At 41.7% G+C, this 72,089-nt stretch overlaps 2 protein-coding genes and 1 pseudogene across 2 annotated transcripts in view; 2 read left to right on the plus strand and 1 right to left on the minus strand.

Moving 5' to 3' along the window:
• The first annotated feature begins 23,565 nt into the window (after positions 1-23,565).
• LOC127677798 (disks large homolog 5-like) lies at positions 23,566-36,409 on the plus strand. Its single transcript, XM_052172794.1, has 7 exons — positions 23,566-23,651; positions 24,284-24,467; positions 31,404-31,599; positions 32,476-32,635; positions 34,596-34,736; positions 35,372-35,555; positions 36,266-36,409. The coding sequence occupies exons 1-7, from the start codon at positions 23,566-23,568 to the stop codon at positions 36,407-36,409; spliced, it is 1,095 nt and encodes a 364-aa protein (XP_052028754.1).
• Positions 36,410-62,279: 25,870 nt separating this feature from the next.
• Positions 62,280-66,927, minus strand: LOC127677327 (guanine nucleotide-binding protein subunit alpha-12-like; annotated as a pseudogene).
• A 1,946-nt stretch (positions 66,928-68,873) lies between these two features.
• The window catches only part of LOC127677799 (disks large homolog 5-like), a 5,825-nt gene continuing 2,609 nt past the window's right edge, over positions 68,874-72,089 (plus strand). The window contains exons 1-3 of the mRNA XM_052172795.1: positions 68,874-68,892; positions 69,804-69,938; positions 70,814-70,973. Of these exons, the coding sequence (XP_052028755.1) occupies positions 68,874-68,892; positions 69,804-69,938; positions 70,814-70,973 (314 nt within the window). The remainder of the gene's footprint in view (positions 68,893-69,803; positions 69,939-70,813; positions 70,974-72,089) is intronic.

The raw sequence follows: 72,089 nt of genomic DNA on the forward strand, positions 1-72,089 counted from the left end.
CCATGAGCACTTGGCCAGGAGAAACATCAAGTAACAAGGGACATAGGCCTGGGATGTAAGTCAGAATAGCTCAAAAACCTGTGCAATCCGAGCTGACAGTGTGTAAATAAACAAGTAAAAGAGTGGAGTCTAGCCTCACTTGAAATAAGAACTAAGTATCTATTGACAGGAGATTATGTGGAGTTCACATACTCAAAAAACATAATGCTTTTGCCTGTCTGAAGTAATGGCTTAGCAGTTGAGAATGTTTGCTGTTCTTCCAGAGGACCTGAGTTCAGTTCCCAGCACTCACATGGCTGGCTCACAATGATATCCAGCTCTGAGGAGTCTGACACCCTCCTCCATGTACAACTGCACACGTGTGCAAGTGCACATAGGGAAACACAAACACACACACACACACACACACACACACACACAAGCTAAAGTGATCCACCAGAGATGCATGAAGCAACATGATTATCAAACCCACCAGTAACAACACTAAGTATCCTGTTTGCTAAAGAACAAATAGGAAGCAGCAAAACTATTGAGATGTAGTTTCTGACAAGAGAAGGCAGAATAATTTTTAAAACAGGCATGGATTTAACATGGCACCCATGATGATGACATCTCCAAAGAAGAGACACTGTGGATACCAACCGCTCACTGGCTAGACAGTATAGCCAAATTGGCAGGCTATAGCTCCAAAGGGAGACCTTGTATCAAAAAGGAAAGTGTGGGTAATATAGGGAACCCAACATTGACTCTACATTCACCTGTGTGTGCACACATGCATATGAGACAGATACAGACAGAGACCAAACTAATTCTTTCCTGAAACAATAAAAGGGAATTGGTAGTAGATAAATGAAACTTGAGGGCAGTGGGAGTCACTGTAAATACAGGGGCAAAAATGTCAGCACAGAAAGAAGCAATGAATCAAAGTTAGAGAGGCCAAGTCTGTCTATGTTGCCTGTGTCAGCAAAATGATGTGAGGAATAAAGGAAGCTTATGAGAAGGTGGAGAAACCCAATATTTAAACTTGCTGTGTTAGCTGGAAATTTACACGCTCACACAAATATAAAAAGAAAAATAGTAAGTTCATCAAGTGTCCACAGAATGTCACAAAAACTCACTTCAAAAAGAAGTTTTAATAAATTCCAAAGCGGTTTATCAGTGGGATCACATTCTGTCACCAAGATGAAATTCAATTAGTAAACAAAAAGTGAAAGGATACTGTCTAAGCACTAGCATCTGTCTGAGAGTCTCTCATTGGCTCTTGTTGGTAACCTCTGATTGGCTCCTAAAGCAGGAAGAATGGACTCTCCCCCTTCCAGGGCTGCTTAACTGTTTACAGAGCCTGGGATCAGAGCTGAGGTTCAGCTCTGACTCAAATGGTGGCAGTGACACAAAGTGGCCACTAGATGGAAATGACACTTCATATTTATCTTCATTTGCCAGCTTCCTAGAGCATCCATCAATCCATAAGCAAAATAAAGGCTTGCTTTTGAAATTCAGTTCTGGGTTTTTCAGGGTTTGTCTCAAATAGCTAATAATGAGAAAGTAATATTATTAATGTTCAATCATTTATTGTCCCATAAGCATAATATTTCCTGCTTATTATTTTTCTAAAGCACTTTTGAGATCCTTTAAGAGATAAGAGCAATACCTTTGCTGTATGCTAAATTGTTAGGGAAAAAATTGAAGCATTTTAAGTTGTCTCTAAATATGCAATAAACTGTCTCTGTTTAACAACACAAGCATATAAATTCATGAAAAGGGTCTTGAAAAAATCTATCCTGTGTATTTTCATTCAATTAAAAAAAAAAACAGACACAAAAACTGACAAATAGGAAGCAACTCTATTTTTAAAGATTCTATTGGAGGAAACCATCAGTCAGGAAGTTGCTCCTGTTCCAAATCCCCCTGGTGAAGTGTAATCCCATTTCCTTTAGGACAGGCTTCCAGGGAGGATGAAGGCAATCTGCAGATGTGGACTGTAACACCCTGACATCCTGGGTTGTGCAACAGAGGCTCCCAGTCAGAGAGGTGCAAGCCCTCTCAGGTAAACCAATAGAATAGTTCCAGTGCTGTACGAGAAAGAAGCTCTAAAATAAAAGCCTGATTCACAGAGGTGTGAGCATGTGCACATTCGTGTGAGTGCATAACCATATTACATACATACATACATACATACATACATACATACAAACATACATACATACATACATACATACAAACATACATACATACAAAGAGATCAAACCTTGATGTTCAAAGATAGAACCTTAAGGTAAAGAGATAAAGGTACTGAAAAGAGCTAATAGCAGATGGTCTGGAATCTACTACTCTGTCTTTCTAAATAAATACTAAAAACATTAAGGGAGGCAGGATGCAGAAGTCAGGGCCTGGACCAGACACTTCCTTGTACCCAGGCCTATGGTGCACTTTCAAGATTAGGACTGTGATTGTGCAGGCCTTTCCTGCTGTCCCATCCCTCCTCTCTCTCTTCTCCCCACCCCATCTCCTCTTCCTCCCTATCCCTAAGCAACATTCCCAGACCTTCCTGCCTTCCTTTTTCCTGCTTCCTTCCATCTTTTTTTAAAACATCACAACCACTCCATCCTCGAGAAAAAAAAATCAAGCAATACTGGTCTAACAAAATGAAAAAGTTAAAACCTTGCTGCTGCCTCTGGCTAGGCAGTGACCATGGGCACCAAAATGGTTGTTTCCTGTGTCTCTCTTGGGGCATTCCCATGCATCCTCAGAGATAATGGAAGGACAGGAGCAGAGAAGGAAAGAGAAGAGAGTAGTGTCCACATGCCTGGGGCAGTTCTGCATGCTCTGCGCTGCAGTCTGTCTCTCACACTAAAGCATGGAGTGCAATGTTTTAACTTTTGCACTATGTGAGACCAGCATCTCAGGGACTGAATGTGTTTTCACCTAGCTGCTCTTTGTACTTCATGAACACAGACATGCCCCCATGTTTGTAATCCTAGGAACAGGATTGCCAAGAGTTTGGGGCTAACCTTGACTACACAGAGAGATCCTGCCTCAAAAAATAAAAAGCAAGCAAACATTCCCAAGAGATATTTGGGGAGGGTCTATACGATTGGTTGAACATTTTCCCCTGATAGCCATTTAAACTGTCCCACTGGAAACTCAGGACCACCTTGCATGGAATCCAGTTAACAGAAAGCCACATGACACATGGCCAGCAGGCAAGGCCTGCACAGTCACGATCCCACTTTGATGACTACACTAATCTAGGAAGAAATGTCAGGTAAAATAATTAAGTGACTTGGGAAGTTCAAGGTGTTTCTCTGTGGACTGCAGCTTGGGGATTTCTGGTTGGAATGGTGCATACTTAGAGTTCTGGGTGGCCTCCATGTGACACAGGAAACAAGTGTAGCCTTCCCTGGGTACTGACAGATTCAGTGAGCACTGGAAAGCTTTCTCAGCACACCTTCTGCAGGATGTCACTCCCCACACTACAGTGAGGTCTTTGCCTGCCCACATCTCACATGTCACGTGTCTTCTACTAAGTGGATTCCATACCAGACTGTCCTGAGTCTCAAGGACAATCTACAGTGAATTCTACAATCATCTGATTGTAGAATTAGACTTTGTATGCTGATATCACATGAGGTAGGAACCAAAGCTCATACACATTTTACTTGTTTTTCAGAAGCACTTGCCTATGTGTACATGGATATATCAAAATTAGAGATCTGCCTCGAGTGTTGTTCCTGGGGTCCCAGACACATTGTTTGTTTCTTTGTTTGTTTCTTTGTTTGTTTCTTTGTTTGTTTTGTGACTTCAGAGGACATCTTTTCCTGTGCTTTGCTAGCTGATTGGGCTAGGCTGCCTGGCAGGTAAACCACAGGGATGTGCCTGTCTCTGCCTCCCAATACTGGGATTACAGGCTCATGGTACCATCTCTCACTTCTTTATATGGGTTCTGGGAATTAAACTCAAGTTCTCACGCTGGCCCAGCAAACACTTTACCAACTAAACAAGTCAGGATGGTGTGGTTAACCATCTACATGGTAAATAATCCCTAAGAACCTCCCATATCATTTATGGAAATGAAATCAAACAAGATTGCTTTCATTTTGATGAGCACTGAACTCATCAAGGGAAGAAATGCTAAATGAAAATTTTCAATGGCATGGGGAGTTGGAGGTGTTTATTCTGTAGGCTGGAGAATCCTGAATGGAATGGTCCATACCTTAGAGATCTGGGGGAATGCCATGCCAGGAAAAAATTGTAGCCTGCCCTGGGAGTGAGGTAGAGAGTTACCATATTCAGTGTGCATTGTGGTGCTTTATCAGTATGCCTACTGCAGGTCCTGACCTCTCTGCTGGGCCACTGACCTTTCTATGTGCACAGTCATGGCCACCACCTGACAGGCATGACAAGAAGACAGACAATGGCTAAGATGGAGACACTCACAGAGGAGAAAATGCACTCATTCAAGGGATTTAGTGGTCAGGGAGGTCATGTCTTATGTCCAATTCCAAGATGTATGTGATGGTATTTAAGCCGTGTATGTTCAACTCAACAAATGTAAGGAATAACTGTTATCAGCTTGTGGGCATGAACATATCCCTAAGAATCAATGGCTGTTTGGTTGCAGAGCCTAACCGTCTGCAAAGTTGTTCTTTGCTATGAAGTTTTAAATCAACTTTTACAAGATTTAGATCATTAAAATTGGTTAGAATATCATGAGACTGATTGCAAAGGCTGAACAGACTCTGGAGATAACAGAATCACACAGGGGTCTGCAGTCAGGAGACAAATTAACCCGGGTCCTGGGTTCCTCCCAAAGTGATCGGAAAACCATTGCCCTCTCTACCTCAAAGTACCTAACAACTTGTGTGTGTGTGTGTGTTGTTGTTGTTGTTGTTGTTGTTGTTGTTGTATTGGGGAAAAGGGGTACTTCTCCAGAGGAACAGTGGTTAAAGGAAGGTAATGCCCTATTAACTGTAACCAGATCCACTGATTATGAACCTATGTAAGGAGAAGGAATAATCATAGGGTGTGTTATAAGTCCAACTAAAATGTGTTTCTAGTATTGGTCATCCTAGTAATCTTTCCCATTAATTCCTTCTGAGCAGCATATGTTCTTAAATCACAAGGATCCTTACAAAGTCTACAGCAGTTTCTGCTTCCAAATATGGTAGGACTAATTAGGCAATTTCATAAAAGTCAAGAACTCTAATCCTAGACAGGTTGCCATCAATGTTGAAGTTAGTGAGAATGTAATTGAACTTCGCTGCTTCAGACTAAGCACCTGCACTGGGCTATAGCCTGGCATGTTTGTAGATTAAGATGACAGTCCAGGCCAGCCTCTGGTACATCAGAGAAATAACTTTCTTGTGGGTCCTTAAGCCTGTATGATTGAAATAACAGTTGCTCAGATTGCATAAGAAGCACTGAAGAACACTGAACATGTTAACATAGTCAGCCACAAATAAAAGGGAGGTCTGGGTGATTATTCTAGTATATTTTACATTGTCATATTTTTTTTTAAAAAAAAGCTACCATTTGTGCTTGCATTCATGTACAGATTCTCCTTCTTATCATTCTTAGAAAGGGGAACAAAATACCCAGAGGAAGAGATACAAAGACAAAGTGTGGAACAGAGACTGAGGGAAAGACAGTCCAGAGACTGTCCCACCTAGGCATCCATTCCATATACAGTTATAAACCCAGACACTATTGTGGATTCCAAAAAGTGCTTGGAGACAGGAGCCTGATATACATTTCACACGGGAGACTCTGCTATTGCACAACAAATACAGAGGACTGCCTTGTTGGACATCAAAGGGAGGAGAGGCCCTTGGTCCTGAGAATGTTCCATGTCCCAGTATATGGGAATGCCTGGAAAGGGAAACTGGAATGGGTGGATTGGTGAGCAGGGGAAGGGAGATGGGTTAGGGGATTTTCAGGGGGAAAGCAGGAAAGGGGGAAACATTTGAAATGTAAATAAAGAATATATCTAATAAAAAATTTTTAAAAATAAATCAATCTGGTGGTTTGTAAGAAAATTGGATATGTTTTTACCTGAAGACACAAATACATCACTACGGGACATATATCCAAAAAATGTTCCTACACATAAAAAGTATATATATTCCACTAAGTTTATAGCACCCTTATTGATAATAGTCAGAAGCTGGGAAGAACTCAGATGTCCTTCTATAGAAGAATGGATACAGAAAATATGGTTACAGAATGGAATACTACTAAGCAATTAAAAACAATCACTTCTTAAAATTTGTAGGCAAATGGATGTAAACAGAAAATATCATCATGAGTGAGGTAACCCAGACAGAAAGAACATACAGGGTATGTGTTTGCTGATAAGGGGATATTTACCCTAACGTTCACAATGCACATGATACAACCTGCAGATGTTATGGAGCTCCTAAGGAAGGGAGACCTGGTTATGGTCAATGCTTCAGTCCTGCATTGAGGGGCAGACAGGATAATCTTGGGAGGTGGAGGTAGAGGAGATCTGGGAGGGAGAGAGGAGAAGAAGGATATAAGCGGCAGTATCAGGTACTGGAGAGGATGGAAGAGAGGTACAGAGGGTCTGGAAAAGGAACAAAATTATGTAGCAGGGAGAAGAGGAACTGGGGATAACCATGTGAGGGAACTTGGCACCAGGGAAATGTAAGGACACAAAGTGTTGTGACTTTAGCCGAACTGTGCAGAGAAGGGGGAAAGAGAAACTGTAGAGACCACCTTCAGTGAATAGGTGCATTTCTATCCACCACCAACATAGCCCTCCTGAAACCCCTCAGTCGAGGGATGGTGCCATCCATCTTTCATAAAGTTTGTAAACCAGAAATTTTCCTAAGCAAAATAAGAACAGAGAAAGCAAATGGAGCAGAGACTGAAGAAAGGGCCATCCAGGGACTGCCCTATGTTGGAATCCATCAAGTCTGCAGACAGGAAACCAGACACTGTTGGTGTAGTCAAGAGTTGCTTCCGCCCAGGAACCACGTGAGAAGGTTCTTAGGGAAATCCTTCCAAAAACTGACCCTTGGAGCCAAACATTAGACTGAGATCAGGGAACCTGGTGGGGGAGCTTGGGAAAAACCTAGAGGAGCAGATGGGGATTCCACTCCATTGGAAGAACAACATATGCTTCCAGGAACACCTAGTGCTCCCAGTTACTAGACCACAAACCCAGGAGTGTTAAGGGAGAGATCTATAGCTCCAGATACATTGTAGTAGACGATAGCCTTGCCTGACAGCAAGGGTAGGAAGGCCATTCATCCTGTGGAGGTTTGATGCCCCAGTGTAGTGGGATGCAGAAACAGTAGGGAAGAAGAAGGTGGGTGGTTGGCGAAGTGGCCTCATACAGGCAAAGGGGAAAGGAAAGGGCAGATGTGAGTTGAGGGGAGGTTGAAATGATATCCAGGAAGCAGAATATCAATTGAGATGTAATTGATGGAATGATTACTGAATAAATTTAAAACAATACACATGTGCCAGGCATTTAATTTTAACAATGAAAACTCAGGAGCCAGATGCTGGTGTGACAACCTGGATGGTCAGAGAGGCAGGGAAAGCCCTCAGCTGACCTTCCTATTTCTCAGATCTCCCAGAAGGAAAGCATTCTTTTCCCTCTCCATACTTTTATCCCTAAGAGCGCCTTGACTCAACCCATCTTAGACATAATAGTACATATTGACCTTGGATTAGATGGATCCTTGGTGAAGCTTATAGATGTGGAATTTCATAAGTTTAAAATCCTGACAACATAAAGAACATAACATGGGACAATGGTCAGCATAACCATGATTTGAATCAAGATTAAGGCTAACAAGATCTGGGCCCAGAGGAAGTATATCAAGACAAATCTGGGATAGTGGTATATGAACTCTACCCTGGATAAAACTCACAAATATGAGGTGGGAGAATGATGTAATGTTAAATAACACACTCTGTTCACATTGTGTCTGCTTGATTTAATCTCGGGACAAGGAAGTGTAGTATCTCTGATGGCTTCTGTCTACACCCTTGAAAGGTTCACTATGCTGTAGCCTCAGCACTTGATACTTCATGATGGGACAACAGCACTCAGTGAAACTAGAGATTGTCATTGGCACAGTATCATGCTAGCAGCAGAGGGTATTACTCAGTTATTCAGAAGGCAATACCCATTCTCATTTGTTCTTAATATGAACCCAGGTAAAGAGAGAACAAGGTCTGTAGAACAGAAAGATCATTTGCACTTCTCTGTCTTCTCAGCAAGAAATACTTGTAGAGAGAGACTGGTAAGTTCTTTATAATAGACAAAAATTGGTAGGTACGGCCTTGGATGTAGGGTGAGTTTCAGTGTTGTTTCCTGAAAAAGGGTCTCAAATATTCCATGTTGTCTTCTACCTGGCTGTCCAGGTAAACATTCACCTCAGATAATCCTGTTTCCACTTTCCTATTCCTAGGCTTACAAATGGGGTTCATAGGAATGTTAGGAAAGCACTAGTCAGTGACAGAGAACTGGGTTTTCTAAAGCTGAGGTGTGGACCCACCAGTGTAGGATCAGCCAGTTTGTTTTATGTCTGCTCCCTAGTTCACCTTGTTGCTGTAATGTGCTTGCCAATCACTGGCACAAAAAAATAATTTGTCTTAGAGAAAGGTCATGTTGATCACATACTCTTATGTTCTTTATGACATTTGTTAATCTAACAATGTTCCACAAAGCATAGGACCCATCAAATTAACGGTAAACGCACACTGTTATATTTAAATGGCCTTATCAGAACTCAGTATTGGACACTTTCTGTAAATTCACATGAGCTACTTGTACTTTATCTTTGTTTGTTTTTAATGTTTTTATTTTTTGCTTTATAAATTGAGAAAGATTTCTGGGGCCATGGCTCACCTCCCAAAATCTTAGCTATGGTTCTATTCAATCAGTATAAGGATCTGCATTCATTAAATCATCCATTTTGCACAGATATATATGCTTATCTGGTTTTGGGGGACAATCATGAAGCCAAAAACAAGATGTTAGGCCCTTGCTCTGTTCACTTACCTATATCTATTGCATCTCCATACACTCTTAACTCTGTTGACTATATTATATTTTCTGACAAAAATCTCATTTTATAGCTTACAGAGGTCTGTAAGCAATCATCCTTTGGTGACTCTGGTCCACAAATGAGAGCCTCATACTCAGTCTGAGGGTCTTTTCATTGGCAGCTCCAATATTTTACTATCCTCTGCCAACCAATCTCAAGACTTTTGCCCCCACAACAAAGATTACAACTCTATCTCTCCTAAGGCATCTTGTGACAAGTTTCAAATGTTAAGCACAATACTTCATGAATATAACCTCTAAAGCACACTCACATAGCAACCTGTTCTGCACCCTCTGCCTGGATGTGATTTCATGCTACTGTACCTAATAAGACAGGAGAAATTTGTGGCTTCATAGTCAAACTGGAATGAAATCTTAGTAGGTTTTAATGTCTCATATTGCTGACTGAGGGAAATCTGAGGTAGTATGAGACATTCCTTCGACGTGTTTGAAGAAGAAACACTCAGATACACAGGGATGATTTATGTGTTGCCAATCAGGCCTAGAGCAAACCCTGTCTTTAGAAAGTGGATGTGCTCAATGGTTATGATCTAGGGGAGTCTCCAAGAAAGAACACCTTAGTTTCCTGTCAGTATAGGGAAAAAATTAGCATGAAGCCAATGCCATAACCCATGACATCAGCATTCCATTCTTGAACATTCTATTGTCTCCTGGAGAGTTCTTGGCATTAGCTGTGATCTCACCAGTGTTGTAGCAACAGGAGAAACCCTGGAATTACTCAGTTTGTAGAGGATACTTCGATGAACATGTTTGCCAAACTCTGCAAACATTTTGGGAGAGCCAATGTGGATGGAAGAGAGACACGAGAGAGGAGGAAGGAAGTTGGCCTTTCATCTGAGAGTAATGAAGGACTAAGAATGTGTTTGGGGAGAATGTGGATTAAGTACTGGGAAAGGAAGTTGAGCTTCCTGGCAGAGTGGCTGACCTGGCCTTTCTAGCAAAGGGGCAAAGGAATTGGAGCTTCTTGGAAACAAAAGAATTTCCATGATTGTCACAACTCTTGAACATCAAGGAGGTCAGAACATTATTTTCTACATCCCTTAAAGCAGGAGAGGCCAGGTCAAAGCTTTAATGCTGAGAACTCCAAGTCTTTACTTTCTCTGGGTATTCTGGTTGTTACATGGGGACAGAATGAGACCATCAGAAGTCACAGAGGGACTTACCTATGCCAATTTAGGGCAGGGAATCACTGCTTCCCCTCCCATGGGTTCTTTTAGCTTCATCTTTTCTCTGACAGTAGTACCAGGGAAAGAGATGTGCTCCTGGGAATAACGTTTTGATCTCAGGACTCCTCTGACCTCCACTCCCTAACAGAGTTTCCACCATAGCTATTTTTATCACTAGTTGTGTGTGGCAGGCATTTCTGTCCTTAACCAAAGACCTGTAAGTGTTGATACACTCAGTCAGAGACTAGATCCTCTGGCCATCTCTGGGTGTTTGTTGTTTCAGTAGAGGAAATTAATCAGTGTGTTGGCCATGTTCTCCCCCTGCATGACTTTGAAGGCCATGTCCTGGGACTAAAGTAATAGGGCAGGAGATCTGAGCATCTCCAAGCACTGAAGTAAATGGGGATAGTGAATTTATCATCTGACATGTGAAACCACAGGACTGAGGGCTCTCAAGCCAATATATACCCCAAGCAGTTGTCAATATGCCAAGAGAAGTCATCTCTCTGGTCATCATAAGCATGTGTAGGGAGACAGAGTACACACCTGTCTGCTTACATCTCCTGGTCTCTGTACAGTGATGGGAGAGCTGAGATCCACTGAGGAGGCATCACAAGCCTGGACCATACTCTGTGTTGTCACTGGGTTCTAGGCATGTTGTCCTTCTTATGGGCCTCAGTGTCATCTGTATATACTTTGTGCATTGCCACCATGTACGTTCACTTGTGTTATTCTCTCTACAGAGGCTGGCATAAACACACCATGCCATGCAACAATCCTAAGCAAGAAGCAGGCCAAGAAGGAAGAGGAGAGGCTGACCAGAGAGCTGCAGCTCGTTACCCAAGAGAGAAATCTTCTAAGAGAACGCCTGATGTATGTCACAGAGGGAGCCATGAATAAGAGGTATGCATTCCTCCAAATTCTGTGTTATTTGTCTGGGATCACCAGTGTCATGACAATCTTTTTAAGGTGATTCATCCTAGAAAGATATATCTTCATAATGTCCCTGTACCCAATCTTATGTGCCTAAATACATCTTCGAAGAGAGAGAGAACCTGAAACTGGGTCAGGACTGAGATGGGAAATAATCCCTCCTGATCTCTCCAATTGAAAAGAGAATTCAGGGATAGAGGCTATAGAAAGTCAGTTTCCAGAGTGTGCTTGGAAAGACCTTGAGAGGAGGTGGCTTTGTGAGGCACTAGGACTTGAGAGTTTGTGGTGAGTTTTTGTACATGCCTGGCAGTTAAGTGAGTGAAGGAAGCTCCTGGATGCACCTGGAAGGCCCTTGTCCCACATTGTTCATCTCAGTGCTTGATTAAACACCTGTGGTTCATGCCTGTTCCTATTTTTCTGCATGCCTTATACTCTGAGAGTTCAAGATGCTATTGTTCTTGATGCTTCTGTCTCTGAATCATGTTCTCTCTCATTCTTTGACTCTGTCTCCTTTTCTAATTCTCAAGTGTATACCTAAGATTGTGTGTGTGTGTCTCTGTGTCCATGTGTGTGTACACTTGTGTGTGTGTGCATATGATTGTGTTTTCTCCTGTTCATGAATTTTTCTTGTTTATATTTCTCTCCAATTTGAAATTCAGGGATCTGTGAAAAACTGTATATTCTGCGACAGTACTGGTTCTACTGGTTCTTAATTTTATATCTCTGTTTCTGTCTCTGTCTCTGTTTCTCATTCTCTGGCTGTGTATCCCTTTACCCTTCTTCTTTCTGTGTGGCATTCTGTGTGTGTGTGCACCTGTACATATATGTGCTTATGCTGGTCCATTATAAAACATTTGAGATGTATAGTTTAATCTCTAGAATTATGTATAATGTCTGCCTCTGAAGAAGTAATTATCTAGGATTTAGAATCCTTTTGTCAAAACAGGGAAAATATAATCACAGGTATGTAGTAGGAAAAGACCTGTGGCCTAGGCTACTGAGAGTACAAGGTACTAGACTGCCCTTCCAGCACTACTGAGTGAACACACGGAGCCCGGGCACCATCCTGCTGGATGCCTAATTTCTGCTGTCCTTAGGACAGAATAAAAGTTTCCAAAGATGAAGAAGATCCCAGCATGTAGAACCCAGGAATTGACCTTCCTGTGCTGGGGTAATACAAGACCCAGTCTGAGTTCATGTGTTCCTAAAAGCAAAAGTTCATGGAGCTCTGTCTTCCTGGAGACAGGCCCTACTATACACCAAATCCATTCTATGAAAACTTGAAGTTAAAAGAGAAGGAGATCATGTCATTTCTACAAAACTTAGAGATGGAGAACATTGAGGCCCGACAAAAATTCGAGGAACACAAGAAGGAGATCAACTTCTATCGGTAAGTATTATTTAGGTATTCCACCGGGTATAGAATGTATGTTTCTGCCTTCCTTGATTCTGGACTGGAGAGTCTGCAGGACTGGTACTATCTGTTCTGCTTTTTAGTAATCAGTGTGCATTGGGACATTTGGAATCAGTTTTGAAAATCTCTAAGAGACTCCTTACTCCATTACTCCTACAGGCATTGTCCAGGCATCCACAGGAGCCTCTCAATAGAAGAGTGATATATATGATGAGAAATTTATTATACATTACTGGGTCTGTGGGGCTCAGGTATGGTTTTACAGAGCCGAATGTGATGCAACCCAAGAATAGAATGTCCTCCTCTTGGTTCTACTGACCTATGTTGAGGGGATTTGCAAACTACAAAGTGATATTGCTGAAATGCATTGCAGTGTCATGAATAGTTGGAGGTCCCTCTTTCTTTTGCTGAGACATGCAACCCTTTGGTGTTGGGTCTGCAGCAATAAATTTTTTCTTTCCTCAATTTGCTATTTTCACTTTGTGCAGCTCTCATGGAAATATTAGGTCTCCATGGGAACCTGTAGCCTAGTGGGGTTAATGGGACCTTGATGTAGGAATGGGAGAAAGAGCCTGCAGGATCGTACCATGCAGATTGTGTTTCCAGGAACCTGGAGAGCTGCCTCCTGATACAGAAAGACATTATGAATAAGAGATTGGACGAACTGAAGCAGGAGAACAAGGAAGTACATGCTGATTGGACCATCATTCAGCAATACCTGATTGACTTGAATCTGAATGATAAATTCGAAAAGGAGAAGGCCAGAATTCTCCAGGACCAACAACATCAGGTAAGTTTAAGCAGCTCAGCTTGGCTATTACTGACTGAGAAAATTTGCCCACTGCATCCATTTTTGCTTTCACGGAGCATTTTCTAATCCACACCCCCAAGTAGCCACCTACCTCATGGAATGTAGTTGTTCATTGCTCACTCTATGCACAAGTATTCTGAGATGTTAGTCCCTTGTGAGAAACTGAAGTATTGGCAAGTATACCTTGCTACTCCTCTTTAATGTGAAGACTAGTAAGGATGAAAGATCAATAACATGCCAGTTTCCTCCATGTGGTAATGATAGGTGGGATGCTTTGCAGAGCTTAGAACAAGTTAGTTCTAGGTCCTGCAACAGAGGTCATGAAAGGATCATGTGACTTCCAAAATGGAAACATCTTACAGGGTTAAAATGCAAATGAAAATACAAACTATTTGCTGCTCATTGTCATTGATCTGGCTGCCCTGTGGCATTTTCCTTACTTCCTGCAACATAATGAGGTGTCTTCCAATTGCCCATTTCATGTTATACACTGATAGAGGTCTGAGTAGCAGCTTGTCAGTCCGTGTATTTGGTAAATGTTACTGTATATTTTGCCCTGCCTCAACTTACAACACCAATGGTGTCAGTTAAATGGTCAATGAAAACATTCCTGTTGAGTTGGTGGGAAGCAGCAGGCTGACAGCTGACATTTAGTTCCTGACCAAGCTTCTGTCTTAATAAGACCCTTCCTCTTCTAGGTCTCCAAAACTGTAGCAAAAGCTGAAATTTCCACAGCCCAGGAAGAGGGCCTACCGCAGAATGAGTTGCCACCTCAGGAGCCCCCTGCTGAGCTCCATTCTCAACAGCCAAAAAACTCCTTGGAGGAATCTTCTTCTACATAATTCAATTCCTCATGATCAATAGACCCTAAATACCTAGCCAGTGAGCCACCCAATTCATAAGTTATTCCCTTTGCTGTTCTGAAAACACCCCTTGAGAGATATCTGAGGTGACTGCCCTGCCACAATATGTACAAGAGGAGAAACAGGCTGCACATCTGTGTTGCTAAAAGCACAGTGAGAGATTTTTGCTTCATATAGAAATTGTCATTTGAAGCCTATTTTCTTTAAATTGTATTTCTGAGGAATAAAAATTCATTTGTGACTCGGGACTCTTAAGACAATGTTTCTTATTCATGTGTTCTGTCTTCTTATGTAGACCTAGATCTCACAGTCAGAGATGGATCTCTGTAAGCTCTAGGAAGCCTGGGAGGCAGAGTGAATTCAACCTCAACTAGGTTATATAAGGCAATGTCTTTCTGTATGAATATTGTGGTTTCCCCCAATGATACATAGTTTATGATTTAATTACTGCCATTATAGATCCATGCTGTCGTGTATTCTCATGTACAGGTGTTATTGTCATTGATCATGCATTTTCTGTTTTTTGTTTTGTTTGGTTTGGTTTGGTTTGGTGGCTGTTTAGATTCATATTTATTATTAATGACAATTGTGTGTTTTCCTACTGTATGTATGTGACTGCCTGTGTGCAGTTGCCTCAGAAGCAGGAAGAAGGAATAATTTCTTCTGTTGTAGATTTTGCCCTACCCCTACCCCCAGCGGCCATTTTAGCAGGAATTCCAGACCTCAGTGCTTGCCACAATCTCCTACACATAGAGTGGAGTGCTCAGACCAAGGTGAAGTCCAGTGTTCTTCCAGATCTACAATTCCCTGATTTAAGCAGGCAGCCCAACTAGCAGTGGAGAGGTGGAGCCAACACAGGCTGAGCAGACTCTCAAACCTTGGGGGAAAGAATCTTGCCCCCAACCTTAAATTCTCACGCACCAATTAAAACTTGGACCTTGATCAGCAATCTGTGGTCATGGTCTCCTTCCTTTCTCATTGCCTTCCCATTCATCCCCAGCTTCCCTTCCAGGTAATGCATTCGATATAACTGCAGGCAGTTGCAGTAGATGATTGTTAGGTACCATGTTGGTCTTCTGTCAGCATTAGATTTTCTAACCTGTTAGTCTTAATCACATCTCCTACACTTGGCCCTTGTTCTTCCAGATCATGTGATATGTTATGTGGACTGTATCACATAAAATTGAGTGCAGACATCTCAGGAGACTTTTAGGTACCACTACTTGAGCTGCACATGCTCACGGTTTTATGCTGCCAGGCATCAGTACAGGTCTCTGATATTACCACTGCTCTGTGGGCATTTAGGTTTTGCCCAAGTAATCTTATTTTCGCTTTTAGTGCAGATTTTCCCCCTCTCATATGGGATGACACTGTAAACTAGGCATATATGTGAAATTCAGAATGGAGACTAGCCTCCTATAGGCTGTGCTGGGATAATGAATCATTCTTGCTAACAAAAAAAATGACTGCTGATCTAAGGAGCTTTGAGAGGAAGCTCAAGAGCAGCCACAGAGAAGGGAGCCTGCAGCTGTGAGCACATGTGTCCACTGGAAAGCATGACTGTGCAAGTGTGGAACCTAGGAGGGACAGGGAGAGCTGCTCTTTTGCCAAAGAAGTTCTGAGAGGATATGGATAGTTCCTTCCTAGTGACTCTTAACTTTTTGAATAGAACTGACTAACTGACATCTTAGGATAGTCAGAGTGTTAAAAATGTCAAGGAAGTAAGCCAGTGGGTCCACAAACAGCTACTGGAAAACCAGGGCATTTAGCTCAGCCTCCAGAGCATCAGGGTAGAGAGGCTTTGGTTACTCTCTACCTTAGGTCCTCTGGCTTTTATGAGCTGATTCTTATGGAGAAAGAGTCATCAGTAGCACAATGGGAACAAGGTGAGACATGATTTAGAACAAACTACCAGGTTACTATTGTATTTGTGGGGTTTCCTTGAGCATCTTAGAACATGTAAGTTGTCTGTGTCTTTATAAGCCTACTCACATATGGGTTATCACAGTTTTTGGTTTGATTGATAGACACTAGCAAATGCATACATTAACATGGATTTTTCAACTGACGCTTGTGACATGAGATGAGATTTCATGTCAGTTCTAACCAGACTAAATTGTCCTCAATGTACAATGTGAAATACCCTGCTGTATTTTCTCTCCCAGCTATCTGAACCGTTCCCAGGCTTAAAAGCATTCTGTCATCCACTCTGACTGATGTCTGACAAACAGAGGTTTGTATAGGGCTCTGTTAATGTCTCATGGCAACTTGCAGATAACACTGACATGATGGAATAGCTAAATACATTCTAAATGCTGGCTGTATAATGTGTTCAGTAAAGGTGTGGTATACATCAACCACACACAAAACAGCAAGAGCTTCATTTATTGCATGATCCAGTTCCCAATGTCAGGCAAAACCTGAAACCACTGAGAGATAGGATTTGATGGCAGGAAATAAAATCTGGGCTGAAAAAAGAGAATAATATAAATAGTCAAGGAAATGAAGAGCTGGTACTTTGATAAAATCAACAAAGTAGACAATACTTTCTCTAAACTAATCAAAAGGCAGAACGAAAACAGCCAAATTATCAAAATCCGTAATGAAAAGGGGGATATAACGATAGACACTGGGGGCATGAAAACAATCAGTAGTTCTAATTTCAGAAGCCTATACTCCAAAAAAATGGATAATCTAAATGACTTTCTAAACAGACATCAATTATCAAACTTCAATCCAGATCTGAAAAGTGATAAAGTAATCTTATAACCCCTAAGGAAATAGAAACAGTCATCAAAATACTCCCCAAAACAAATAGCAAAAGTTCAAATAATTTTAGTGCAGAACTCTTCCAGAGTTTTAAAAAAGTGCTAATACCAACAATCTTCAAAGACTTCCAGTGAATAAAAATAGATGAAGTATTGCCAAACTCAATCTCTGAGGCCACAGTCAAACTGATAAAGCACACAAATATTCATCATGAAAAAGGTATTCAGAACAATGCCCATTATGAACATTGAGGTAAAAATATTCCATAAAATATTTGCAAACTGAATCCAAGGACATAAAAAAGACATTCTCTACCTTGATCAAGTAGGCTTCTTTTCAAGAATGCAAGTATTGTACAATATAGGAGAACACTGCAATGCAATCTACGAATTAACCACAATGAAAGAAATATAACCACATGATCATTAGATGGATAAAATATCATTGACAAGATCAAACTCATCTTCCTGTTAAAAGTCCTGTAGTACAGGGATAAAAGGCAAATAACTAAACATAATAAAATTAATAAACACCAAGTCTATAGAGATCATCAAATTCAATGGAGAGAAACTTAAAGCTCTTTCACTAAAATCAAGGCAAGGAATGGCTACTCACTCTCTCACAATATATTCATTAGAGTCCTTTAATTTCTAGTGAGAGCAATCATAAACCAAAACAACATCAAGAGGATAGAAAAGGTAAAGGAAAACGTTAAAGTACTGAATTCGAAAATGATGTGATTCCAAAGCTGTACCAGAGAACTACAGTTGATAAACAACTACAGCAAAGTATCTAGATACAAAATGAATTATAAAAGTCAGTAGACATCTTTATTGAAATGGTATAGGCTGAAAAATAAATTGGGATTGCAACATCTTAAGATACACAGAAATATAATTTTTTGAATTTCTTCAGTTTCTGTTCTTATTTTTCCCCTTTCATTTCTGATTTTGTTAATTTGGATACTGTCTCTGTACCCTCTGATTAGTCTGGCTAAAGTTAATCTATCATGTTGATTTTCTCAAAGAACCAGCTCCTAGATTTTTTTTTATTTTTTGTATAGGTCTTTATGTTTCAACTTGGTTGATTTCAGCCCTGATTTTGATGATTTCCTGCATTCTACTCCTCATGCAATCCACAGGGTGTATTAGCTTCTTACTGTTCTAAAGCTCTCAGGTGTGCTATTAAGCTGCAAGTGTATGCTGTCTCAAGTTTCTTTTTGGAGGCTCTCAGAACTATGAATTTTATACTTAGCACTGCTTTCATTGTGTACCATAAATTTGAATATGTTGTACCTTCATCTTCATTAAATTCTAAAATGTCGTCTTATTTCTTCCTTGACCACCTTGCATTGAATAGGGTATTGTTCTGCTTCCATGTGTATGTGGGTTTTCTGTTGTTTTTGTTGCTATTGAAGACCAGCCTTAGTCCATGGAGATCTAATAGGATGCATCAGATTATTTCAATTTTCTTGTATCAGTTCAAGCTTTTTTTTTTTTTTTGTGATCAAGAGGATGGTAAACTTTGTAGCAGGTACCATGAGGTACAGAGAAAAAGGTATATTCTTCTGTTTTAGGATAAAATATTCTTTCGATATCTGTTATTCCATTGTCAGTAACAACTGTTAGTTTCATTCTGTCTCTGTTAACTTTGGGTTTCCATGGACTGTCCAATGATTAGAATGTGGTGTTGAAGTCTCCCACTATTATGCATGCTTTTAGCTTTAGTAAAGTTTATTTTATGAATGTGGGTGCCCTTGCCTTTGGAACATAGATGTTCAGACATGGAAACTTAAGAGTTGCAATTTGAGAAGCTGTGTTTTTTCCTTCCTTTAGTCTGGAACTTTCTCAGTATGACATTTTTAAATGGCAGTATATATCCTGTCATTTTAGACATATGTGATCTACATCTTCTTTTTTTTTCTTTTTATCTCATTTTACTTTTTATTCAATAGGTGCCAAGAATATGTGAGGCACTAGGGTCACACAGAAAGGATATACACATTCTAGTGCAGGGAGTGTCTATCAGGGGAATACAGCTGATAAACAACCTCTATGCAATGTGAGATTGACAGCCTATTTGAATTCTTTTTTTTATTCGATATATTTATATATCGAATGGAGTGGGAGGGGGTTGTTTAGGGAATGGGTGGAGGGAAGAGTGCTTATGGAATTTATGGGGAGGGAGGAACCAGGAAAGTTTTTTTTTTTTTAATTTCCTCTGCCAACTGATTTCCAGACTCTTGCCAACACTATGATGTGTGCAACTCTTTCTCTGCTAAGACATCTTGAGGCAACTTCAAATGCTAAGAAGAAGACTTCATGAGTGTAGCCGCTAACATACATCCACATACTAATTTCCCCTGCAGGCTCTGGATGTGATTTCATGCACCTGTACATAAGACAGGAAACGTTTTGACTGCATATTAAAACTTGAGTGATATCTCAGTAGATAATCTGAGATGTTAATGTCTCATATTGCTGATTGAGGGAAATGTGAGGTAGGATGATACATTTCTGAGAAGGGTTTGAAAAGAAAACCCTCAGTTAAATGCACAGGGATTCCTGAGGTTATGTCAATCAAGCCTAGAGCAAACCCTGGCTTTGTAAGGATGATGGGCTCAAGGGATATGTCCCAGGAGAGTCTCCAGGAAAGGGCACCTCAGCTTCTTGTTAAGGAAGAAAATTAGCAGGGAGCAGAAGGCTGTAACCCATGACATCAGCAGCCCCTTCTTGAGCATTCCATTGTCTCCTGGAGAGATCTTGGCATGAGCTATGATGTCACCAGTGTTGCAGCAACAGCACAAGCCCTGAGGTTTCTCAGTCAGTGTCTAGAGCATACATTGATAGATATGTTTGCCCGAATTAGACAACTTTTTCGGAGAACCAATGTGGATGCAGAGAGATAAGAAAGAGGAGGAAGGAAGCTGGCCTTTCATCTGAGAGTAATAAAGGACAAAGGAGGTCATGGAAGATGTGGAGTAAGTACTGGGAAGTGGATATTGAGCTTCCTACCAGGGTGGCATGAGCTGGCCTTTCTAGCAAAGTGACAAAGGAATTGAAGCTTCTTGGAAGCAAAAGAGATTCCAGGATTTTCACAACTCTTGAACATTAAGTATATCAGAACATTATTTTTTCATCTCTTAAAGCAGGAGATGGCAAGATCAAAGCTGTAATGATGTGAACTCCAATTTTTCTCTTTCACTGGGTATTATGGTTGTTCCTTGGGGACGGAATGAGACCATCAGGAGTCACAGAGGATCTAACCTACACCAATTTAGGGCAGGGCATCAATGCCTTCACTACCATGCTTCTTTTAGCTTCAGTTTCTCTGACAGTAGTACAAGGAAGAGAGTTGTGACCCCTGGCGATCACCTCTTGTTCTCAGAACTACTCTGACCTCCTCTCCCTCAAAGTTCCCCTTAGCTTATCATTGGTTGTGAGTGGCAGGTATTATTGTACTGTAACTACACCCAGACAGAGACTCCACCCTCTGGCCACTGCTGGAGTGTTTGGTGTTTCAGTAGAGGAAATAATTGGTCAATGTCTTAGCCATGTTCTCCCCATGCAGCACATTTTAAGTCCATGTCCTGGGCCAAGAGTAACAGGGTAGGAGATCTGAACATCATGAATTCATCATGTGACTTGAGAAACCACAGAACTGAGGACTCTGAGGACAAGTTTCACTCTGTGCATTTGTTAATAAGCCAGGAGAAGCCATCTCTGTGGTCATCATAAGAATACATAGGGAGACAGAGGACACACATGGCTGCTTACGTCTCCTAGTCTTTATAGAGTGATGGGAGAACTGATGTCCACTGAGGATGCATCTAAAGCCTGGACGAAACTCTGTGTGGTGTAACTGGGTTCTAAGTTCTGTTGTCCTACTTTATAGGCCTCAGAGTAGACTGTCTACACTTTATGCATTCCCAACATTTAAGTTCACTTGTGTTCTTTTACCTATAGGGTATGGCAGGCAGACATCATCACCTATAACTGTCCTGAGCAAGAAGCAGGCCAAGGAGGAAGAGGAGAAGCTGACCAGAGAGCTGCAACTCATTACCCAGGAGAGAAATGAGCTGAGAGATCCCTTGATCTATGTCACAGAGGGAGCCATGAACAAGAGGTATGCATTGCTCCAAATGCTGTGGTGTTTGTATGGAGTCCAAAATGCCACACTTGTCTTTTTAAGATGGTGAATCATAGGAAGATGTATTTTCATGATATCCCTGGGCAAAACCTCATGTCCCTAAACCCTTATTAGAGGAGAGGCAGAACCTGCAGTTTTCACAGGAGTAAGATGGGAAATGGAGTCCTCTGCATCCTCCAGGTCAAAAGTGGGACTTGTGGTCTGAGTGAAGATTCAGGGATACAGGAAATGGAGAGTGAGTCCCCAGAAAGCATTTTGAAAGCCCTTGAAAGGAGGTGCTTTGTGAGGTTTTAGGAGCTGAGGGTTTGCTGTGATTGTTTGTACTGGACTGGTAGGTGACTGAATGCTGGAAGCTGCTAGATGCAAAAGGCAGTGCCTAGTCCCACATTGTTCACCTCAGTTCTTGACTAGACGCCTGAGGATCTGCCTGTTCCTCTTTTCTGTGTGTCTTATACTCAGACAGTAATGTTGTATTTCTTCTGCATATCATTGTGTTCTCTCTGCTTCTGTCTCAGATTCACTCTCTCTCATTCTGTGACTGTGTCTAATTTTCTCCCTCTCATGTGTGTATACATGACTGTATGTCTGTTTTTTGTGTGTACATGTGTGGGGGTGCACAAGATTGTGTTATCTCCTGGGAATGAATTTTTGAATGTTTATATTCCTCTCTACTCTTTTAAATTCAGGGATCTGTGAAATCCAGGATACTCTGAGACAGTAATGTTGCATACACTTTTTCTGAATCTCATCCTATTCTCTCTGGTTCTGTTTCTGTCTTTATTTCTCATTCTGTGGCTCTCTGTCCTTTTCGCCTAATTTGTGTGTGCCAGTCTATGAGTCTGTTTGCTTCCACATGTACATACATGTGCTTCTGTTTTGTGTGTTTATACTTACCTCCACACTTAGGTATCTTGGGCTCTGTGTTTTGGACTGAGGATTTAAATGCTATTTCAAGGTGATCTGAGTCCTGATATCTGGGAGCCCCTACTTTAAATAGTTCTGTTCAGTCCAGGCAGAGGTAGCATATGCCTTTAATCCCATCACTTGGGAGGGAGAGGCAGGCAGATTTCTGAATTCGAGGCCAGCCTGGTCTAGAGGGTGATATCCAGGACAGCGAGGGCTACACAAAAAACCCTGCCTCAGAAAAAAAAAAAAACGAGAGAGAGAGAGAGAGAGAGAGAGAGAGAGAGAAAGAGAGAGAGAGAGAGAGGGGAGGGGAGGGGAGGGGAGGGGAGGGGAGGGGAGGGGAGGGAAGAAGAGGGGAGGGGAAGGGACAGGAGGAGAGGAGAGGAGAGCAGAGGAGAGGAGAGGAGAGGAGAGGAGAGGAGAGGAGAGGAGAGGAGAGGAGAGGAGAGGAGACAGAGATTCTTGTGGTTAAAGTAGGAATCCAATTAAATAGCATTGATCATTCCCTTCATGGGCACACTTATGCATACAGTTGCATCTCTTGGGCAGATTATAAAGAGGTCATTATATATGGTATCACCTCAAGAATTATGTGTAATGTCTGCCTCTGAAGTATTAGTTATCCAGGAATTACAATCCCTGTTGTCAAAACAGGGAAAATATAATCACAGGTGTCTAGTTGGCAACGACCTGTGTGGCCTAGGCTCTTGAGAGCACAAGTGGCTAGACTGCCCCTCCAGAGCTAATGAGTAAACACAGGGAGCTAGGGCACCCTCCATTAGGATACATAGCTTATGCTGTCCTTGGGAAAGGATAAGAAGTTTCCAAAGATGAAAAAGATCCCAGCCTGCAGAATCCAGGAATTGATCTTCCTGTGCTGGAAGTACAAGACCCAGTCTGTGTTCATGTGTTCTTAGAACGGAGGAGTGGCCCCTGGTTATGGAAAGCAGAAGTGGAATGTGGCAATACCAGAACAGGGAAGTGGGGAGGGGTGGATTGGGGAATAGGGGGAGGGAAGATGGCTTATGGAAATTTTGTAGAGTGGAAGTCAGAAAAGGAGAAATCATTTGAAATGCAAATAAAAAATATATCGAAGAAAAAATAGGAAAAAAAAAAAGAAACACATTTTCAGCTGGGCCATGGTAGTACATGCCTGTAATCCTAGCACTTGGGAGGCAGTGGCAGACAGATTTCTGAGTTCGAGGCCAGCCTGGTCTACAGAGTGAGTTCCAGGATAGCCATGGGTACACAGAGAAACCCTGTCTCAAAAAACCAAACTAAATAAATAAATAAAAATAAATTAAAATACTTAGATGTGTATGTGTCTTGGTTTCTGAAAAGGTGTTTTTAAAATAAAGCACATGTTCATGGAGTTCTATCTTCCTGGGGACAGGCCATACTACACACCAAATCCGTTATATGAAAAATTGAAGTTAAAGGAGAAGGAGATTATGACATTTCTACACACCTTAGAGAAGGAGAATATTGAAGCCAAACAGAACTTCCAGGATCTCAAGAAAGAGATTAACTTCTATCGGTAAGTACTGTTTATGGAGGTCACCAGGTGTGGAATGGCCATTTCTGATTTCCTTTGTTCCTGGACTAGAGAGTCTGCAGGTCTGATTCTATCCCTTCTGCCTTTTAAGCCATCAGTGTGCCTTGGGACTTCTGTCAGTTTCAAAGTCTGTAAGAGACTGTTACTCATCCTAACATTGTACAGGCATCATCAGGAGCCTCTCATTAGAAGAGTGATTCAGATCATGAGAGGGTTATTGTACAGTACTAGATCTGTGTGGCTCAGGGATGGTTTTACAGAGCTAAATGTGATCTAACAAAAGGATGCAATGCCTTCCTCTTGATTCTACTGACTGCATTGTGGGTATCTGCAACCTACTAATTGATGTTGCTGAAATGCATTGGGCTGTCATGGATAGTTTCAGATACTGCGTTCTTTTGGAGAGACATGCAACCTTATTGGTGTTTGGACTGCAGCAATCACTTTTCTTCCCTCGAGTTGCTATTTTCTGTTTGTGTTCCTCTTAAGAATGTATTGAAATGTACTGCATTAGGTATTCATGGGAACCTAGGTCCTGGTGGGGTTAATGGAACCTTGAGGTAGAAATGGGAGGAGGAGCCTGCAGGATCTTACCATGAAGATTGTGTTTCTAGCAACCTGCATAGCCGGCTCCTGATGCAGAAGAACCTTATGAATAAGAGGTTGGTCATACTGAAGCAGGAGAACAAGGAAGTATACGCTGATTGGACCATCATTCAGCAATACCTGATTGACATGAACCTGATTGATAAAGATGAAGAGGAGAAGCCCAGCATCCTCCAGGACCAACAACATCAGGTACTGACTGATAACATTTTCCCATTGCATCCATCTTTGCTTTCACCTAGCACCTTTCTAATCCACACTCGCACCCACCTCAGAGAATGCAGTTGTTCATTGCGTGGTCTCTGCACAAGGATTCGGGGTTGTTAGCCTTGTGATAAACTGATGTATTGGCAAGTATACCTTACTACTCCTCTTTAATCTGAAGACTAGTAAGGGTGATAGATCAATAACACACCACATTCCCACACATGCTCATGTTAGCTGGGCTGCTTTGCAGAGCTTTGAGCAAGTTCTATGTCCTGTGACAGAGGTCATGCATGGGTCATGTGACTTCCCCAGTGGGAAGCATCTTGCAGGGTTAAAATCCAAATGCTAATAGGAAACATGTTCTTCTCCTTGTGTTTGATCTGTGCATTTTCCCTTCTTCCTGTAACCCAGTGAGGTCTCTTCTCATTGCCCATTTCTTGTTATGCACTGATAGAAGTCTGAGTAACAGCTCTCAGGCCCATGTATTGGGTGAATGGTGCTGGATGTTCTGCTGTGCCTGCACTTAGAACAGCAATGGTGTCAGTTAAAAGATCAACGATAACATTCCTGTTGAGATGTTGAGAGGCAGCAGCCTGACAGCTGACATTTAGGTTCCCAACAAGCCTCTGTCTTAATAACTGCCTTCCTCTTCTAGGATACAGAGAGTGTAGCAAGAGCTGAAATTTCCACAGCCCAGGAAGAGGGCCTCCTGCAGAATGAGTTGCCACTTCAGGAAGACACTGCTGATCTCCAACTCCAACAGCCACAAAATAACTTGGAGGAATCTTCTTACACATAATTCAGTTCCTCAGGGCGAATAGGCCCTAACTCCCTAGCCAGTGAGCCAGGCAATTCAGTGTGTTATTCACTTTCCTGTGCTGACACAAGCCCTTGAGAAAACTGAGGTGACTGACCTGCTACCCTATGTCCAAGAGAAGAAACAGTCTGTTAGAGTTATGGTTGATGTTTTGCTTTTTGTTGCTTTGATATTTGTTATGTTATAAATTAATGTTATTATATGAATATTATGAATATTATAAATTATTTTTATTGTTTTTAATTGTTGTTATGCTTTTCACTGTTTACAGTAATTTTCATTTCAAACCCGTTTTCTAATGTATTTCTGATGAATAAAAAATTATTAGATGCTTCTCCGCCATCCGAAGTTCTTCAGGTGAGATTTCTTTGTTTTTTTTAATTTTATTCGATATATTTTGATTTACATTTCAAATGATTTCCTCTCTTCTGTTTCCCCACTCCCCGAAAGTCACATAAGCCCCCTTCTGGCTATTATAAATAGGACTGCTATGAACATAGTGGAACATATATCCTTATTACATGCTGGGGAATCCTCTGGGTATATGCCCAGGAGTGGTATAGCAGGATCTTTCAGAAGTGACATGCCCAGTTTTCTGAGGGACTGCCAGATTGATTTCCAGAGTGGTTGTACTAATTTGCAACCCCACCAGCAGTGGAGGACTGTTCCTCTTTCTCCACATCCTCACCAACATCTGCTCTCTCCTGAGTTTTTAATCATAGCTATTCTGACTGGTGTAAGGTGAAATCTCAGGGTTGCTTTGATTTGCATTTCCCTGATGACTAGTGAAGTTGAGTTTCTCTGCCATCCGAAGTTCTTCAGGTGAGAATTTTTTGTTTAACTCTGTACCCCATTTTTAATAGGGTTATTTGGTTTTCTGGGGTCTAACTTCTTGAGTTCTTTGTATATATTGGATATTAGCCCTCTATCTGATGTAGAGTTGGTGAAGATCTTTTCCCAATTTGTTGGTTGCCAATTTGTCCTTTTGATGGTGTCCTTTGCATTACAGAAACTTTGTAATTTTATGAGGTAAATTTGTAATCTAAGATGAAGACATTTGTAAATTCTTGATCTTAGAGCATAAGCTATTGGTGTTCTGTTCAGGAACTTTCCTCCTGTACCGATGTCCTCAAGGGTCTTCCCGAGTTTCTTTTCTATTAGCTTCAGAGTGTCTGGCTTTATATGGAGGATTGATGCCCCAGGATAGTAGAATGCTCAATCTGTAAGGCAGGAAAGGGGGAGTGGTGGAGGCCCTCATACAGGCAAAGGGGAGGGGGAAAGGGAAGATGTGGTTTGAGGGGTTGTTGGAGGCATAACCAGGAAGTGGTATATCATTTGAGATTTATTCAATGGAATGATTAATAAATACATTTAAAACAACACACATATGCTAGCCATTTAAATTTAACAATGAAGATTCAGGAGCCAGATGCTGGAGTGAAAACCTGCCAGGTCAGAGAGCCAGGGAAAGCCCTCAGCTGACTTTTCTACTGACCTCCCAGAAGGAAAGCATTCTTCATCCCTCTCCACACTGTTTTAAATATCTTTCAACCTAAATACCTTCCTTTTGTTTAGTTATATTGATTCCATTTCAACTGGTTCCTTGATCTGCCTCTTGCCCTGGAGTTGACATTCTTTTGCCTTGCAATAAAGGTGTGTACTTGGGCTAAGCCAAAGGACAATAAAGTACTTGTTTACAGTAAACATAAAGCTCTTAGATTAAAAATCTATGCTAGGTCTGAGCTACACGATACAAAATGTATTCTGTAAATAACACAATCTTGGGGTTTACAACGATAATGAATACACTGCAACATAAGTAAACAATGTTCTATCTGCTATAGAAATCATGATGGGAACACCATGATCCTAAAGAAAACCAAAACTGGACTCTTGAAGCTGTTGCACATGACCAACAAGGACATAAAGAGCACCAAAGAGACTCCTAATCCTTATCAGAAGGGATAAATTATCAATTCCTTTTGTCACATATTTTAGGCCAAGATATCACCATTCCTGATCTTGGCTCATTGTCCCAGGGGCTGCTGAAGGGAAGCGTTCGTGTCCAGGGGTCACCCAACAAACCACAGGAACACTGAATTAAGTTAAACACGGATGGTTTGATGAATACACACCCTACGATGGACCAATGAGGGCAACAGCTCAAATCTGAGCAGGAGACATTGCAGCATGGAATGGCCTTGCCTCAACATGTAGGAGGCCCTTAGTCCCATGGAAGATTGATGCCCCAGTGGAGTGGAGTGCTGAAGCAGTAGGGGAGGAGAAGGTGCATGGGTGGGGGAGCACCATCATACAAGCTAAGGGCCCTGACTCAAGCCATTTTAGACATAATAATGCATATTGACCTTGAATTTGATGGGTACTAGGTGAAGGATATAGATGTGAAATTTCCTGATTAAAATCCTCACAACATGCAGTTCATAACACAGAACATGGACAGAATGACCCTGGTCTGAATCAAGATTTTTTTCTTTTGTTTTACATGGTCATGTAGGCATGTTACAACAACAGTATGAAATAGATGGCTAGCAAGTGACAAATTTGCTACAGTTATGCTATGGCACAAAAAATTATCAGAAAAAAAATGTATCCTTATGAAAAATTTCTGCATGACCTTACCATGTTTAGACAAGTTCTGTGGCCTCAAAAGGAGCTCCTTAGAAGTAGAACAGAAAAGGTGTTTGTTACCTGAAAGGAGGGGCCTGAGCAGTGTTGCTCAGCCTTCTCAGTGACAATTGCACCTCACTCTGTCCCTGCAGGGGATCCCAAACTGTCCTTCCAACTTCCCTGTAAACCAGTGTAGGCACAGAAAGGCCAGGAACCAGTGCTGGTGTCCCACTCCTCACTTATGCTCCATTTTCAACAATGTACATGTAGAAGCAAATACAGCGTGACCACTTGACATTCATACTCTTCACATCTTACTGAGGGCAGCAATTGCTTGACTACACCCAAATCTATAAAATATGTGGGCACTAGGGAAGTATATCAAGATAAAGTTAGGAGAGAGGTGCATGAACTCTGCCCTGGATTGAATGCAGAAATGTGGGAGTGGGGCAAACATGTATGGTTAAATATCCCACTAAGTTCACATTGTGTCTGCTTGATTTACTCTCAGGGCCAGGAAGTGTAGTATCTCTGATGGTGTCTGTCAAGTCCCTCGAAAAGTTCACTGGGTTTTGGCCTCAGCACTTGATATGTGGTGATGTGGCAGTGGCACTCAGGAAAGCTAGAGATTGTAACTGGCACTGTATCATGCTAGCAGCAGTGGATAATACTCAGTTGTCCAGATGGTGATACCCACTCTCATTATTTCTTTTTTTAAAATATTTTTTATTTTCTATATTCTTTGTTTACATTCCAAATGATTTCCCCTCTCCCAGATCTCCCCTCCCCATATTTCCCATAAACCTTCTTCATTTCTTAATGTGAACCCAGGGAAAGAGAGAAAAAATTCCTTAGGAAAGAAAGAACATTTCCCCTTCTCCATCTTCCCAGCTAGAAACACTTGCAGAGAGAAAATGGTAAATTCATTAAAATAGACAAAGATTGGTAGGTGAGACCTTGAATGGAGGGTGTGTTTCAGTGTTTTCTCTGAAACTGAGTCTTAAAAATTCCATTTCACCTGAAGAACTTTGGATGGCGGAGAAGCATCTTAAAAAATGCTCAACTTCATTAGTCATTAGGGAAATGCAAATCAAAACTACCCTAAGATTTCATCTTACACCAGTCAGAATGGCTAAGATTAAAAATTCAGGAGACAGCAGGTGTTGGAGAGGGTGTGGAGAAAGAGGAACACTCCTCCACTGCTGGTGGGGTTGCAAATTGGTACAACCACTCTGGAAATCAGTCTGGCGGTTCCTCCGAAAACTGGGCACCTCACTTCCAGAAGATCCTGCTATACCACTCCTGGGCATATACCCAATGGATTCCCCACCATGCAATAAGGATACATGCTCTACTATGTTCATAGCAGCCCTATTTATAATTGCCAGATACTGGAAAGAACCCAAGTATCCCTCAACAGAAGAGTGGATGCAAAAAATGTGGTATATCTACACAATGGAGTACTATTCAGTCATTAGAAACAATAAATTCATGAAATTCTTAGGCAAATGGATGGAGCTAGAGAACATCATACTAAGTGAGGTAACCCAGACTCAAAAGGTGAATCATGGTATGCACTCACTAATAAGTGGTTATTAACCGAGAAAACTGGAATACCCAAAACATAATCCACACATCAAATGAGGTACAAGAAGAAAGGAGGAGTGGCCCCTGGTTCTGGAAAGACTCAGTGAAACAGTATTCGGCAAAACCAGAATGGGGAAGTGGGAAGGGGTGGGTGGGAGGACAGGGGAAGAGAAGGGGGCTTAGGGGACTTTCGGGGAGTGGGGGGCTAGAAAAGGGGAAATCATTTGAAATGTAAATAAATTATATCGAATAAAAAAATTAAAGAAAAAATTCCATTTCATCCTCTACCTGGCGTCCCAGGCTAACCTTCACCTCAGATAATCCTGCTTCCACTTTACTGTTGTTAGGCTTACAAGTGGGGCTCCTAGGAATGGTAGGACACGACTAGTCACTGACAGAGACCTGGGTTTTCTAATGTTGACGTGTGTACCCAACAGTGCAGCTACAGACATTTTGTTCTATGTCAGCTCCCTAGTTCGATTACTGCTATAATGTGCCTGCCAAATCACTGACACAGAAAAGTAACTTGTCCCAGAGGAAGGTCGTGTTGACACATACTCTTATGTTCTTTATGATATTTGTTAAACTTATCATGTTCAACAAAATTTACATAGGACCCATCAAATTAATGGTCAATATACATTCTTATATCTAAAATGACCTAATCAGAAATGAGCACTGGACACTTCCTACAACTTCATAGAAGCTACATGTAATTTGGGTTTTCTATTTGTTTGTTTGTTTGTTTTTGTTTTTTGCTTTAGAAGTTGATGAATATAGATGTTTGTAGCCATGGCTCAGCTCCGAAAATCTGATATGTGGTCCTGTTCAATCAGTATTATGGTCTACATTCATTAATCCATCCTTATTTATTTGAAAAAGGTGTTTTTCTGGCTTGTGGGGCCAATCATGAACCCAAGCACAAGATGTTAGGCCCTTGCTCTGTGCACTAACCTACATCTATTTTATTTTCATACACCCTTACCAATTTTGACTATTTTATTTTGTTCTGACATAATCTCATTTTATAGATTATAGAGGGCTATAAGCAATCCTCCTTTGGTGACACTGGTGCAGAAATGAGACTCTCATACTCTGCCTGAGGGCCTTTCCATTGGTGGCTCCAATATTTTACTTTCCTCTGTCAACTGATCTCCAGACTCTTGCCAGAACCATGAGGACTGCAACACTCTATCTTTCTCTGTCTCTGTCTCTCTCTCTGTCTCTGTCTCTCTGTCTCTCTGTCTCTGTCTCTCTGTTTCTCTCTGTCTCTCTGTCTCTCTCTCTTTCTCTCTCTCTCTCTCTCTCTCTCTCTCTCTCTCTCTCTCTGTTTCTCTCTCTCTCACTCACTGACTCTATCCTGTCTCTCTCTCTGTGAAGTCATCTTGGGGCAGCTTTAAAAAAGCTAAGCACAAGATATCATGAGTGTAGCCCCTAACACACATCCACATATTAACCTGCCCTGCAGGCTCTGCCTGGATGTACTTTCATGCACCTGTACCAAAGACAGGAGAACTTTTGATTGCACTTAAGAACTGGAGTTATTTCTCAGTACATTTTAAAGGTTCATATTGCTGACTGAGGAAAATTTGAGATAGGATGAGATATTTCTGAGAAGGGTTTGAAAAGGAAACCCTCAGTTAGAAACACAGGGATTACTGAGGTGATGGCAATTAAGCCCAGAGTAAACCATGGCCTTGGAAGGAAGATGAGCTCAGTGGCTATGCCCCAGGAGAGTCTTCAGGAAAGAGCACCTCAGCTTTCTGTTCAGTACAAGGAGAATATTAGCAGGGAGCTAAGGCTGTATATAACCCATGACATCAGCAGTCCCTTCTTGAACATTCTATAATCTTCCGGAGAGTTCTTGGCATGAGCTGTGATGTCACCAGTGTTGTAGCAACAGCAGAGCATTGAGGTTTCTCAGTCAATGTCTAGAGGATACACTGATAGACATGTTTGCCCGACTCAGAAAACTTTTTTGGAGAACAAATGTGGATAGGAGAGAGACAAGAGAGAGGAGGAAGGAAGCTGGCCTTTCATCTGAGAGTAATGAAGGACAAAGGAGGTGGTCATGGAGAATGTGGAGTAAGTACTGGGAAGTGGATATTCAGCTTCCTGGCAGGGTGGCCCGAGCTGGCCTTTCTAGCAAATTCCAATTCTTCACTTTCACTGAGTATTGTGGTTGTTACTTGGGGACAGAATGAGAGCATCAGGAGTCACAGAGGATCTAACCTACACCAATTTAGGGAAGGGCATCACTTCCTTCGCTACCATGCTTCTAGCTTCAGCTTCTCTGACAATAGTACCAGGGAGAGATTTGGGCCCCTGCTGATAACCTCTTGTTCTCAGAACTACTCTGACTTCCTCTCCCTCAAAGTTCCCACCTTAGCTTTCCCACTGGTTGTGGATGGCAGGAATAATTGTACTGTAACCAAAGACCTATCAGAGTTGATAAATCCAGCAGAGATTCCATCCTCTGGCCACTTCTGGAGTGCTTGTTGTTTCAATAGAGGAAATAAATCAGTGTGTTCTTCCCCTGCAGGATATTTTAAGGCCGTGTCCTGGGCCTAGAGTAACAGGGTAGGAGATCTGAACATCATACAGCACTCAAGCATTTGTGAATAGTGAATTCATCATGTGACTTGTGAAGCCACAGAACTGAGGATTCTGAGGACAAGTTGCACTCTGTGCATTTGTTAATAAGCCAGGAGAAGCCATCTCTATGGTCATCATAAGAATACATAGGGAGGCAGAGGACACACATGGCTGCTTACATCTCCTAGACTCTATAGAGTGATGGGAGAACTGAGATACACTGAGGATGCATCTAAAGCCTGGATGAAACTCTGTGTGGTGTCACTGGGTTCTAGGCCTGTGGTCTACTTTATAGGCCTCAGAGTAGACTGTCTACACTCTATGCATTCCACAAATGCAAGTTCACTTGTGTTCTTTTACCTACAGGGGCAGGCAGGCAGACATCATCCCCTGTAACTGTCCTAAGCAAGAAGCAGGCCAAGGAGGAAGAGGAGAGGCTGACCAGAGAGCTGCATCTCGTTACCCAAGAGAGAAAGGAGCTGAGAGATCGCTTGATCTATGTCACAGAGGGAGCCATGAACAAGAGGTATGCATTGCTCCAAATGCTGTGGTGTTCATCTGGAGTCAATGCCACACTTGTCTTTTTAAGGCGGTTGATCATAGCAAGGTGTATCTTCATAATATCCCTGGGTCAAACTTCATGTCCCTAAATACTTCTTAGAGGAGAGGCAGAACCTGAAGCTTGGTCAGGAGTAAGATGGGAAATGGACTCTTCTGCTTCCTCCAGATCAAAAGTGGGACTTGTGGTCTGAGTGAAGAATTCAGGGATAGAGGCAATGGTCAGTGAGTTCCCAGAGTGCTTTTGGAACGCCCTTGAAAGGAGGTGCTTTTCTGAGGTTATAGGAGCTAAGAGTTTGTGGTGAGTGTTTGTACTGGACTGGCAGGTGACTGAGTGCTGTAAATTGCTAGATGCAGATGGAAGGGCCTGGTCCCACATTGTTCATCTCAGTGCTTGACTAGACGCCTGAGGCTCTGCCTGTTCCGCTTTCTCTGAGTGACTTATACTCTGAGACTGTAATGTTGCATGCATTTCTTCTGCATCTCGTGTTCTCTCTGCTTCTGTCTCTGATTCACTCTCTCTCTCTTTCTGTTACTCTGTCTCTTTTTTCCCTTACATTTGTGTACACACATTGTATACATGTGTGTATATCTGTTTCTGTGTGTATGCATGTGTGTATGCACATGATTGTGGTGTCTCTTGTGAATTAATTTTTTGCATGCTTATATTTATCTCTACTCTTTTAAATTCAGGGATCTGTGACATCCAGGGTACTCTGAGACAGTAATGTTGCATACATTTCTGCTGATTCTCATTCTGTTCTCTCTAGTTCTGTCTCTGTCTTTATTTCTCATTCTCTTGCTCTGTGTCCTTTTCTCCTAATGTGTGTGTGCCAGTCTATGAGTCTGTTTGCTTCCAGGTGTGCATACAAGTGCTTTTGTATCTTTATATTTACTCCACACTTTGGAATCTTGTGGTTTGTGTATTGGACTGAGGATTTACATGCAGTTTCAAGGTGATGTGAGTCCTGATGTCTGGGAGCCCCCACTTTAAATAGCACTGTTCCTTCTCTTTATGGGGACATTTATGTAAACAGTTGCACCTCTTGGGCAGATTATAAAGCATTGGTTATGTCTGGTCTCATCTCAAGAATTATATTTAATGTCTGCCTCTGAAGTGTTAGTTATCGTGGAATTATAGTCACTGATGTCAAAACAGGGAAAATATAATCACAGGTGTCTAGTTGGCAACGACCTGTGGCCTAGGCTATTGAGGGCACAAGGGGCTAGACTGCCCCTCCAGAGCTAATGAGTAAACACAGGGAGCCAGGGCACCCTCCATCTGGATACATAGCTTATGCTGTCCTTGGGAAAGGATAAAACGTTTCCAAAGATGAAAAAGATCCCAGCATGTAGAATCCAGGAATTGACCTTCCTGTGCTGGGAGTACAAGACCCAGTCTGTGTTCATGTGTTCTTAGAACAGAGGAGTGGCCCCTGGTTATGGAAAGCAGTAGCAGTATGGGGCAATACCAGAACAGTAAAGTGGGAAGGGGTGGATGAGGGAGTAGGGGGAGGGAAGAGGGCTTGTGGGAGTTTTGAGGAGTGGTAAGCCAGAAAAGGGGAAATCATTTGAAATGTAAATAAAAAAAATATATCGAATAAAAAGAAAAAGAAACACATTTTCAGCCAGGCCATGGTAGCACACACCTGTATTCCCAGCATTTGGAAAGCAGTGGCAGATGGATTTCTGAGTTTGAGGCCAGCCTTGTCTACACAGTGAGTTTCAGGACAGCCAGGGCTACACAGAGAAACCTTGTCTCAAAAGTACAAAAAAAATAAATATAAATATAAATAAATAAATAAATAAATAAATAAATAAATAAATAAATAAATAAATAAAATACTTAGATGTGTATGTGTCTTGGTTTCTGAAAAGGTGTTTTAAAAAAAGCACATGTTTATAGAGTTCTATCATCCTGGGGACAGGCCATACTACACACCAAATCCATTATATGAAAAATTAAAGTTAAAGGAGAAGGAGATTATGACATTTCTACACACCTTAGAGGAGAACATGGAGGCCAAACAGACCTTCCAGGATCTCAAGAAAGAGATTAACTTCTATCGGTAAGTACTGTTCATGGAGGTCACCAGGTGTGCAATGGCCATTTCTGACTTCCTTTGTTCCTGGACTGGAGAGTCTGCAGGTCTGATTCTATCCCTTCTGCCTTTTAGCCATCACTGTGCCTTGGGACTTCTCCTGTCAGTTTCAAAGTCTGTAAGAGACTGTTACTCATCCTAACATTGTACAGGCATCATCAGGAGCCTCTCATTAGAAGAGTGATTCAGATCATGAGAGGGTTATGGTACAGTTCTAGGTCTGTGGTGCTCAGGGATGGTTTTGCAGAGCTAAATGTGATCTAACAAAAGGATACAATGCCCTCCTCTTGATTCTACTGACTGCATTGAGGGTATCTGCCACCTACTAATTGATGTTGCTGAAATGCATTGGGCTGTCATGGATACTTTCAGATACCTTGTTCTTTGGAGAGACATGCAACCTTATTGGTGTTTGGGCTGCAGCAATCATTTATTTCTTCCCTCAAGTTGCTATTTGCTGTTTGTGTACCTCTCAAGAATGTATTGAGAAGTATTGCATTAGGTATTCCTGGGAGCCTAGGTCCTGCTGGGGTTAATAGGACCTTGACGTAGGAATGGGAGGAGGAGACTGCAGGATCTTACCATGAAGATTGTGTCTCTAGCAACCTGCACAGCCGGCTCCTGATGCAGAAGGACATTATGAATAAGAGACTGGTTACACTGAAGCAGGAGAACAAGAAAGTACATGCTGATTGGACCATCATTCAGCAATACCTGATTGACTTGAACCTGAATGTTAAAGATGAACAGGACAAGACCAGCATCCTCCAGGGCCAACAACAGCAGGTAGGTACAAGCAGCTCAGCCTGGCTTATACTGACTGATAACATTTTCCCACTGCATCCATCTTTGCTTTCACACAGCACCATTCTAATGCACAGTCCCAAGCAGCCACCCACCTCATGGAATGTAGTTGGTCATTGCTAGGGCTATGCACATTCTGGGTTGTGAACCTCTTGAGATAAGCTGAAATATGGCAAGTATACCTGTCTACTCCTCTTTATTCTGAAGACCAATAAGGATGATAGATCAATATCATGCAGCATTCCTACACCTGCTCATGATACGTGGGCTGCTTTGCAGAGCTTTGGGTAAGTTCTGGGTCCTGTGACAGAGGTCACGCTAGGGTCATGTGACTTCCCAAGTGGGAAGCAACTTGAACTGTTAAAATTCAAACACTAATAAAAAATATGTTATTCTCCTTGTCTTTGATCTGTGTGGCATGTGGCATTTTCCTTTCCTCCTGTAACCCAGTGAGGTCTCTTCCAATTGCCCATTTCTTGGTGTGCCCTGATAAAAATGAGTAGCATCTTGTCAGCCCATGTAATAGGCTAATGTTGCTGGATATTTTGCTGTGCCTGCAGTTATAACAGCAATGGTGTCAGTTAAAAGATCAACGATAACATTCCTGTTGAGATGTTGGGAGGCAGCAACCTGACAGCTGACATTTAGGTTCCCAACAAGCCTCTGTCTTAATAACTGCCTTCCTCTTCTAGGATGCAGAGAGTGTAGCAATAGCTGATATTTCCACAGCCCAGGAAGAGGGCCTCCTGCAGAATGAGTTGCCACTTCAGGAAGCCCCTGATGAGCTCCATCCTCAACAGCCACAAAATTCCTTGGATGAGTCTTCTACCACATAATTGAACTCCTCAGGTTGAATAGGCACTAACTACCTAGCCAGTGAGCCAATCAATTCAGGAATTTATTCCCTTTCCTGTACAAAAAATACCACTTGGGGGAGAACTGAGGTGACTGCCTTGCCACCACATGTCCAAGAGAAGAAACAGACTGTAAGTCCCTGTTGCTGAAAGTGTAGTGAGAGAACTCTGGTTCATATAATTTACTGTAAGAGTTTTGGTTGCTGTTTGATTTTTTGCTGTTTTGTTACTTGTTATGTTATTGGATATTATATATTATTGTTATTGCTTTTTTTCCTTATGCTTTTCACTGTTTATAGTAATTATCTTTAAAAGCCTGTTTTTGAAATGTATTTCTGATGAATAAAAATTTATTTGTAACTCCTCACTTTTGAGACCATATTACTTATTCAGGTTTTCTCTCCTATCCTGTAGACATAGACCTCACAACCACAGATGGATCTCTGTAATCCCCAGGAAGCCTGGCTACAGACTGATTTCAAAGCCCATTAGGGTATACAAGACAATGGTCTTTTGTATGAATAATGTGGCTTCTCCCATGGATACACACTTTAGGATGTAATCACTGACATACTCTCTCCATGCTGACATGTATTCTCCTACTCCTAAAATATAGAACTCTATTAGAATGGAGACTGCAGCTCCTATCTATTTAATATAGCCCATGAATTTCTACCTAGAGCAATCAGACAACAAAATGACATCATGGGCATACAAAAGGTAAGGGACAATGTCAAAGTATTGCTATTTACACATGGTATGATAGTATACTTAAGTGATTCCTAAAGATGTACATAAGAACTATACCTGATAAACAGCTACAGGGAAAGTCTCTTGATTCATAATGAAGTTAAAAAAAGTCAGTAGCTGTTTTTATTGAAAGGATAAAGAAGCTGGAAAAAAATTAGGAAAGCCACAACATACAGTACCCAGAATTAATAAACTGCATCTTGGTGTAAGTTTATGTAAGCAATGAAAGACCTATAAGACAAGATTTTCAAATCTATGCTCCAAATGCAAGTGCACCCTCATTCGTCAAAGAATCTTTACTAAAGCTCAAATCACACATTACACCTGACACAATAGTTGTGGGTGACATCAACACCCCACTCTCCTCAATGAACTGATGAGGAAAGCAGAAACTAAACAGGGACACAGTGAAACATACTGAAGTTTTGGACCAATTGGATTTAACAGATATATATATATAGAGAGAACATTTTATCCTAAAGCAAAATAATATATATTTTTCTCAGCACCTCATGGTACTTTCTTCAAAATCGACCATATAATTGGTCACAAGACATACCTCAACAGATATAAGAAGATAAAAATAATCCCATACCTCCTATCAGATCACTATGGAGTAAGAGTTGTCCTCAATAGCAACAAAAACAACAGAAAGCCCACATACCCAGGGAAGCTGAACAATACTCAATGACACCTTGGTCAAGGAAGACATAAAGAAATCAAAGACCATTTAGAATTTAAAGAAAATAGAGGCACAACATACCCAAATTATGGGACACAATAAAAGCAGTGCTAGAAAACTTATAGCCCTGAGTGCCTCCAAAAAGAAACTGGAGAAAGCATACATTAGCACCTTAATGACACACCGGAATCGCCTGGAACAAAAATGTTAATTAAACCAAGAGGAGTAGAAGACAGGAAATCATCAAACTCAGGGCTGAAATCAATCAAGAAGAAACAAAGAGAACCATACAAAGAAAAATCTGGAAAAAATTATCATGAGAGGGAAAGAGCTCCCATGATCAGAGTTAACAAGGATTACCATAGAGAAAATGGACATCTGAGGGAAAGCAACTTACAGATATGATACATTCCTATCAAAATCCCAACACAATTAATTACAGGTCTTGATAGAGCCCTTCTTCTGTTCATATGGATAAACAAAAAGCCCAGTGTCTTAGTTAGGTTTTCCTTTACTGTGAAAAGACACAACGCCCAAGGCAACTTTGTTATAAGAGGCAACATTTAATTGGGGCTGGGTGACAGGTCCAAAGGTTCAGTCCATTATCATCACTGAGAATAGAGCAGAGTCCAAGATGGTATGGCACTGGAGGATCTGTGAGAAGGAGCTGTGTCTTCTTCTGCGTGCAAACAGAAGACTGTCTAATTTATAGCTACATGGAGGGTCTCACAGACCAATATCACTGTCACACACCTACTCCAAGGAGGCCACAACTTTTAACAGTGGTATTGCCTTGGTCAAGCTTATTGAAACCACACATTCCACTCCCTGGCTAACATAAGCTTGATCAACTGGATGAGTCTATTATGGCCATACCAATCCATAGCATAAGAGAAAATACTCTTAATCAAACTCAGAGGTCCCACAGATCATAAGAGGTTCAAAAATGTTAAAACTCCAAAATTCAAAGTCTCTTCTTACATACACACCTATAAAATCAAAAGATGTAAATCACAGGCATCTAATATCACAGGTATATATACCACCATTTAAAAAATGTCATACTGAGAAAATACCAGATTAAAGCAAGACAAAAACACAGCTTCTCAAACTGCAACTCTAAGTTTTCCTGGGTGAACATCTATGTTACAAATGAATAGGCACCCACATTCATAAAATAAACTTTACTAAAGCTCAAATCATGCATTGCATCTCACACAATAATAGTGGGAGACTTCAACACCACATCCTCATTATTGGACAGATCATGGAAACCCAAACTAAACAGATACAGAATGAAACTAACAGCAGTTATTGACCATATTATAATATATATCAAAAGAATATTTTATCATAAACTAGAAGAATATATCTTCTCAGCACCTCATGGTACCTGCTTCAAATATGACCATCCTCTCGATTACAAAACAAGCTACACCTGATACAAGAAAATTGAAATAATTCCATGTATCCTATTAGATGACCACAGTCTAAGGCTGGTCTTCAATGGCAACAAAAACAACAGAAATCCCACATACACATGTAAGCTGAACTATACCCTACTCAATGATAACTTGGTCAAGGGAGAAATAAGAAAACATTTCAGAATTTAATGAAGATGAAGACACAACATCCCCAAACTTATGGGACACAATGAATGCAGTGCTAAGATGAACACTCAAAGCTCTGAATGCATCCATAAAGAAACTGAAGAGAAATCTCAGGGTTGTTTTGATTTGCATTTCCCTAATGACTAATGAAGTTGAGCATTTTTTAATATGCTTCTCTACCATCCGAGGTTCTTCAGGTGAGAATTCTTTGTTTAACTCTGCACCCCATTTTTAATAGGGTTGTTTGGTTTTCTGGAGTCTAACTTCTTGAGTTCTTTATATATGTTGGATATAAGCCCTCTATCTGATGTAGGATTGGTGAAGATCTTTTCCCAATTTGTTGGTTGCCGATTTGTCCTTTTGATGGTGTCCTTTGCCGTACAGAAACTTTGTAATTTTATGAGGTCCCATTTGTCAATTTTTGATCTTAGAGCATGCGCTATTGGTGTTCTGTTCAGAAACTTTCTCCCTGTACTGATGTCCTCAAGGGTCTTCCCCAGTTTCTTTTCTATTAGCTTCAGAGTGTCTGGCTTTATGTGGAGGTCATTGATCCATTTGGATTTGAGCTTAGTACAAGGAGACAAGGATGGATCAATTCGCATTCTTCTGCATGCTGACCTCCAGTGGAACCAGCACCATTTGTTGAAAAGGCTATCTTTTTTCCATTGGATGTTTTCAGCCCCTTTGTCGAGGATCAAGTGGCCATAGGTGTGTGGGTTCATTTCTGGATCTTCAATCCTGTTCCATTGATCCGCCTGCCTGTCTCTGTACCAATAGCATGCAGTTTTTAACACTATTGCCCTGTAGTATTTCTTGAGGTCAGGGATACTGATTCCCCCAGAATTTCTTTTGTTGCTGAGAATAGTTTTAGTTTTCCTGGGTTTTTTGTTATTCCAGAATTAACTAATTCATTAGTTAATTGCTCTTTCTAACTCTGTGAAGAATTGAGTTGGGATTTTGATGGGTATTGCATTGAATCTGTATATTGCTTTTGGCAAAATGGCCATTTTAACTATATTGATCCTGCCGATCCATGAGCATGGGAAGTTTTCCCATTTTTTAGGTCTTCTTCCATTTCCTTCTTCAGAGTCTTGAAGTTCTTCTCATAAAGATCTTTCACATGTTTGGTAAGAGTCACCCCAAGATACTTTATACTGTTTGTGGCTATTGTGAAGAGGGTCATTTCCCTAATTTCTCTCTCAGCCTGCTTATCCTTTGAGTATAGGAAGGCCACTGATTTGCTTGTGTTGATTTTATAACCTGCCACTTTGCTGAAGTTGTTTATCAGCTGTAGGAGTTCTCTGGTGGAGTTTTTTGGGTCACTTAGGTAGACTATCATGTCATCTGCAAATAATGATAGTTTGACTTCTTCCATTCCAATTTGTATCCTTTGACCTCAGGTGTTGGAGAGGATGTGGAGAAAGAGGAACACTCCTTCACTGCTGGTGGGGTTGCAAACTGGTACAACCACTCTGGAAATCAGACTGGCGGTTCCTCCGAAAAATGGGCACCTCACTTCCAGAATATCCTGCTATACCACTCCTGGGCATATACCCAGAGGATTCCCCACCATGTAATAAGGATACATGCTCTACTATGTTCATAGCAGCCCTATTTATAATTGCCAGATGCTGGAAAGAACCCAGGTATCCCTCAACAGAAGAGTGGATGCAAAAAATATGGTATATCTACACAATGGAGTACTATTCAGCCATTAGAAACAATGAATTCATGAAATTCTTAGGCAAATGGATGGAGCTAAAGAACATCATACTAAGTGAGGTAACCCAGACTCAAAAAGTGAATCATGGTATGCACTCACTAATAAGTGGATATTAACCTAGAAAACTGGAATACCCAAAACATAATCCATACATCAAATGAGGTACAAGAAGAAAGGAGGAGTGGCCCCTTGTGCTGGAAAGACTCAGTGAAGCAGTATTCGGTAAAACCAGAATGGGGAAGTGTTAAGGGGTGGGTGGGAGGACAGGGGGAGAGAAGGGCGCTTATGGGACTTGCGGGGAGTTGGGGGCTAGAAAAGGGGAAATCATTTGAAGTGTAATTAAAAAATATATCGAATAAAAAAAAGAATTGAGATTAAAAAAAAGAAAGAAAGAAACTGAAGAGAGCATACACTAGAAGCTTGACAGTACACCTGAAAGCTCTAGAACAAAAAGAAGCAAATACATCCAAGAGGAGTAAATGGCAAAATCACACTTGAATTAGCAAAAGACTCATTATCATTGGACATCTTTTGTCCCCCACCCCATTACCTTTTGTTCCCAACTTGTTTAGTTTTGGAGACAGGGTCTCAATACACTGTAGCCCTAGCTGGCCTGAAACACTGAGATCCATTGCCTCTGCCTCACAAATGCTAGAATCATAGGCATGTGCCACCATGGCCAGCACCAAGTTGTATTTCTGTTTTTAGTTTTTATCTGTATAAGTGTTTACCTGTATGTATGTATATATGTACACTGCAAATGGGACCTAGTGCACACAAAGATCAGAAGAGGCACCAGATTCCATGAAACTGGTTCTGGGAACTAAACTCATGTCCTCTACTAAACCAACCTGTGGTCTTAGCAGCTAAGCTAAGAACATGAATTTTTATAACTTAGTAGTAGGATGAATAGGAACTTTATGGACTTTAAGAAATGCAAAGAGGAAAATTCATAGCCCTGAGATCCTCCATAAAGAAATTAGAGAGATCTTACTCTAGCAGCTTAACTGATCATCTAAAAGCTCTAGAACAAAAAGAAGCAAACACACTCAAGAGGAGTAGATGGCAGGTAATAATGAAATTCAGGATGCAAATCAATCAAGGAGAAAGAAACAGAATTATACCAAGAATCAACAAAACCAGGAGCTGGTTCTTTGAGAAAATCAACAAAATAGAAAAATCCTTAGCCAGACTAACTAGAGGGCATAGAAACACTATTCAAATTAACAAAATAAGAAATGAAATGGAAGAAATAACAACAGAAACTGGGGAAATACAAAACAAATTCTACTCAGATTCAGATTTTACTAAAAAGGAATGCATTCAACAAAAGTGGAAAATCTGGATGAAATAGGTAATTTTTCTCGACAGATACCACTTACTAAAATTAAATCAGGATAAACCATCTATATCGCACCATACCCCCCACCCAAAGAAATAGAAGCAGTCATTAAAAGTCCTGCAAGCAAAAATATCCAGGGACAGATGATTTTAGTGCAGAATTCTATCAGAACTTCAAAGATGATCTACTACCAATACTTATCAAATGCTTTCAAAAAACAGAAACAAAAGGAAACAAAAGAACATCACCGAATTCAGTCTATGAAGACACATTTATACTGATTCCAAAACCATAAACAGAGCCAAAAAAGAAAGAAAACTTCAGACCAATTTCAGTTATGAATATCAATTCAAAAATACTCAATAGAATTCTCACAAACTGAATCCAGGACCACATCAAAACAATCACTCACCTTGATTAAGTAGGCTTCATCCAGGAATGCAGGGATGGTTCAATGTATGGGAATCCATCAATGTAATCCACTCTATAAACAAACTCAAAGATAATAACCACATGATTATCTCATTAAATACTGAAAAAGCACTCAACAAAAGATAACACCCATTCATGTTACAAGTATTGGAGAGATCAGGAATTCATGCTTCATACCTAAATATAAGAAAAGCAATATACAGCAAACCAATAGCCAACATCAAACTAAATGGGAAAAAGCTTAAAGCAATCCCATTAAAATCAGGGACAAGGCAAGGCCCTACCTATTCAAAATAGTACTTGAAGTTCTAGCTAGAGCAATAAGACAACACAAGGAGGACAAAAGGATACAAATTGGAAAGGAAGAAGTCAAAATATCACTTTTTTCAGTTGATATGATAGTATACTAAAGGGACCCCAAAATTTCTACCAGAGAGATCCTGTAACTTCAGCGAAGTGGCTGGATGTAAAATTAATTCTACCAAATCATCAGCCATTCCACTACTCAAAGTATAAATTGGCTGAGTAAGATATTAGGGAAATTATACCTTTCACAATAGTCAAAAATAATATAAAATATCTTTTTATGACTCTAAACCTCTAATGAAGCAAGTGAAAAATCTGTTTGGCAAGAACTTCAAATCCCTGAAGAAAGAAATCAAAGAACTAAAAGATGGAAAAATGTCCCAAGCTTGAGGATCAGCATGATTGACAGAGTAAAATGTCATCTCACAATCTTGCAATTTACAGGTTTAATGAAAACCCCATCAAAATTCCAAGTCAATTTTCAGAGTTAGAAAGAGAATTTCTCAGATTCATTTGTAATAATACATACACACACACACACAAGATAATGAAAACTATTCTCAACAATAAAAGAACTTCTGGTGGAATCACTATCCCTGGCTTCAAACTATGATATAGAGCAATATTGACAAAAACTGCATGGCATTGGAACAGGCACAGGCCAGTAGTTCAATGGAATAGAATTGATTATCCAGAATTGAACCCACACAAATATGGTCACTTGATCTTTGACAAAGAAGCTAAAACCATCCAGTGGAATAAAGACAGCATTTCCATAAAATAGTGCTGGTTCAAGTGGAGTTAAGAATATAGTCCCACCCCCCTCACGGAGATATTTTGTTAGACATAAATTACTTGGTCAAGAGTTTGAATCATTGACTGCTCAGACTAGCCCAACCTGCTGCTGAGAGCAGCTATGAATACAGGGCAAACACAAAACTGTAAAATCTTAACTTACTTTATGCGATTTTGTTCTCCAGGGTGACATTAGCAGTCAACAACGTCAAAAGATTGCACCAAGAATCCTCTGCCTCCTCAATGTACAGAGCCTTGAAGGGACAGGGAGGAACCTGGGAGCAGTAGTGAGCTACACTAGGGTTTGGGAGCAGTGGCTGATGGTGCCTTCCTGACCTTCTGGCACTAGGCAGGTCCATAGGGCAATGGGACTGGGGACAGGGGAGGGTAAAGAGGTTGTCACCTTTCTTATATAAAACAAACTGGGTATCTATGAGAACCTGTCCTAAACAAACAAAAAAAAAACGGTATTTTAATTTTTCCTAACATGATATAACTATCCCCATACAACCTAAACACATTACTTATTCTCCAAGAAAAAATAGTGAAGTCCCTTTTGGAATGTTTACAGTTTAAATATGCTAATATAGATTAAAAACTTAAGTACTCATATCAACTCAATGCTATGTTATATAATAAAAGGAAAGGAAGGAAAACATGGATGTTATATACAAGAAGACACACATAGACACACATAGACATCTATCCTATGTATACATGTACAAATGTATCCTTAACAAAATGGGACAAAATCACTCATGACATTTATACTCCTCATTTCTGTAAATGGTCATATGGCCACAGCTGGTATTATCTCCTTATAGCTTAGTTTTTTGTTTTCTTGTTTTATTCTTTATTTGTGAATGTGAGTGTAGGCACACATGTGCCATTACACATATGTGGTAGAAAGAAGACACAACAATGGGACACAACCTCTGTCTCATCTTCTACCTTCTTTGAGACAGGCTCTCTTGTCACCTGCTGCTCTGTGTGCCAGGCTGGCTGATACATAAGTTTTCAGGGACTCTCCTGTCTCTGCCAGCTTCCTTTCTGTAGGAGCACTGGAGCTGTAGATGCCCACAAGCACATTCAAGCCTTTGTGGATTCTGGGATCTGAGGTTCAAGTCATCATGCTTGTATGCAGTTCTCCTTCTTCCCACCCATCTTTAAGCATTTGCACCAAGTCCTGCTGTTTTAGAATGGTCAACCCATTGAGGCCTTTCTGCACATCTATACATTTCCTTCAAGAATGTTTTAGGTGTTACTTAAACACAGATGACTTTCCTGTAATGGCCTCTAATTTCTGTGAGTATCTGAATTTAATCTGCAAATGATCAACACCTGAAGAGGAACTAAGAATAATGATAGAGTGAAGTGCTGGACCTGAGATGTTTGAGGTAATTCTACATCTAATAGACAATACCATGTCTCAAACATAGGAGAAAAACCTGTCCTGTTTAGGTGATTGAAGCTATGGGGGCTAGTAAAATCTTTCAGGCCAATGAACAGAGGGAGAAGACAGGAGAAAGACATTGGCCACAGATTTGAAGAAAATTACCAACATGAGAAATAAGGACAGGCAGACCTGTTCTAACCTGATAATATCTGTTTAATGTGTATTTCAAAGCTTTAAATTGTCCCTACCCCCCACAGCATTTAGCTGTGACCCTCCTGGCCTGCAGCCTCCACCCTTCCCCAGTCTCTATCGCTAACTGTCGTCTTGACTCATTTCCCTTTCGTCCCCTTCCAGCTTATCCCCAGAATTCTCTTCCAGATACCCACATGTGGCCGAGGGCGGCTACATTAAACAGGTATGTAAATCTGGGAACTTGGAGATACTAATATTTAGAGGGTTGTCCAGTCCACAGTGGTTCACATGAAGGCATTTTGTGGGTTGACCACACCCACATTTGAATTTCTTCTAGCCTACTTGGAATGCTGTTGCATTCAAGATTCCACCATCTGTCTGATGTAGGGTAGGTGAAAATCCTTTCCCAATTTGTTGGTTGCCATTTTGTCCACTTGACAGTGCCTTTGCCTTACAAAAACTGTAATTTTATGAGGTCCCATTTGTCGATTCTTGATCTTAGAGCATAAGCTATTGGTGTTCTATTCAAGAACATTTCCCCTGTGCCCATGTCCTCAAGGGTCTTCCCCAGTTTCTTTTCTATCAGTTTCAGTGTGTCTGGATTTATGTGGAGGTCCTTGATCCACTTGGAGTTTAGCTTAGTACAAGGAGATAAGAATGGATAAATTTGCATTCTTCTGCATGCTGACCTCCAGTTGAGCCAGAACCATTTGTTGAAAAGGCTATCTTTTTCCCACTGGATAGTTTCAGGTCCTTTGTCAAAGATCAAGTGTTCATAGGTGTGTGGATTCATTTCTGGGTCTTCAATCCTATTCCATTGATCTACCTGCCTGTCACTGTACCAGTACCATGCAGTTTTTCACACTATTGCTCTGTAGTACTGCTTGAGGTCCAGGATACTGATTTCCCCAGAAGGACTTTTACTGTTGAGAAAAGTTTTAGCTATCCTGGTTTTTTTATTCCAGATAAACTTGAGAATTTCTCTTTCTAACTCTATGAAGAACTGAGTTGGGAATTTGATGGGGATTACATTCAATCTGTAGTATGCTTTTGATAAGATGACTATTTTTACTATTTTAATCCTGCCAATCCACGACCATGGAAGATCTTTCCATTTTCAGATGTCTTCTTCCATTTTCTTCTTCAGAGACCTGACGTTCTTCTCATACAGATCTTTCACTTGCATGGTTAGTCACACCAAGATACTTTATATTGTTTGTGGCTATTGTGAAGGGTGTCATTTCACTAATTTCTTCCTCAGCCTGCTTATCCTTTGCATATAGGAAGGCTATTGATTTGCTTGAGCTGATTTTATAACTCCAGAGAGCCAAATAACCCTATTAAAAATGGGGTACAGAGCTAAACAAAGACTTTTCACCCGAAGAACTTCCAATGGCTGAGAAGCAACTGAAAAAAAATGTTCAACCTCATTAGTCATTAGGGAAATGAAAATCAAAACAACCTTGAGATTTCACCTTATACCCATCAGAATGGCTAAGATTAAAAACTCAGGAGACAGTAGGCGTTGGTGAGGATGTGGAGAAAGAGGAACACTCCTCCACTGCTGGTGGGAATGCAGCTTGGTACAACCACACTGGAAATCAGCCTGGCATTTCCTCAGAAAACTGAACATAACACTTCTGGAGGACCCTGCAATACTACTTCTGAGCATATACCCAGAGGATTCCCTGGCATGCAATAAGGACACATGCTCCACTATGTTCATAGCACCCCTATTTATAATAGCCAGAAGCTGGAAAGAACCCAGATGTCCCTCAATGGAGGAATGGATACAGAAAATGTGGTATATTTACACAGTGGAATACTACTCAGCAATTAAAAACAATGAATTCATGAAAGTCTTAGGCAAATGGTTGGAACTGGAAAATATCATCCTAAGTAAGGTAACCCAATCACAAAAGAACACACATGGAATACAGTCACTGATAAGCAGATAGCTCAGAAACTCTGAATACTTAAGACAAAATTCACACATCAAATGACGCCCAAGAAGGAGGAAAGAGATGTCCCTGATCCTGAAAATGCATTGTAGGGGAATACCAGGACAGAGAAGTAGGAGGGGGTTGATAGGAGAATGGGTGGAGGGAACAGTGCTTAAGGAACTCATGGGGAGGGGGGAACTGGGAAAGGGAAAATCATTTTGAATGTAAAAAAAGAATATTGAAAATAAAATATTATATATATATATATATATATATAAAGAAGTTTCCATCAGCCCATCTTAACAGTTATCACAGCAACCCAAGACATAATATACTTTTAGTCTTTACACTTTTCCTATTTCTACTTTGTTTATTAGATATATTCTTCCACTTACATTTCAAATGTTATCCCCTTTTCTCATTCTCCACCCCGTGCAAGTCTCATAACCCATCATCCCTCCCCCCTCTTCCCAATCGACCCTCTACCACTTGCCTGTCCCAGCATTCTCCCACATCGAAGCATCTAGTCTTTCGAGGCCCAAGGGCCTCTTCTCCCTTTGATGTCCAACAAGGCCATGTTCTGCTTCCTATGTGTCTGGAGCCAGGGGAAACTCCATGTGCACTCTCTGGTTGATGGTTTTGTCCCTGGGAGCTCTGGGAGTACTGGGTGGCTCATATCATTGCTCCTCCTATAGCGCTGCAAAACCCTTCAGCAACTTGGATCTTGTCTCTAGCTCTCCCATTGTGGACCATGTGCTCAGTCCAAATGCAGGCTGAAATTTTCCCCCTCTGTATTTGTCATGCTCCAGCAGAGGCTCCCAGGTGACAACTATATCCAGTTCTAGTCACCAAGCCCTTGTTGGCATCCACAATAGTGTCTGGGTTTTGTGTGTGTGTATGGGATGGATCACTAGATGGGGTAGTCACTGGATGGTCTTTCCCTCAGACTCTGCTCCACACTTTGTCTTTGTATCTCCTTCTGTGGGAATTTTGTTCCCCCTTCTATGAAGGTCAAGAGTATTCATACTTTCTTCTTTCTTCTTCTTGAGCATCATTTGATAATGTGAATTGTGTCTTGGGGATTTCAAGCTTCTGGGCAAATATCCACTTATCGGTGAGTGCATAGCATAGGGGATCTTTGGTGATTGGATTACCTCACTCAGGATGATGTTTTCCAGTTCCACCCATTTGCTCCAAAATTTCATGCATTCATTGATTTTAATAGCTGAGTAGTATTCCATTGTATAAATATACCATATTTTCTGTATCCATACCTCCATTGAGGGACATCTGGGTTCTGTCCAGCTTCTGGCTATTATAAATAGGGCTTCTATGAACTTAGTGGAGCATGTGACCTTATTACATGGTGGAGAATCCTCTGAGTATATGCCCAGGAGTGTTATAAATGGGTCCTCTGCTAGTATTATACCCATTTTTCTGAGAAACTTCCAAAATGTTTTCCAGAGTGGTTGTATCCTAGCCAGCACCTAATGTTTCCTGAGTTTTTGATCTTAGACATTTTGACTGGTGTGAGGTGAATTCTCAGGGCTGTTTGGATGTGCATTTCCCTAATGACTAATGAAGTTATACATTTCTTTAGGTGCTTCTCAACCATACAATATTCCTCAGGTGAAAATCCTTTGTTTACCTCTGTACCCCATTTTTAAGGGGGATATTTGTCTCTCTGGAGTCTACCTTCTTGAGTTTTTTGTATAACTTGGATATAAGCCCTCTGTTGGATATAGTGTTGCTAAAGATCTTTTCCCAATTTGTTGGTTGTCATTTTGTCCTTTTGACAATGTCCTTTGCCTTACAGACACTTTGAAATTTTATTAGGTCCCATTTGTCAATTCTTGATCTTAGAGCATAAACTATTGGTGTTCTGTTCAGGAAATTTTTCCCCTGTGCCCATGTGCTCAGGGCTCTTCCTCAGTTGCTTTTCTATTAGTTCAGTGTGTCTGGTTTCATGTGGAGGTCCTTGATCCACTTGGACTTGATTTTTGTACAAGGAGATAAAAATGGATCAGTTTGCATTCTTCTGCATGTTAGCCAGCAGTTGAACCAGCACCATTTGTTGAAAAGGCTATCTTTTTTACACTGGATGTTTTTCGTTTCTTTGTCAAATATCAAGTGACAGTAGGAGTGTGGCTTAATTACTAGGTCTTCAATTCTGTTCCATTGATCTACCTGCCTATCACTGTACAAAGGCCAAGTCCTAGTGATCCAAGCATCTCAACATTAAACCACATACACTGCATCTAACAGAAGAGAAAGTGGGTAAGAGCCTCGAACACATAGGCAAAGGGGAAACCTTCCTGGACAGAATACCAATGGCTTATGCTTTAAAATCTAATACAAACAAATGGCACCTAACAAAATTGCAAAACTTCTGTAAGGCAAAGGACACTGTCAATAAGACAAAAGAGCAACCTACAGATTGAGTAATTTTTTTCCAACCCTATATCTGATAGAGGGCACATATCTAAAATATACAGAGAACTGAACAAGTCAGACTCCAGAGAACCAAATAGCCCTATGAAAAAAGAGGAGTACTGAGTTAAACAGAAATCTCAGAGAATGCCTGAGAAGTACTTAAAGAAATGTTCACCATCCTTGATCAATAGGGAAATACAACTCAAAACAACTTTGAGAATTGACCACACAGGTTACAGCAAATGATAGCCAGGCTGTGGGTAAAAAGGAACAATCCTCCATTTTTGGTGGGACTGCAAGCAAGTAAAACAACTTCAGAAATCAATCTGGCAGTGCCTAATAATATTAAAAATAGTTTTACCTGAAGACCTAGCTATACCACTACTGGGCATATACCCAAAAAATATTTCAACACATAACAAGGACACATTTTCTACTATGTTCATAGCAGACTTATTTATAATAGCCAGAAGCTAGAAAGGACTCAGATGTCCCTCTACAGAAGAATGAATACAGAAAATATGGTTACAGAATGGAGTACTACTAAGCAATAAAAAAAACAATGCCTTTATACAATATGCAGGCAAATGAATAGAACTAGAAAATATCATCCTGAGTGAGGGAACCCAGACACAAAGTAACACACATGTTATGTGTTTACTGATAAGTGGATATTTGCTCTAAACTTCACAATGCCCATGATACAACCCACAGACACTATGGAGCTTAGAAGGAAGGGAGACCAGGGCATGGCTGCTTCAGTCCTGCATTGTGGACATAACAGTAGGACGATGGGAGGTGGAGGTAGAGGAGACCTGGGAGGGAGAGAGTAGGGGGAGGATATAAGGGGGCAGTCTCAGGTACTGGTGAGGATAGGAGGTAGGTAGAGTGTCTGGAAATAGAACAAAAATATATAGCAGGGAGGGTGAGGAACTGGGGATAGCCACCTGAGGGACACAGACAACAGGTAAACATGAGGCTCCCAGGACCCAAAACGGATGACTTTAGGTGAAATGCACAGAGAGTGGAGAGATAGAACCTGTAGAGACCACCTCCAGTGGATAGGAACACCTCCCCACACTCCCACGATCCCCAGGGACCACCCTCCTTCAGGGGATGATGTCACCAACTCATTTCAAAATGTGCAATCCAGAAATGTTCCTGAGCAAAAGAAGAGCAGGGACTACACATAGTTCAGAGACTGAAGGAAGGGCCATCCCGGCACTGCCCTACCTGGAGATCCATCATGTCTGCAGACACCAAACCAGACACTGTTGCTGTGGTAAAGAGGTGCCTGCTGACAGTATCCTCTCGTGAAGGTTCTTAGAGAAGTCTGTCCAGCAACTGACCATTGGAGCCAACCATTACACTGAGCTCAGGGAACCTGGTGGTGGAGCTGGTAGAAAACCTGGAGGAGCAGAGGGGAATTGAAACACTGTTAGAAGAACAACATCTGTTGCCAGGACCACCCAGTCCCCCCCAGTGAATAGACCACAAACTTGGAAGTATGCAGGGAGGGATGGATAGCTCCAGATACATTGTAGCAGAGGATGGCCTTGCTTGACAGCAATGGAGGAGAGGCACTTAGTACTGTGGAGATTTGATGCTCTGAAGCAGTAGGGCAGGAGAGGGTGGGTGAGTGGGGGAGCGCCCTCATACAGGCAAAGGGGAGTGGGAAAGGGCAGATGTTGTTTGAGGGGTTGTTGGAGGGGCAAGCAGGAAGTGGTATATTATTTCAGATGTAATCAAATGGAATAATTAATAAATACATTTAAGAAATACACATATGACGGCCATTTAATTTTAACAATGAAAACTCGGGAGCCAGATGCTGGGGTGAAAACCTGCCTGGTCAGAGTGGCAGGGAAAGCCCTCAGCTGACCCTCCCACTCCACACTGTCCTCAATATCTTACAACTTAAAGACCTTCCTTTGGTTTACTTATATTCATTCCCTTTCAAGGGTTACTTGCTCTGGCTCTTGTCCTGGAGTTGATCTCCTTTTGTTTTGCAATACAGGTGTGTGCTAGGGCTGAGCCACAGGACAAGAAAGTAAAATAAACAGAAAGCTCTTGGGTTCAAGGTCTGTGCTAAGGCTGGGCTAAACTGTAAAATCATTTGTTTGTTTGTTTTCAGTAAATAACACACTCTTGTAGTTTACAATCAGAACAAATATCCTGCAACATAAGTTAGCAACGTTACCTTCATTATAGAAATCCAGCTCTCTGTCAGTTGTTCTGGTTGTTCCCAGGCACGTCTGAGTGCATCATCATGAGAACAAAATGATCCCAAGGAAGATCAGAACTGGGCTCTTGAAGGTGTTGCACATGGCCAATAGGCACCTAAAAAGCACCAAGTACACCCCTGATCCTTATCACAATGGATAAATCACCCATCCTACTGTTACACAATGTATTGTAAGATGTCACCATTCCTGACCTTGACTCAGTGTCCTAAGTGCTCCTAAATGGAAAGGTTCATGTCTAGGGGTCACTCAACAAACCAAACAAACACTGAATTCAGTTAAACAGAAATGGTTTATTGAATGCATTCCTCAAGACTGACCAATCAGATCAATAATATGCACTACCTATTTCTCAGGGCCAGCTCTGTGTTAAAACCACAAGAGCTCATGCACAAGGGCTGGAAATGCTGCCCTATGTGGATCCTGACTCAAGCTATTTTAGACATAATAGTAATACTGACCTTAAATTTGATGGATCTATAGGATGTACACAGATATGGAAATTAATAAGATTAACCTCACAACATGCAGAACATTACATAGTACGTGGTCAGTATGACCCTACTCTGAATCAAGATTTTGTTTTCTTTTGTTTTACATCCCTGACTGGTAGGCATATTACAGCAACATTATGAAATAGATGGCTGTGATGTGACAAGTTTGCTGTAGATTTGCAAGGGGCAAAGGCTTATCAAGAAGAATTGTACCATTAGGAAAGATATCTGCATGACCTTCCCATGTTTAGATAAGTTCTGTGGCTTCAACCTGAGCTCCTTGAAAGAACAGAGACTGTTTGTTACCTGAAAGGAGGGGCCTGAGCAGTGTTGCTCAGCCTTTGCAGTCCCCATTCTACCTCACTCTGTCCCTGCAGGGGGTCCCCAAGTGTCCTTCCACATTTCCTGTGAACCAGGTCTAAGCACACAAATTCCAGGACACAGTGCTGGTGACCCCCTCATCACTTATGCCCCATTTTCCATGACTGTACATGTGTAAGCAAATGCAGTGTGCTCACTTGTTATTGATGCTCTTCACATCTTACTGAGGGCAGCAATTGCTGGACTACACTCAATTTTCTAAAAGACGTGGGCTCTGGGGAAATGTATTAAGATAAATCTGGGATAGAGGTACATGAACTCTGCCCTGGACTGAACTAAGGAATGTGAGGTGGGAGAAAGATGTATATTTAAATAGTCCACTAAGTTCACATTGTGTTTGCTTGAATTAATATCAGGACAAGGAAGTGGAGTATCTCTGATGGCTTCTGTCTAGCCCCTTGAAATGTTCCCTGGGCTTTAGCCTCAGCACTTGATACTTCATAATGGGGCACCAGCACTCAGGGGAGCTAGAGATTGTCATCGGCACAGTATCATGCTAGCAGCAGTGGATAATACTCAGTAGTTTAGAAGTCAATACCCACTTTCATTTGTTATTAATGTGGTCCCAGGGAAAGAGAGAACAAAATCTTTAGAAAAGAAAGATTATCTCTACTTCTCCATCCTCCCAGAATGAAAGGCTCTTAAGGAGAGAATGGTAAGTTATTTTTAATAGACAAGGATTCATAGCCGAGACCTTGGATGTGTGGTATTTTTCAGTTTTGTTTCCTGAAACAGGCTCCCAAATATTCCATGTTGTCCTCTACCTGGCTTGCCAGGTTAACCTTCAGCTCAAATATTCCTGCTTCCACTTTCTAATGTGTAGGTTTACAAGTGGGGCTCCTAGGGCTTTTAGGTCAGCCCTAGTCACTGAGAGAGACCTGGGTTTTCTAATGCTGAGGCCTGTACCCACCAGTATAGCTACAGCCATTTTGTTCCATGTCTGCCCCCTATTTCAGATTGTTGCTGTAATATGCAATAATTGACACAGAAAAAGTAACTTGACTAAGAGAAAGGTCATGGGGATCACATCCTGTTGTGCTCTGTATGATGTTTGTTAACTTTATAATGTTCTAAAAAACTTTACATGGGACCCATAAAATTAAGAGGACCTGAGTTCAGTTCCCAGCATCCACATGGCTGGTTCACAAGAAAGTCCAGCTCTGAGGAGCATGATGCCCTCTTCTGAACTCCATGTACAACTGAACACATGTGGCAAATGCTCACAAAGACACACATACACACACATACAAAACACACAAACACACACACACACACACACAGGAGCTAAAAGCAATCCACCCGAGATGCATGAAGCAACATGAATATCGATAGTAACACAATGCTAAGTATCCTGTTTGCTAAAGAACAAATAGGAAGCAGCAAAACTATTGAGATATAGTTTCTGATAAGAGAATGCAAAATAATTTTTAAAATAGGCATGGATTTACCATGACACCCACGATGATGACATCTCCAAGGGGAAAAAGACACTGTGGATGCCAAGGGCTCACTGGCCAGCCATTCTAGCTAAAATGGCAGGCTACAGCTACAAAGAGAGACCCTGTGTCTAAACGGAAAGTGGGTGTTATAGAGGGAGCCCAACATGGACTCTGTCTTTGCATGTGCGTGTGTACATGCATACGAGACAGAAACAAAGAGACAGAGACTAAGTAAATTATTTCCTGAAACAATCGATACAAGGGAAGTTGGTAGCAGATAAACAAGATCTGAAGGCATTGGCAGTCACTGTAAATACAGGGGCAAAAATGTCAGCACAGTAAGAAGCAATGAATGAATGTTAGAGAGGACAAGTCTATGCTGCCTGTGTCAGAAAAATGATGTCAGGAATAAAGGAAGCTTATGAGAAGAATTAATATTTAAACTTGCCTTGTTAGATGGAAATTTACACTCACACTAATATAAAAGAGAAAATAGTATGTTAATCCAGTGACCACAGAACTGTGGCAAAAACCCACTTCAAAAGGATGTTTTAATAAATTCCAAAGCGATTTATCACTCAGATCACATTCTTTCATCAAGATGAAACAAAGTAGAAAGGATAGTGTCTAAACACTAGCATCTGCTTGACAGTCTCTCATTGGCTCTCCTTGGCAACCTCTGATTGGCTCCTAAAGCAGGAAGAATGGACTCTCCCCCTTAACTGTTTACAGAACCTGGGAATCAGAGCAGAGCTTCAGCATGGATTCAAAGGGTGGCAGTGACACAATTGGCCACTAGATGGCAATAGTACTTCTTTTTTTTTTTATTCGATATAATTTATTTACATTTCAAATGATTTCCCCTTTTCTAGCCTCCCCCCCCACTCCCCGAAAGTCCCGTAAGCCCCCTTCTCTTCCCCTGTCCTCCCTCCCACCCCTTCCCACTTCCCCGTTCTGGTTTTGCCAAATATTGTTTCACTGAGTCTTTCCAGAACCAGGGACCACTCCTGCTTTCTTCTTGTATCTCATTTGATGTGTGGATTATGTTTTGGGTATTCCAGTTTTCTAGGTTAATAACCACTTATTAGTGAGTGCATACCATGATTCACCTTTTGAGTCTGGGTTACCTCACTTAGTATGATGTTCTCTAGCTCCATCCATTTGCCTAAGAATTTCATGAATTCATTGTTTCTAATGGCTGAATAGTACTCCATTGTGTAGATATACCACATTTTTTGTGTCCACTCTTCTGTTGAGGGATACCTGGGTTCTTTCCAGCATCTGGCAATTATAAATAGGGCTGCTATGAACATAGTAGAGCATGTATCCTTATTACATGGTGGAGAATCCTCTGGGTATATGCCCAGGAGTGGTATAGCAGGATCTTCTGGAAGTGAGGTGCCCAGAGTTCGGAGGAACCGCCAGACTGCTTTCCAGAGTGGTTGTACCAATTTGCAACCCCACCAGCAGTGGAGGAGTGTTCCTCTTTCTCCGCACCCTCTCCAACACCTGCTGTCTCCTGAATTTTTAATCTTAGCCATTCTGACTGGTGTAAGATGAAATCTTAGGGTTGTTTTGATTTGCATTTCCCTAATGACTAATGAAGTTGAGCATTTTTTAAGATGCTTCTCCGCCATCCGAAGTTCTTCAGGTGAGAATTCTTTGTTTAACTCTGTACCCCATTTTTTAATAGGGTTGTTTGGTTTTCTGGAGTCTAACTTCTTGAGTTCTTTATATATATTGGATATTAGCCCTCTATCTGATGTAGGATTGGTGAAGATCTTTTCCCAATTTGTTGGTTGCCGATCTGTCCTCTTGATGGTGTCCTTTGCCTTACAGAAACTCTGTAACCTTATGAGGTCCCATTTGTCAATTCTTGCTCTTAGAGCATACGCTATTGGTGTTCTGTTCAGAAATTTTCTCCCTGTACCGATGTCCTCAAGGGTCTTCCCCAGTTTCTTTTCTATTAGCTTCAGAGTGTCTGGCTTTATGTGGAGGTCCTTGATCCATTTGGATTTGAGCTTAGTACAAGGAGACAAGGATGGATCAATTCGCATTCTTCTGCATGCTGACCTCCAGTTGAACCAGCACCATTTGTTGAAAAGGCTATCTTTTTTCCATTGGATGTTTTCAGCCTCTTTGTCGAGGATCAAGTGGCCATAGATGTGTGGGTTCATTTCTGGATCTTCAATCCTGTTCCATTGATCCTCCTGCCTGTCACTGTACCAATACCATGCAGTTTTTAACACTATTGCTCTGTAGTATTGCTTGAGGTCAGGGATACTGATTCCCCCAGATTTTCTTTTGTTGCTGAGAATAGTTTTAGCTATCCTGGGTTTTTTGTTGTTCCAGATGAATTTGATAATTGCTCTTTCTAACTCTGTGAAGAATTGAGTTGGGATTTTGATGGGTATTGCATTGAATCTGTATAGTGCTTTAGGCAAAATGGCCATTTTAACTATATTGATTCTACCAATCCATGAGCATGGGAGGTTTTCCCATTTTTTGAGGTCTTCTTCCATTTCCTTCTTCAGAGTCTTGAAGTTCTTGTCATACAGATCTTTCGCATGTTTGGTAAGAGTCACCCCAAGATACTTTATACTGTTTGTGCCAATTGTGAAGGGGGTCATTTCCCTAATTTCTTTCTCAGCCTGCTTATCCTTTGAGTATAGGAAGGCCACTGATTTGCTTGAGTTGATTTTGTAACCTGCCACTTTGCTGAGATGGAGAAACTAAGATATTTCATGACAAAACCAAGTTCACCCAATATCTATCCACAAACCCAGCCCTAAAAAGGATAATAGGAGGACAACACCAATACAAGGAGGGAAACTTCACCCTGAAAAAAGCAAGATAGTAACCTTTCATCAAACCCCAAAGAAGTTAAGCAATCAAATTTAAAAAATAACGTCAAAAATGATAGGAAGTAACAATCACTATTCCTTAATATCTCTTAACATCAATGGACTCAATGCCCCAATAAAAAGACACAGACTAACTGACTGGATACGTAAACAGGACCCTACATTTTGCTGCTTACAGGAAACACACCTCAGGGTCAAAGACAAACACTACCTTAGAGTAAAAGGCTGGAAGACAATTTTACAAGCAAACGGTCTCAGGAAACAAGCTGGAGTAGCCATTTTAATATCAGATAAAATTGACTTTCAACCCAAAGTCATCAAAAGAGACTCTGAGGGACACTTCTTGCTGGTCAAAGGAAAAATACAACAAGAAGAACTCTCAATCCTGAACATCTATGCTCCAAATGCAAGGGCACCCTCTTTCATAAAAGAAACTTTATTAAAACTCAAAGCACACATTGCACCTAACACAATAATTGTGGGTGACTTCAACACTGCACTTTCCTCAATGGACCGATCAGGAAAACAGAAACTAAACAAGGACACAATGAAACTAATTGAAGCTTTGGACCAATTAGATTTAACTGATATATATATATAGAACATTCTATCCTAAAACAAAAGAATATACCTTTTTTTTCAGCACCTCATGGTACCTTCTCCAAAATCGACCATATAATTGGTCACAAGACAGACCTCAACAAATATAAGAAGATCAAACTAATCCCATGCCTCCTATCTGATCACTATGGAATAAAAGTGGTCTTCAATAGCAACAGAAACAACAGAAAACCCACATACACGTGGAAATTGAACAATACTCTACTCAATGATACCTTGGTCAAGGAAGAAATAAAGAAAGAAATTAAAGACTTTTTAGAACACAATGAAAATGAAAACACAACATACCCAAATCTATGGGACACAATGAAAGCAGTGCTAAGAGGAAAACTCATAGCCCTGAGTGCCTCCAAAAAGAAAATGGAGAGAGTATACATTACCAACTTAATGACACACCTGAAAGCCCTAGAACAAAAAGAAGCTATTTCACCCAGGAGGAGTAGAAGGCAGGAAATCATCAAACTCAGGGCTGAAATCAATCAAGTAGAAACAAAGAGAACCATACAAAAAATCAACAAAACCAGGAGCTGGTTCTTTGAGAAAATCAACAAGATAGATAAACCCTTAGCCAGACTGACCAAAGGGCACAGAGAAAGTATCCAAATTAAAAAACTTAGAAATGAAAAGGGAGACATAACAACGGAAACTGAGGAAATCCAAAAAATCATCAGATCCTACTACAAGAGCCTGTACTCAACACAACTGGAGAATCTGGAGGAAATGGACAATTTCCTTGACAGATACCAAATACCAAAATTAAATCAGGACCAACTAGACCATCTGAACAGTCCCATAAAGCCCAAAGAAATAGAAGGAGTCATAGAAAGTCTTCCAACCAAAAAAAGCACAGGACCAGATGGTTTCAGTGCAGAATTCTACCAGACCTTCAAAGAAGAGTTAACACCAATACTCTTCAAACTATTCCACAAAATAGAAACAGAAGGAACACTACCCAATTCCTTCTACGAAGCCACAATTATGCTGATACCAAAGCCACACAAAGATCCAACAAAGAAAGAGAACTTCAGACCAATTTCCCTTATGAACATCGATGCAAAAATACTCAATAAAATTCTTGCCAACCGAATCCAAGAACACATCAAAACGATCATCCACCATGATCAAGTAGGCTTTATCCCGGGAATGCAGGGTTGGTTCAGTATACGGAAATCCATCAATACAATCCACTACATAAACAAACTCAAAGAACAAAACCACATGGTCATTTCATTGGATGCTGAAAAAGCATTTGACAAAATTCAGCATCCTTTCATGCTTAAAGTCTTGGAGAGAACAGGAATTCAAGGCCCATACCTAAACATAGTAAAAGCAATATACAGCAAACCGGTAGCCAGCATCAAACTAAACGGAGAGAAACTTGAAGCAATCCCACTGAAATCAGGGACCAGACAAGGCTGCCCCCTTTCTCCTTATCTTTTCAATATTGTACTTGAGGTACTAGCTCGGGCAATTCGACAACATAAGGAGGTCAAAGGGATACAAATTGGAAAGGAGGAAGTCAAACTATCATTATTTGCAGACGACATGATCGTCTACCTAAGTGACCCAAAGAACTCCACTAGAGAGCTCCTACACCTGATAAACAACTACAGTACTTCTTTATCTTCATTTACCAGAGAGCTTCAATGGTTCCATTAATCCCTATGCAACATAAAGACTAGGTTTTCTTTTCTTTTCTTTTCTTTTCTTTTCTTTTCTTTTCTTTTCTTTTCTTTTCTTTCCTTTCCTTTCCTTTCCTTTCCTTTCCTTTTCTTTTCTTTTCTTTTCTTTCTTTTCTTTCTTTTTTTATTTTTAGGACGTTTATTGTCACATTATTTAATTTTTTGCAGTAATAGATGAGGTCAAATACCTCCTATTTTTCCAACCTTGCAACATAAAAGACAATAGCCAAGGTAACAGTGAAATTAAAATTAAAAAATGCATATACAAAAATCTAAGGTCTGGGAGGAAACCTGAGTACAATCCACATGTAGAAACGTGCAAATGACCCGAGCCTTGTCTTCGGATTGCACCACTTCACAGATCACAGAGTGGGGTGTCCTGGCACAGAGGACTCAGCCAGGCTCAGCTCCAGGGGTGGTGGCCTCTGCCCATTCACATGGGTTCTGCTCAGCTGAGGTTCACATCTTGCTACTCACGTGCTGCCGGCTTTCAGAGACTGGTACAAATGTGCAGGCTATCAGAGGACAGCGCTCTCCCTGGCAACCCCACACTCACCTCGGTCACTGTGGCCCAGCAGTGGCTGGGAAGAGGTTGTCTGTTTGAAGTCTCAGCACTGAGATACAGGGGACACCTGGTGAGGGCTGCTCACTGTGTGTGGACCTGAAACCCCCAAGGATCCCTGAAAGGTTGCTGGTCCCTGGTACTAACCTGGCCATACCCCTCAGCTTGTGAAGACTTGGTGAAGCAGGCAGACAGCTGTTCTCTCCTCACAGGAAAGAGCCAGAAGCTCAGCAAGCACTGATATAAACCGTTGAGCACAGAGGGGAAGCAAGTGAGCGAGAGACTGACCGCTACTTCCTAGTCAGAGCACTGCCATAAAGAGGGCTCTAAGAAGTGGTCCCATTCTGTCTCCTAGATTGTCATCTGCTCTAAGAATCCTGTGTGTCTGGTGGCTGAAATGAGATGCAATAGGGATCAAGTGTCAGGAGCAGTTCAGTTGCAGACAGGGCCCTTATATGTGTTAGAGAGCTAAAGAACACTCTGGAAAAGTTATAATTCACACCCGAGCTCCCAGAAAGTAATTAATGTACAGAGGGGCAGGCCTGGAATTCAATATATTAAAAAAACAGTAGGATGACTGCCAGGAGCCTGGACAGGACAGGCCAAGTCTTAGGAGGTAACACTGAGGTCCCCAGCCTTCTGCACCCTCATGGACCAGGGCAAGGAGGGTGCCAACTGGCTTTGTATGCACAGCAACAGAATGCAGCCTGCCAGACTGCTCTGAGAGCAGAGCATGCTGTGTGAAGGCAATGGTGAGGATGGTGTGCAGAGCCCAGGGCTGCTCCTGAACGGCCAGAGGCTGGGGCCCACCAAGAAGCCAAGACTGAAGATGCTCTAGGCCTACAGAGCATCTCTGGCCAATGTCACAGCCCAGGACAGGGGACACTACAGGCCACCATCAAGTAAGAAAACCTACAAGGCACTTGGTTATGCATCTTTGCCATGGGCTGGAGAGATGGCTCAGCGGTTAAGAGCCCCGACTGTTCTTCCAGAGGTCCTGAGTTCAAATCCCAGCAACCACATGGTGGCTCACAACCATCCGTAATGAGATTGGATGCCCTCTTCTGGGGTGTCTGAAGACAGCTACAGTGTACTTACATATAATAAATAAATAAATCTTAAAAAAAAAAAAAGAAAGAAAACCTACAAGGCACTTGGTTATGCATCTTTGCCATGGGCTGTGGAGGGCCAGGAGAAGGAGTAGAGAGCACCACTATGTGTGCACAGGCTGGCCAGAGCTGCCACCTTCCCACACTGTGACCTGCTGAGCATGGAGCCATGGAAAGTGGCTGCCAGGGCACTAAGCTGGGACACAGCTCCCACCTGTTCTCTGCAGTAGGGAGAGTGAAACCCTCACCCGGCCTCTTTGCTCATCCTGAAATGCCTGAGAGCAGAGCCTTGGAAGGCGATGGCACAATCTTAAAGGCGGTGTGTTCACTTTGGGAGGTGGCACTGAGGCCTGAGCTTGGCCACTCTGAGCTTAGCTGCATCGCTTGCCCCTCTACAGCCTAATGTGAGGCCAAGCTTCCAAGTTCGTGTGTTTCAGTGAGAACCTGCATGTCAAAGGGAAGAGTCGTCTGCAAGATCAGCTGGGGTTGTGTTTCATTAATGGGAGCACAGGTGTGTGTCTATGCAAACCTGAACCTTGGTTAAGTTGTGTCAGCAAGGAAGAGTTTCTGAAGGGAGGGAGGAAGCTGTGTTCCAAGGTTTTACAAATCAATACCAGAGCTATGGAGTGGATTCAGCGGTTTTGCAGTCCCTGACTCAGTAGCTCACACTGACTCACCCAAGTCCTCCTGCCAGGAGCTCGCTGATGTGGCTGCTAGTCCAGTATTCTAGGGTCAGGTTTTGGATGGCATACATTTGAGACAAACACTGCAGGTCCATGCAGGAGGCAGACACATCAGAGACACGAGGCCACAGGCCAAGGAAGCCATGAGAGGACGGCAGAGGGACTGCCTCTCACTGCAACATGATGTCTTTCAGGTTCTCCTGCAGGATCATGTCCTTCACAGCATGAAACAGGACAGGATGTTCTTGGTGTCTATGGCAGTGGTGAAGTGGTGGAACAGGGGTTGCTCTGTTCCTGAGCTTCCTGTCAAAGCACTGCACTAGGTAGTGCTGGACATCCTCCAGCCATGCGGGGTCACCCTTGAAATCAGGGAAGAGCTTCTAAATGCTCACCAACTTCACCTTCTCCACCAGGAGGTCCATCGTGTTGAGGAAGAGGATGATAGAAACATTGAAGAAGAGCTTGTTGTTGATGATGGTCTCGAAGATGTTCATGGATTCCACGAGCCAGCTGGTGTGCCTCACCTCCATGAGGACCTGGTTGTACTCACTGGAGGAGTCCATGAACAGGGTGGATGTGATCCCAGGGAAGCACTGGAACCACTTCTGGCGCTGCAACCTCTGGCCACCCATATCCACCATCTTAAATGAGATTTTCTTTATAATAAAGTCAATTTCAATGATTCCCTTGGTGGCCTTTCTAGCCAGCAGGATGTCTTGTTTACTGGGGAAGTAGTTCAGTTGGCCAATGCAATCTATGTTATCCAGGAAGTACTTCACTGATTCACCAATCTGTAACTCACTTTTGCGGCTGAAGGCTTCCCTGATCCCCGAGTCTCTCCAGAGTGCACGCAGCACTGGCACAAGGAGCTGGAAGGTGGCGTGCTCCACAGGCAGGCCTGCCTTGTTCTCAAGGCCATCAGAAACATCCCTGCTTCTCCTTCTCAGAGTGCTGCCAGGGAATGCTGAGCTTGTCGCGAGGGTCTACAAGCATCCTTGGGCCTCGCCATTAAGTGTGCAGCCAGTGCATACCTCCTTGTCTGTTCTGGCATGAGGGTCTCGATTCTCAGGACCACAGCTAGAATCTTCTGAGAGGAAAGCCTCAGTTGGGAAACTGCAGAGATCAAAGTATTCTTAAGGATGTTGTTGAAGATGGATGGTGTAGAGGAACTCCAGCAGCTCCTTCTGGTGGAACTCCAGGCCCTAGATGATGTGCATCTGCTTGAGGAAGGTGGACTTGCTGCTCTAGCCTGCGCCCAGCAGCAGGATCTTGACCAGCAGCCACAGCTCAGCATTGATGTCTCAGTTGTGCCACCAGGCCTGGTGCTTGAGTCATGCACTGTGCCTGCCCTGCGCTCTCAGTCTAAGGCCTCTAAAGGCAACAAGCCGCTGCTGAGTGTCTGCACTATCTGGACACAACCTTCCTCAGGTCTCGGCCATGACCCACTGGGGGCCTCACGCCATGCACACCCCTCAGCTGGCACGGCCCTCCCTGACCACACTCTGCCCTGCCTGCCTCTCCCTCAGGCTGTGTCCACCTTCACCGCTGCTGCCCAGAGGCTTTCACTCACCTGGCCAGCTGAGGGGCAGAGGGGAAGGTGAAGACTAGCTTTTCAGATTCTATTCTGGGCCCTTCAGGGTTTGTCTCAAATAGCTAATAATGAGAATATGATATTTATGGTTAATAAGTTATTGTCTCATAAACATAATATTCCTTGTTTATTCCTTCAGATTGCTAAAGCACTTATGGGTCCTTTAAGAGATATGGGCAAGACATTTGCTGTATGCTAAACTGTTAGGGGAAAAAATTGAAGCATTCTAAGATGTTTCTAATTTGAATATGTAATAAATTGTCTCATGTTAACAACACAAGGATATAAATTCACAAAGTAAGTCTTGAAAAAAATCTATCTTGTGTATTTAATTTCAGGTAATAGAAAAAACAGAAACAAAAACTGACAAATGGGAAGCAACTCTATTTTAAAGAGTCTATGGGAGGAAACCCTAAGTCAGGAAGTTGCTGCTGTTCCAAATCCCCCTGATGTAGTGTAATCCCATTTCCTTTAGGACAGGCTTCCTGGGAGGATGAAGACCATCTGCAGATGTGGACTGTAACACCCTGATATCCTAGGATGTGCATCTGAGGCTCCCAGTCAGAGAAGTGCAAGCCATCTCTGGTAAACCAACAGAATAGTTCCAGAGCTGTCATAGCAAGAAGCTCTCAGATAAAAGCCTGATGCACAGAGGTGTGAGCATGTGCACAGCTTATGGCCAACTAAAACGTGTTTCTAGTATTGGTCATCCTAGTAATCTTTCCCACTAGTTCCTTCTGAAAGCTTACACATGCTTCCTAAATCATAAGGATGCTTCCAAAGTCAACTGTGGATTCCACTTGGAATAAGAAGAAATCAATCTGGTGGTTCCAAAGAAAACTGGAAATGATTTTAGCTGAAGACCCAGCTATATCACTTCTGGGCATACATCCAGAAATGTATTGACATATAAAAAGGACACATATTCCACTATGTTCATAGCAGCCTTATTCATAATAATCAGAAGCCAGAAAGAACCCAGATGCCCCTCTATGGAAGAATGGATACAGAAAGTATGGTTACAGAATGGAGTACTACTAAGCAATTAAAAAACCAATGACTTCATACAATTTGCAGGCAAATGGATGATCTAGAAAATATCCTGAGTGAGGTAACCCAGACACAAAGGAACACACATGGTATTTGTTTACTGAAAAGTTGATATTTGTCATAAAGTTCACAATGTCCATGATACAACCCACAGACACTATGGAGCTTAGAAGGAAGGGAGACCAGGGCATGGCTGCTTCAGTCCTGCATTGAGGGGGTAACAGGATGATGGTGGGAGGTGGAGGTAGAGGAGACCTGGGAGAGAGAGAGGTGAGGGAGGAAATAAGGGGCAATATTAGGTACTGGAGAGGATAGGAGAGAAGGAAAGAGGGTCTGGAAATGGAACAAAAATGTGTAGCAGGGGGGATGAGGAACTGGGTTAGCGATGTGAGGGACCCAGACACCAGGGAAACGTGAGGTTCCCAGGACCCAAGGGGGAGGACTTTAGCTCTAATGTGCAGAGAAAGGGGAAATAGAACCTGTAGAGACCACCTCCATGGGATAGGTACACCTCCACACACTTAAACAACCCTGAGACCCCACTCCTTAAAGGGATGATGCCACACACTCATTTTGAAATTTTAACCCATAAATGTTCCTCAGCAAAGTAATAACAGGGACAACAAATGGAGCAGAAACAGAAGGAAGGGACATACAGGGACTGCCCTACCTGGGAATCCATCATAATTGCAGACACTGATGGTGTGGTCAAGAGGTGTTTGCTGACAGGAACCTCTTGTGAAAGTTCTTAGGGAAGTCCAGCAGGCAACTTACCCTTGGTGCCACCCATTAGACTGAGTTCAGGGAAACTGGTGGGGAAGCTAGGGGAAAAGCTGAAGGGTCAAGGGGAATTGCAACCCCATTGGAAGAACATCTATTGCCAGGATCACCCAATGTTCCCAGTGAGTAGACGATAAACAGAGGAGTGTACAGGGAGGGATCTTTAGCTCCAGATACATTGTAGCAGAGGATGGCCCTGCCTGACAGCAATGGGAGGAGAGGTCCTTAGTCCTGTGGAGGATTGATGCCCCAGGGTAGTAGAACGCTAAATCTGTAGGGCAGGAAAGGGGGAGTGGGGGAGGCCCTCATACAGGCAAAGGGGAGGGAGAAAGGGAAGATGTGGTTTGAGGGGTTGTTAGAGGCATAACCAGGAATTGGTATATCATTTGAGATGTATTCGAATGGAATGATTAATAAATACATTTAAAACAATACACATATGCCAATCATTTAATTTTCACAATGAAGACTCAGGTGCCAGATGCTGGGGTGAACACCTGCCAGGTCAGAGAGGCAAGGAAAGCCCTCAGCTGACTTTGCTACTTCACTGACCTCCCAGAAGGAAAGCATTCTTTAACCCTCTCCAAATTGTTTTAAATATCTTTCAACTTAAAGACCTTCCTTTTGTTTAGTTATATTGATTCCATTTCTACTGGTTCCTTGCTCTGCCTCTTGTCCTGGAGTTGACATTCTTTTGCCCTGCAATAAAGGTGTGTACTTGAGCTAAGCCAAAGAACAATAAAGTACTTGTTTACAGTAAACAGAAAGATCTTGGGTTAAAGGTCTGTGCTAGTTCTGAGCTACACCATAAAAAAATGTATTCTGTAAATAACACAATCTTGGGGTTTACAATGTAAATGAATAAACTGCAACATAACTTAGCAGTGTTCTCTCTGCTATAGAAATCATGATGGGAACACCATGGTCCCAAAGAAAATCAGAACTGGACTCTTGATGCTGTTGCACATGACCAACAAGTACCTAAACAGCACCAAGGAGACTCCTAATCCTTATCACAAGGGATAAATTACCCATTCCTCTTGTCACATATTTTAGGCCAAGATATCACCATTCCTGGCCTTGGCTCTTTGTCCTAGGTGCTGCTGAAGGGAAGGGTTGGTATCCAGGGTTCACTCAACAAACGACAGGGAACACTGAATTAAGTTAAACAGTGAAGGTTTGATGAATACACACCCCGAGATGGAATGAGGGCAACAGCTCAAACCTGAGCAGAAGACATTGCAGCAGGGAATGACCTTGCCTCAACAGGTGGGAGGCCCTTAGTCCCATGGAAGATTGATCCCCTAGTGGAGTGGAGTGCTGAAGCAGTAGGGGAGGAGATGGTGCATGGGTGGGGGAGCACCATCATACAAGCAAAGGGCCCTGACTCCAGACATTTTAGATGTAATAGTACATATTGACCTTGAATTTGATAGGTACTAGGTGAAGGATATAGATGTGAAATTTCCTGATTAAAATCCTCACAACATACCGTACATAACATGGTACATGGACAGCATGACCCTGGTCTCAGTCAAGATTTTTTTCATTTGTTTTCCATGAAGGACTTGGAGGCATGTTACAACAACAGTATGAAATAAATGGCGAGCAATTGACAAATTTGCAACAGTTATGCAATGGCACAAAAAATTATCAGAAAAAAATGTATCATTATGAAAAATTTCTGCATGACCTTATCATGTTTAGACAAGTTCTGTGGCCTCAACAGGTGATCCTTGGAAGGAGAACAGAGAAGGTGTTTGTTGCCTGAAATGAGGGGCCTGAGTGTTGCTCAGCCTTCTCAGTGACAATTGCACCTCACTCTGTCCCTGCAGGGGATCCCAAACTGTCCTTCCAGCTTCCCTGTGAACCATTCTAGGCACAGAAAGGCCAGGAACCAGTGCTGGTGTCCCACTCCTCACTTATGCTCCATGTTCAACAATGTACATGTACAACACTGTACAAATACAGCGTGGCCACTTGACATTGATACTCTTCACATCTGACTGAGGGCAGCAATTGCTTGACTACACCCAAATCTATAAAATATGTGGGCACTAGGGAAGTATATCAAGATAAAGGTAGGAGAGAGGTACATGAACTCTGCCCTGAATTGAATGCAGAAATGTGGGGGTGGGAGACACATGTATGGTTAAATATCCCACTGAGTTTACATTGTGTCTGCTTCATTAACTCTCAGGGCAAGGAAGTGTAGTATCTCTGATGGTGTCTGTCAAGTCCCTCGAAAAGTTTACTGGGTTTTGGCCTTAGCACTTGATATGTGGTGATGTGGCAGTGGCACTCAGGAAAGCTAGAGATTGTAACTGGAACTGTATCATGCTAGAGCAGTGGATAATAAATACTCAGTTGTCCAATTGGTGATACCCACTCTCATTATTTCTTTTTTTTAATATTTTTATTTTCTATATTCTTTGTTTACATTCCAAATGATTTCCCCTTTCCCAGATCCCCCCTCCCCATATGTCCCATAAACCTTCTTCATTTCTTAATGTGAACCCAGGGAAAGAGAGAACAAAATCCTTAGAAAAGAAAGAACATTTCCCTTTCTCCATCTTCCCAGCTAGAAACACTTGCAGAGAGAAAATGGTAAGTTCATTAAAATAGACAAAGATCGGTAGGTGACGCCTTGAATGGAGGATGTGTTTCAGTGTTTTCTCTGAAACCAAGTCTTAAAAATTCCATTTCATCCTCTACCTGGCCTCCCAGGCTAACCTTCACCTCAGATAATCCTGCTTCCTCTTTACTGTTGTTAGGCTTACAAGTGGGGCTCCTAGGAATGGTAGGACAGGACTAGTCACTGACAGAGACCTGGGTTTTCTAATGCTGAGGTGTGTACCCACCAGTGTAGCTACAGACATTTTGTTCTATGTCAGCTCCCTAGTTCAATTACTGCTATAATGTGCCTGACAAATCACTGACACAGAAAAGTAACTTGTTTCAGAGGAAGGTCATGTTGACACATATTCTTATGTTCTTTATGACATTTGTTCAACTTATCATGTTCAACAAAATTTACATAGGACCCATCAAATTAATGGTCAATATACACTCTTATATCTAAAATGACCTGATCAGAAATGAGCACTGGACACTTCCTACAACATCAGAGAAGCTACATGTATTTTGGGTTTTCTGTTTGTTTGTTTGCTTGTTTGTTTGTTTTTGTTATTTGCTTAAAAGTTGATGAATATAGATGTTTGTAGCCATGGGTCAGCTCCCAAAATCTGATACGTGGTCCTGTTCAATCAGTGTTATGGTCTACATTCATTAATCCATCCCTATTTATTTGAGAAAGGTGATTTTCTGGTTTGTGGAGCCGATCATGAACCCAAGCACAAGATGTTAGGCCCTTGCTCTGTGCACTAACATACATCTATTATATTTTCATACACCCTTACCAATTTTGTCTATTTTATTTTGTTCTGACATAATCTCATTTTATAGATTATAGAGGGCTATAAGCAATCCTCCTTTGGTGACACTGGTGCAGAAATGAGACTCTGCTTGAGGGCCTTTCCATTGGTGGCTCCAATATTTTACTTTCCTCTGTCAACTGATCTCCAGACTCTTGCCAGTCTCTTTCTCTCTCTCTCTCTCTCTCTCTCTCTCTCTCTCTCTCTCTCTCTCTCTCTCTCTCTCTCTTTCTCTCTCTCTTTCTCCTGTCTCTCTCTCTCTCTTAAGTCATCATGGGGCAGCTTTAAAAAAGCTAAGCACAAGATATCATGAGTGTAGCCCCTAACACACATCCACATATTAACCTGCCCTGCAGGCTCTGCCTGGATGTAATTTCATGCACCTGTACCAAAGACCAGAGAACTTTTGACTGCACTTTCCAACTGGAGTTATTTCTCAGTACATTTTAAAGGTTCATATTGCTGAATGAGGAAAATTTGTGATAGGATGAGACATTTCTGAGAAGGGTTTGAAAAGGAAACCCTCAGTTAGAAACACAGGGATTACTGAGGTGATGGCAATTAAGCCCAGAGTAAACCATGGCCTTGGAAGGAAGATGGGCTCAGTGGCTATGCCCTAGGAGAGTCTTCAGGAAAGACCACTTAAGCTTCATGTTCAGTACAGGGAGAACATTAGCCGGGAGCCAAGGGCTGTATGTAACCCATGACATCAGCAGTCCCTTCTTGAACATTCTATAATCTTCCAGAGAGTTCTTGGCATGAGCTGTGATGTCACCAGTGTTGTAGCAACAGCAGAGCATTGAGGTTTCTCAGTCAGTGTCTAGAGGGTACACTGATAGACATGTTTGCCCGACTCAGAAAACTATTTCGGAGAACAGATGTGGATGGGAGAGAGACTAGAGAGAGGAGGAAGGGAGCTGGCCTTTCATCTGAGAGTAATGAAGGACAAAGGAGGTGGTCTTGGAGAATGTGGAGTAAGTACTGGGAAGTGGATATTGAGCTTCCTGGCAGGGTGGCCCGAGCTGGCCTTTCTAGCAAATTCCAATTCTTCACTTTCACTGAGTATTGTGGTTGTTACTTGGGGACAGAATGAGAGCATCAGGAGTCACAGAGAATCTAACCTACACCAATTTAGGGAAGGGCATCACTGCCTTCACTACCATGCTTCTAGCTTCAGCTTCTCTGACAATAGTACCAGGGAGAGATTTGTGCCCCTGCTGATAACCTCTTGTTCTCAGAACTACTCTGACTTCCACTCCCTCAAAGTTCCCACCTTAGCTTTCCCACTGGTTGTGGGTAGCAGGAATAATTGTACTGTAACCAAAGACCTATCAAAGTTGATAAACCCAGCAGAGATTCCATCCTGTGGCCACTTCTGGAGTGCTTGTTGTTTCAATAGAGGAAATAAATCAGTGTGTTCTCCCCCTGCAGGATGTTTTAAGGCCATTTCCTGGGCCTAGAGTAACAGGATAGGAGATCTGAACATCATACAACACTCAAGTACTTGTGAATAGTGAATTTATAGTGTGACTTGTGAAACCACAAGACTAAGGACTCTGAAGCCAAGTTGCACTCTGTGCATTTGTTAATAAGCCAGGAGAAGCCATCTCTGTGGTCATCATAAGAATACATAGGGAGACAGAGGACACACATGGATGCTTACATCTCCTAGTCTCTATAGAGTGATGGGAGAACTGAGATCCACTGAGGAGGCATCTAAAGACTGGACGAAACTCTCTGTGGTGTCACTGGGTTCTAGGCCTGTGGTCTACTTTATAGGCCTCAGAGTAGATGTCTATACTCTATGCATTCCAAAAATGTAAGTTCACTTGTGTTCTTTTACCTACAGGGGCTGGCAGGCAGACGTCATCCCCTGCAACTGTCCTAAGTAAGAACCAGGCCAAGGAGGAAGAGGAGAGGCTGACAAGAGAGCTGGAGCTCGTTACCCAAGAGAGAAACGAGCTGAGAGATCGCTTGATCTATGTCACAGAAGGAGCCATGAACAAGAGGTATGCATTGCTCCAAATGCTGTGGTGTTCATCTGGAGTCAATGCCACACTCGTCTTTTTAAGGTGGTGGATCATAGGAAGGTGTATTTTCATGATATCCCTGGGTCAAAACTCAAGTCCCTAAATACTTCTTAGAGGAGAGGCAGAACCTGAAGCTTGGTCAGGAGTAAGATGGGAAATGGACTCTTCTGCTTCCTCCAGATCAAAAGTGGGACTTGTGGTCTGAGTGAAGAATTCAGGGATAGAGGCAATGGTCAGTGAGTTCCCAGAGTGCTTTTGGAAAGCTCTTGAAAGGAGGTGCTTTTGTGAGGTTCTAGAAGCTGAGATTTTGTGGTGAGTGTTTGTACTGGACTGGCAGGTGATTGAGTGCTGTATACTGCTAAATGCAGATGGAGGGGCCTGGTCCCACATTGTTCATCTCAGTGCTTGACTAGATGCCTGAGGCTCTACCTGTTCCTCTTTCTCTGAGTGACTTATACTCTGAGACTATAATGTTACATGCATTTCTTCTGCATCTCGTGTTCTCTCTGCTTCTGTCTCTGATTCATTCTCTCTCTCTTTCTGTTACTCTCTCTTCTCCCTTACATGTGTGTACACATGTGTGTATATCTTTTTCTGTTTGTATGCATGTGTGTGTGCACATGATTGTGGTGTCTCTTGTGAATTAATTTTTTGCATGTTTATATTTCTCTCTACTCTTTTAGATTCAGGGATCTGTGACATCCAGTGTACTCTGAGACCATATTGTTGCATACATTTCTGCTGATTCTCATTCTGTTCTCTCTAGTTCTGTATCTGTCTTTATTTCACATTCTATTGCTCTGTTTCCTTTTCTCCTAATTTGTGTGTGCCAGTATATGAGTCTGTTTGCTTCCACGTGTGCATACAAGTGCTTCTGTTTCATATGTTTATATTTACCTCCACACTTTGGAATCTTTTGGTCTATGTATTGGACTGAGGATTTACATGAAATTTCAAGGTGATGTGAGTCCTGATGTCTGGGAGCCCCCACTTTAAATAGCACTGTTCCTTCTCTTTATGAGGACATTTTTTTATACAGTTGCATCTCTTGGGTAGATAATAAAGCATTGGTGATGTCTGGTCTCATCTCAAGAA

This window comes from Apodemus sylvaticus, chromosome 2, assembly GCF_947179515.1.
Source record: "Apodemus sylvaticus chromosome 2, mApoSyl1.1, whole genome shotgun sequence".
In the NCBI taxonomy this organism is placed as follows: Eukaryota; Metazoa; Chordata; class Mammalia; order Rodentia; family Muridae; genus Apodemus; species Apodemus sylvaticus.

Bases quoted from the DNA above. Each gene is read 5' to 3' on its own strand.
- LOC127677798 (XM_052172794.1), top strand. From the start codon at position 23,566: ATGACATTTCTACACACCTTAGAGAAGGAGAATATTGAAGCCAAACAG. The intron at 23,652-24,283 runs GTAAGTACTGTT...TTGTGTTTCTAG, and splicing joins AAAGAGATTAACTTCTATCG to CAACCTGCATAGCCGGCTCC. The intron at 32,636-34,595 runs GTATGCATTGCT...TCCTGGGGACAG, and splicing joins GAGGGAGCCATGAACAAGAG to GCCATACTACACACCAAATC.